Source organism: Psittacula echo, assembly GCF_963264785.1.
Source record: "Psittacula echo genome assembly, chromosome: Z".
NCBI classification, from domain to species: domain Eukaryota; kingdom Metazoa; phylum Chordata; class Aves; order Psittaciformes; family Psittacidae; genus Psittacula; species Psittacula echo.
Genome location: NC_137742.1, coordinates 78,417,555 through 78,489,643, shown reverse-complemented (window position 1 = coordinate 78,489,643; position 72,089 = coordinate 78,417,555). Strand labels below are relative to the sequence as shown.

The window sequence follows — 72,089 nt, the reverse complement described above, 5'->3', positions numbered from 1 at the left end:
GTTCTTTGCTGTGGGGTGGCTGTTTGTTGTGGTGTTTTGTTTTGTTTTGTTTTAATTTTTTATTTTTTCCCTTCCCTTCCCCTCCCCTAACCTTTTCCTTTCGCAAGCCCTTTCTTTTCCATAACCTTTTCCTTTCCATAACCCTCTCCCTTCCACAAGCAGGAAGATTTTTCATCTCTTTTTTTGTAAACATGTGCACTTAGGCAGCAGATAGCCCACGCAAAGTCTCTTAACTGCAGTTAACGTTACAAAGTTTCTTAAGTTGACCTGAGCTTCAATTTTGCTACACATCATGAGGACAGAATGAGGAGACTGCAATTGTTTAATTTCAAATAACTTCACATCTGTACCTGGACAATGCAGTGCTTGTTTTCTCTGTTCTTCTCAGATGAAGATATCAGATTTGAATCACAGGTTACCTGACTTTTCAGTAACCTTATAGAATCGTAGACTGATTTGGGTTGGAAGGGACCTTAAAGCTCATCCAGTTCCAACTCCCTGCCACAGGCAGGGACATCTTCCACTAGAGCAGGTTGCTCCAAGCACTGTCCAACCTGGCCTTGAACACTGCCAGAGATGGGGTAGCCATGGCTTCTCTGGGCACCCTGTGCCAGTTACCTTCTTTGAAACTGATTAAAACTTGATGAAAAAACAGTAAAAATTATTTTAAAAAAATTAATTTTTCCACCAGTCATATTCTATTCTAATGTTATTCTCCCTCCTGCTTTTAAAAGCTTTTCCTTCATTTCCAACTGATGATCTTTCAAGAGTGTGGGGGGGAGGAGGAGGGGGGGTGTGTACACACATTACTTAAATGATATTCTAACTTGTGACACTTTAAAACATAGACTGAACCACATATCCTGAGCAATTCAGAGTGAGCTGATGGAACAGTCAGCACACTTAGCAGTCGTGCAGAATGGCCCAAAGACTTTAACTTTGACCAGAGAGCGGAAACAACACTGCAAAGGGAGTCCCCAGCCAGCAGCAACCTCCTAAATCCATTTGACCAGGTACATAGACAACTTTTCACAACATAACCTGGGAGCTGTTTGGCTGACAGCTTTCCAGGACTAATCAACAGACTGCAAAGACCACAAGATACCTTACACTCATTTCCACAAGCCTCTTGGTGGGCTTAATGCAGCCTGAGCTGGTCTCCTTCCTGAGCAGAAATAGAGACACTAAACTAGATGATCTTAAGGTCCTTTCCAACACTAACTATTCTATGATTCTATGATTTCTGACTTGTCACACAAGTCATATTCTTCCAGGTATGTATGTCTGTATATATTTACTGCTATGGATTAAACATTTTATTTATTAAATATGTTATTAAATATATATTTACTGTCATTTTCAGCATTTCTTCTTCACTGATGGAAAAACTGTGACAGAGATTCATGCCCACTATAAACACACAAAAATACTTCAAGAGCCTCCTCCTGATCAAAAAGGTTATTTAAAAGTATCTACTGTTATATAACTTATTTTAACACGGCTCAGCCTTTGCTCACACTCCTTAGAGCCACCCCATGTAGGTGATTTTCCAGCAAACGCTCATTATGTATTACTCTATTTTTATACTCCATGAGTTATCGTAGTCATTACAGTTTATGAGATGGGATGTCCATTCAGTACAGACTGAACAAACCAACCAGGCAGGGGAATAAAAAAAGCAATGTAGCTCAAAAATCCCCCAATAATGAACACATGGAAATGACCTAATGTTGAAATGGCTCAGTGATATATACCAAACACAATTTATAGACAACACCAGCGTATTTCACGGTAAAAGTAACAGTTTTGGTCAACACAGGCTATTGAACTTACAGTGCTTCAAGTGAAACATTAAAGCTAAATTGAAGAAATCAGCTGCCATGGACAGAAATTGTACCAAACTCAGTTTTCTTTGTGGGTCTAGTGTTGAGAGGGATATAAACCAGGGTGCACACTATAAAAGCTCAGCAGAACACAGGTTGCAAGAGATCAAGTGAAAACCCAGAACAACCCAGGCCAACAAAAAAGACAGGAACCTCCCAGCGGAGCTGGTGGGGATTGGTATGTAGGAAAGGATGTAAAGCTTAGTACCAATGACTGCATAAAAGCCCATATACACCACATCATCTTGCAGCTAGTCACAAAAAATTCAGCCCTGTAAAAGATAAGAAGAAAAAAAAGGAGGTGCCAGAACATAAGGTATTTTTAGGTACATGCTGTGATCTTCAGCATTCTTAATGTCATCTTCATTCTGGGAACCAAGCTTCATCTGAAAGCACAACCATAATCCTCACATGCTCATGCAAGGAGAGCTTCTCTAGTGTCTTGAATACATCCTATTTGTAGACCAAAAAGCCTTAGCCAAAGTTCAAGTAAAAACTGGAAAATGCTTAAATAATTTTTATCAGCTTTAACCTGACAAAGGGGAGATTGAGATGAGCTCTTAGGCAGGAGTTCTTCCCTGTGAGGGTGGTGAGGCCCTGGCACAGGTTGCTCAGAGAAGCTGTGGCTGCCCCATCCCTGGCAGTGTTCAAGGCCAGGTTGGATGGGGCTTGGAGCAACCTGGTCTAGTGGGAGGTGTCCCTGCCCATGGCAGGGTGTTGGAACTGGATGAGCTTTAAGGTCCCTTCCAACCCAAACCAGTCTGGGATTCTCTGGTTTTTAAAATGTGACCTCTGACTATAGAGGCAATACCCAAGATACTCCCCTAGTAAATAAAGACGAACAATTCTTGCTTTAAAGAAGCAATGTGCCAAATCAGAGCTATCAAATCAATTTCTTTTCTCATTATTTCCTGATTTTCTGCTCATTAAATGCACAGACAACTAACTAGTATTTAGAAGGAACATGGGAAGGAGGAGCTGGTCGTATTTACTCAGGTAAGTACTTGGGTATAGTAAAGAGTTTGCTTTAAAATATTCATATTGTATAAATGTTAGTTGAAGTTGACAGTAAATATTGAATAGATATATCAAAAGGGCAGCATGTCATCTTCACTTCTGTGCTGTCTAACATTCAGGCAGCCGTTTGCTCTGATTGTATAGATTTTCTTACAGAAAATTAATACTAAAAAATTATATCAAAACGATGATCGAACATGACAGATGAAGAAAGGAGGGAGTTTAAAGATCATACAGCCCACAAGAGATTATGATCAAATTCTGAGGACTATTGCCTGATTTATATCAATAATTAGTACCTACTTTTTAGGTCTCTTTTCCAGGATATTAGAATGAAAGACACATGGAGGAGTGAGGTCTAAAGCTATTGTGATTTTTCAGCACAAGGTAAGGAAGCATCAGGAATGTGCTGTTGCTAAAAAAGCCCTTTCCACCATTTTTTTTCTAAGTGATGTATGACAAAGTGTGTCGTAAGTATTCATGCAGATATGGCAAAGACCAAAACCACTCCTGAGACAGGGACAGAAAGAAGAAAATAGGACTAAAAGTGGTGTGAATGTCGCAGCTACATGTGTCCCATTGTGTCTACAGGCAAAATGCTATGACCCCCTCCTGTCTTTTATAATATCGTTTCTAAATCTGGCATTACTTATCAAGAGAGCTGGTACTGCTTACATCCTTTTTGATCTAAAAAAATTCTCCCTTGCCTGAAAGACCTTATCATAAATGTCTCCACAACACCTACACTTCTAAAGATGCAGAGTTTGAAATGGCTGACGAGTCTATTGAATTCAAAATGGTGCCTGTGTGTCATGGTTTAGGCCCAGGTGGTAACTCAGAACCACACAGCTGCTCACTCACTCCCTCCCTTCTTCCTCCCCCTGCTCCCAGAGGGATAGGGAAGAGAATCAAAAGAATGTAACTCCCACGGCTTGAGATAAGAGCAGTTCAGTAACTAAGGTATAACACAAAACCACTACTGCTACCACCAATAATAATAATGGTAAGGGAAATAACAAGGGAAGAGAATACAACCGCTCACCACCCACTGACCAACATCCAGCATGACCCGAGCAGTGATCTAGCCCTTCTGGGTAACTCCCCCCAGTTTATATACTGGGCATGACGTGCTGTGCTATGGAATACCTCTTTGGCTAGTTTGAGACAGGTGTCCTGTCTGCTTCCTCCTGGCTTCCCCTCCTCCCTGCCAGAACATGAGACTGAGAAAGTCGTTGGCCAGAGTAAATATTATTGACCAGCAACTAAAAACATCGGTGTTATCAGCGCTGTTCCTAGGCCGAAAGTCAAAACCACAGCACTGCACCAGCTACTAAGAAGGAGAAAAATGACTGCTACCGCTGAACCCAGGACAGTATCTACCCCTTATTTCATGCCATTCACGTCATGCTCAGATCCCACAGTCTTCAATATACCATCACTCTTGTCTCATATATATAAAAATATATAAATACACATATACACACACAGAGAGATATAATTCCTTGGACCATGGACCAATCCCTATAAAGCTGCTGAATTAATCCAGTCCGTAACGTGGGCTCCATCTCTTGTAACAGTCTTTCAGAGCAGGAGAGATGGTATGCAGTGTTGGATTGTTGCTTGCTGATGACACCATGGAACTTGTCTGATCACTGCTGAGATCATCTGGTTTCATTAAAGTTCATTCTTTGTTGGGATGATGGTTGGAGGGAAGTCAGGGCCAGCTACTGGTGATCTGAAGACATCTAGTTGGTGGGCTGTAAAAGTGCTACATAGCAGGCAACAGCATACAATTGAGTTCATTGGCTGTTCTCGCCTAAAATCAAATCCCCTTGAGGTACACATCAGACTTCCCCATCTTCCCACATTACCCACCAAGTATATCCGGGTCCCTGAGCAAAAGCAATCCCACGAGTGGGTTTGCCTTTACCTGAAGCAGGAATAACCCAGACTGTCTTCCCCAGCAAATTCTTCATGTGCACCACAGGAACTTTGTCCCCCTCTACAATATGTAAAAGTTCTGACTGGGCTGGGCCAGCCCTGTTGGCAGATCCTTTGGTGTTGACCAACCAGGTGACTTTTGGTAAGTGCGTATCCCAATGCTTGAAAGTTCCCCCACCCATTGCTCTCAGTGTAGTTTTTAACAGCCCATTGTACCGTTTGATTTTCCCAGAGGCTGATGCATGGTAGGGGATGTGATATACCCGCTCAATGCCATGCTCTTTGGCTCAAATGTCTATAAGGTTGTTCCAGAAATGAGTCCCATTTTCTGACTCAATTCTCTCTGGGGTGCCGTCTCGCCACAAAATCTGTTTCTCAAGGCCCAGGATAGTGTTCCTGGCAGTGGCGTGGGGCACAGTGTATGTTTCCAGCCATGAAACTCAGAAAGTCTTTGGTCAGAGTAAACATTACTTAGCAACAACTAAAAACATCGGTGTTCTCAGCACTGCTCCCAGGCAGAAAGTCAAAACCACAGCACTGCACCAGCTACTAAGAAGGAGAAAAATGACTGCTACTGCTGAACCCAGGACACTGTGTGATGTGAAGAGAGATCTGAAGAGGGAAGAGATAGTGCCATCTAATTTCCTCCTAATTTATTACTGACAGAAGTCTGTCTGCTACTAGAGGGTTACTGGGGTTGAAGTTCACATTCTTCATGTTCCTTACAATACTCCAGGATTTATGTTAGTAGATTGTATCAAGCATGTATAAATGCAACTGTATTCACAATCACATTAGTTTACCTTCATGACTAAAATTCTTTGTCTTTTGGGCTGTCTGCACTTGTCTATAACTGATGCTTCTATTTTCAGCACTTCTGAACTAGTAACTCACTATGAATGCTTCCTTGTTCAGTAGCCAGGCTGAGTTCAAGCATTTTTGTAGAGAACGTAATTTTTAATATCCTCCCCCCGCCCCCCCCGTGATTATCAACCAAACCAAAATGCTTTGAAATATTTATGGAACACTCACTAATGAGGTAAGAGCTTCAAATGGTTGCAGTGAATAGAGAAGAATTTTGAAAGCCAAGGAGCTACTTAAGCATTGTTTTAGCTCTTCTTTCCTCCCTCATAATCAGCAAAGTCTTTCTGCACAAAAACCCTATCAGAATCTTTCACTGCTAAGCTGCCATGCACAGTTTTTGGTTAGAGAATTGCTACTAATGTATTCTTTTCTATCAGCCTTACACTGACAGAGGATGTAGAAGCATACACGACAGGAAGCAAAAACTGTTTTTCTTGGGAGGCTTTTGCCACTAGCAGTTGGATGATTTTGAAGTCTCAGACTTAACTTGTTTCTCATTTGGCATAGACGGTCATAGCCTTTGGGCTGGAACTGAGAAAACACACATTTTTTTGCAAGCGCTCTCATGCCACAGGCACACTGGGCTCATCTTTCCCAACTTATGTAAGGGTCTGCTCCTCTAATTACCTGGAATAGAGAACAGAGAAGAGAAGGGAAGGGAAGGGAAGAGAAGGAAAGGGAAGGCAAAGCAAGGCAAGGCAAGGCAAGGCAGGGCAGGGCAGGGCAAGGCAAGGCAGGGCAGGGCAGGTCAAGTCAAGGGAAGGGAAGGGAAGGCAAGGCAAGGCAAGGCAAGGCAAGGCAAGGGAAGGCAAGGGAAGGGAAGGCAAGGGAAGGGAAGGCAAGGGAAGGGAAAGCAAGGGAAGGCAAGGCAAGTGAAGGGAAGGGAAGGCAAGGGAAGGGAAGGCAAGGGATAGCAAGGGAAGGCAAGAGAAGTGAAGGGAAGGGAAGGAAAGACAAGACAATGCAAGGGAAGGCAAGGGAAGGCAAGGGTAGGCAAGGGTAGGCAAGGGTAGGGGTCCTTCTGCCTGAAGACTAGTATTTGTACAAGAGGTACATAAACTCATTTTGATAAATCCATTTTTGTGTCACCTAAGTGCCTCACTTTTCAAAGATTCAACTCAGCAGTATTCACTGGAGTGTAAGTGCAAAGTCTTCAGAGACTTTTCTGGCAGAAGTTTGTGGTTTTTTTTTTTTTTTAATATTTTTAGATTTTTTATTTTGTTATTTCCTTTTAATTTCAGGGAACTAAAAGGGAATGACTGAAAATATTCACTTTTTTTTCAAACATGCCCCAAAACTCACAGGTCCTGGCATCCAGAACCGTGCATTTCCAGTGAATCCCCAAAACACCAACTGTTTCAGCATCAGGGTTCTTCACGTTTACCTCAGGCTGTCATCGCAATAAGGAACACGAGGACACAGACAAAAGTGTTCAACAGATGTGTTGTTCTATTCCACATTTTAATTTGAGCCTTACATCTCCACTGCATTTATTTTAGACTCTTTTTTTTTGACCCAGATCCAACCTTGGTGTGGCTGTGCTGAAATAAGTGGATTTACATTGCGGAGTTTTTTGGCCTGCTATGCTAACATCCCTATTTATTCATAATCAGCCTGTCTTGAGGTGTTTTCAAGGTTTCCTTTATTTTCAGCTGAGTGAAGAATTGCTCCTGTAAATAACACTCTGATACGGGGAGAGAGAGAAGAGAGATTAAAGAATACAACCCAGAGATACATAAGTACAGCCAACAAAACTCCTTGATAGCTTTTATTCTATTATCACAGAGCACCATTTCAGCTAGTGCTACTGAGGCAATGCAAGACTTTACTACTGGGCATAAACAACACATAATGAGCATCTCTGGGACCGTGGGTAACTCCCATTAGTGAGGGAAGCTCTTTGTAAGTCACATGTTGGTTTACCACTTTATTTTATTAACGTTGAGTCATTAGACGGCAGCAGTGCTCTGCACTACACCGACAGCTAACTTCTCCAGGGCCCACTGTGTGATGGGCTTCCTGATGCTGAGGTTTTGGGTATTTTTCTGATGAGAGGATCATGCAGGTGATGTGCTTGGGTGTTGCTGAACAGTAGCTGGAGACAACAAATAAAAACAAAGGTCTGCCTGGATTTCTGTGCATGCAGCCCTCTGTATGCAGCTGACTGCGCCAGCCTTGCCTCCTCCCCAGGCAGCACGGGGAAGTATAAAACTCGTCACTGACCTTCATCTACTCTCCTAGCATAGGGACTGGGATGAAGGAAAAATTGTCTCTTGACCCCTGTGTCCCCTTTGACATGGAACCAGGAAATGTCACTGCCTGGTCCCCCTCACTCAGACATCTCCCTTGGGGCCACTTTTGTGACTTAGAGATCTACAAATCATGGAATCATACAATCCCAGACTGGTTTGGGTTGGAAGGCACCTTAAAGCTCATGCAGTTCCAACACCCTGCCATGGACAGGGACACCTTCCACTAGACCAGGCTGCTCCAAGCCCTGTCCAACCTGGCCTTGAACACTGCCAGCGATGGGGCAGTCACAGCTTATCTAGGCAACCTCTGCCAGGGCCTCACCACCCTCACAGGGAAGAACTTCTGCCTAAGATCTCATCTCAATCTCCCCTCTGTCAGGTTAAAGCCATTCCCCCTTGTCCTGTCCCTACAGGCCCTTGTCCAAAGCCCCTCTCCAGGTTTCTTGTAGCCCCTTTAGGCACTGGCATTTGCTCTAAGGTCTCCTCGAGCCTTCTCTCCTCCAGGCTGAACAAGCCCAGCTCTCAACCAGCCTTCACAGGGGATCACTGTTCTTGTGAGGAGCACAGAAACATGGGCTCAGTATATCAACAGGGTGGATACAACCCTGACCCTCACAAACACCGCTTTTAATAAGATTCATACAAGTAAAGTAGAACAATATTCTTGGGATGTCAGGTTTTCATTCAATTGTTTTTACAAACAGAATCAGCCAAAGGCTTGTAATACTACTGACAAGTGCTTGGAATACATTTCTCAATGCCCCAGGAACTGAGATAGACAGTAGAGGCCTGTGGCACTTTCACCTAGCGTTTGAAGAATGCTCTTTGTCAGGTTGCTAACTTGCTCCCAAACCTCCAAACACACCAGTTACTTTGCTCATTACACTCTTCCCTGTGAGGCAGGGGATGGATTTTAAAGTTCTCTTTCTGATCTGCAAGACATGCAGTGGTCCAGTTCCTGTCAACCGGCACAAGCTCTTCTCCCTTCCAGTACTGCAGATTTGAGTGCTGTTGTGGTTTAACCCCAGCCAGCAACTAAGCCCCATGCAGCTGCTCACCCAATCCCTTCCCATGGGATGGGGCATAGAACTGAAGAGTAAAAATGAGCAAACTCACTCAATGAATCCATTTACTACTTCCCATGGTCATGTAGTTCAGCCATCCCCAGCACAGCAGGGCTCCAGCCCATGCAATAGTGACTTGGGAAGACAAACATCATCACTCTGAACATCCCTTTCCTTCTTCTTCTCCCATCCCTTATATGTGAGCATGATGTCCTATGGTCTCAATATCCCTGCGGTCTGTTGGGGTCAGATCACAGTATCACAGTATGTTAGAGATTGGAAGGGACCTCAAAAGATCATCTAGTCCAATCCCCCTGCCAGAGCAGGAACACCTAGATAAGGTTACACAGGAATGTGTCCAGGCGAGTTTTGAATGTCTCCGGAGAAGGAGACTCCACAACCTCCCTGGGCAGCCTGTTCCAGTGTTCCGGCACCCTCAGTGAGAAGAAGTTTCTTCTTAAGTTTAAGTGGAACCTCTTGTGTTCCAGTTTGTACCCATTACCCCTTGTCCTATCATTGTTTGCCACTGAGAAGAGCCTGGCTCCATCCTTGTGACACTCCCCCTTTATATATTTATATACACTAATAAGGTCCCCCCGCAGTCTCCTCTTCTCCAAACTATAGAGACCCAGCTCCCTCAGCCTTTCCTCATAAGGGAGATGCTCCACTCCCTTAATCATCTTCGTTGCTCTGCGCTGGACTCTCTCCAGCAGGTCCCTGTCCTTCTTGAACTGAGGGGCCCAGAACTGGACACAATATTCCAGATGCGGTCTCACCAGGGCAGAGTAGAGGGGAAGGAGGACCTCTCTCGACCTACTGACCACCCCCCTTCTAATACACCCCAGGATGCCATTGGCCTTCTTGGCCACAAGGGCACAGTGCTGGCTCACGGTCATCCTGCCGTCCACTAGGACCCCCAGGTCCCTCTCCCCTACACTACTCTCTAACAGGTCGTTCCCCAACCTATATTGGAACCTGGGGTTGTTCCTGCCCAGATGCAGGACTCTACACTTTCCCTTGTTATATTTCATCAAGTTTCTCCCTGCCCAACTCTCCAGCCTGTCCAGGTATCACAGTATCACAGTATCACAGTATGTTAGAGATTGGAAGGGACCTCAAAAGATCATCTAGTCCAATCCCCCTGCCAGAGCAGGAACACCTAGATAAGGTTACACAGGAATGTGTCCAGGCGGGTTTTGAATGTCTCCAGAGAAGGAGACTCCACAACCCCCCCTGGGCAGCCTGTTCCAGTGTTCCGGCACCCTCACTGAGAAGAAGTTTCTTCTCAAGTTTAAGTGGAACCTCTTGTGTTCCAGTTTATACCCATTACCCCTTGTCTTATCATTGTTAGCCATTGAGAAGAGCCTGGCTCCATCCTCGTGACACTCCCCCTTTATATATTTATATACACTAATAAGGTCCCCCCGCAGTCTCCTCTTCTCCAAACTATAGAGGCCCAGCTCCCTCAGCCTTTCCTCATAAGGGAGATGCTCCACTCCCTTAATCATCTTTGTCGCCCTGTGCTGGACTCTCTCCAGCAGGTCCCTGTCCTTCTTGAACTGAGGGGCCCAGAACTGGACACAATATTCCAGATGCGGTCTCACCAGGGCAGAGTAGAGGGGAAGGAGGACCTCTCTCGACCTACTGACCACCCCCCTTCTAATACACCCCAGGATGCCATTGGCCTTCTTGGCCACAAGGGCACAGTGTTGGCTCATGGTCATCCTGCCATCCACTAGGACCCCCAGGTCCCTCTCCCCTACACTACTCTCTAACAGGTCGTTCCCCAACCTATATTGGAACCTGGGGTTGTTCCTGCCCAGATGCAGGACTCTACACTTTCCCTTGTTATATTTCATCAAGTTTCTCCCTGCCCAACTCTCCAGCCTGTCCAGGTCTCGCTGGATGGCAGCACAGCCTTCTGGCGTGTCAGCCACTCCTTCCAGCTTAGTGTCATCAGCAAACTTGCTGATAGTACACTCAATTCCCTCATCTAAATCATTGATGAATATATTAAATAATACTGGTCCCAGTACTGACCCTTGAGGCACTCCACTAGATACAGGCCTCCAACTAGACTCCGCCCCATAGACTACAACTCTCTGGCTTCTGTCCTTCAGCCAGTTTGCAGTCCATCTCACTACCTGATCATCCAGACCACACTTCCTCAATTTAGCTATGAGGATGCTGTGGGAGACTGTGTCAAATGCTTTGCTGAAGTCAAGGTAGACCACATCCACCGCTCTGCCATCATTCATCCACAATGTTATTTCCTCATAAAAGGCTATGAGGTTGGTCAAGCATAACTTCCCCTTGGTAAAGCCATGTTGACTGCCCCTCATAACCCTCTTATCCTTGACATGCCTTAAGATGGCATCAAGGATAAGGTGTTCCATCACTTTCCCAGGGATGGAGGTGAGGCTGACCAGTCTATAGTTACCCGGGTCCTCTTTCTTGCCCTTTTTGAAGACTGGAGTGACATTTGCTTTCCTCCAGTCCTCAGGCACCTCTCCCGTTTCCCAAGACTTGGTAAAGATGATGGAGAGTGGTCTAGCAATGACTTCCGCCAGTTCCCTCAGCACCCGTGGGTGCATCCCATCTGGACCCATGGATTTATGGATGTCCAGATTGCTCAACTGGTCCCTAACCCATTCCTCATGGACTAAGGCAAACCGCTCCAGTGACCTGACTTCATCTGAGGTCTCAGGAGTACAGGGCTCTTCAGGACTGCCTCTGGCAGAGTAGACTGAGACAAAGAAGGCATTCAATAACTCTGCCATCTCTGTATCTTCTGTCACCAGGGCACCCATCCCATTCACCAGTGGGCCAACCTTGCCTCTGGTGTTAGTTTTATCAGCTATGTATTTGAAAAACCTCTTTCTGCTGTCCTTGACCCCTCTCACCAGGTTTAATTCTAAGGAGGCCTTAGCCATCCTAGCTGCCTTCCTACATCCTCTAGCAGCAGCCTTATATTCCTCCCAAGTGGCCAGCCCCTCCTTCCATGACCTGTAAACTCTCCTCTTCCACTTGAGCATACCCAGCAGTTCCTTATTTAGCCACGCAGGTCTCCTGGCCCTCTTCCTTGACTTCCTACGTGTCGGGATGCTCTGCTCTTGAGCTTGGAATAAGCAATTCTTGAATGTCAACCAACTATCTTGGGCCCCTTTACCTTCAAGCAGCCTTGCCCATGGGATTTCCCCTAGCAATTGCTTGAAAAGGCCAAAGTTTGCCCTGCTAAAGTCCAGGGTTGCAATTCTACTTGCTATTGTACTGGTCCTACCACACAAGATCCTGAATTCCACCATCTCATGGTCGCTGCAACCAAGGCAGCCCTCAACCTTTACTGCTTCGACCAGACCCTCCTTGTTAGTGAGGATGAGATCCAGCAGCGCTCCTCTCCTGGTTGGCTCATCCACCATTTGCATGAGGAAGTTATCATCCATACGCTGGAGGAACCTCCTGGACTGTGGCTGGGTTCCTGTGTAGTCCTTCCAGCAAACATCAGGGAAATTAAAATCCCCCATGACAACCATGGCCTGTGACTGTGAGGCCGCTCTCAGCTGCCTGTAGAAGGCCTCGTCAACTTCCTCACCCTGATCTGGTGGCCTGTAACAGACACCCACAACAGTATCGCCCCTGCCAGCCTGCCCCTTAATTCTCACCCACAGCCTCTCAACTCGCTCGTCCCCTGTCCCTGGACAGAACTCAGTACATTGCAGCTGCTCTCGCACATAAAGAGCAACCCCACCACCCCGCCTGGCTGGCCTGTCTTTTCTGAAAAGGACATAGCCCTCCATGAGTATATTTTTAAGTTCTAATATGTAGTGGTCAAGTGAAGTCAGAATACACCACAGGCCTGTCTAGCTCCACCATGCCGTTCACCAACACGGCAGCTGCTGCTCTGCAGCTTGACATTTTAGGAGAAAAAAGGACGTGCGCTTGCTATCAGAAAGTACATTTCAAGTTAGCTCAGCTGAACAGAACAGTAACCACTTCAGAATGACGGTCAATAAAACGAGGAGCACTTTGTTTCCAGTGGCAACTCTGGAGCCCGCAGTTTCAATAGTCTGTTGTGATCCCGTTTGGAAGAGCACGTGCTCCAGTTAACATGAGTACTCTATACAGAGAGACACATATATGTGTGTAAACGTGTGTGTGCATCGCATAGTGGTGGGAAACAATATAAACACAGATGTACTCTTGTACAGAGTTAAAATAATTTGTTCATAATTTCATAATATGATAGGTTGGGAGTGGGGATTAATATCTAGAAAACTCAGGACAAAACGGGGTACACACAAAGATGAACCCACAGCCTTTGCAGCCCTGAATTCCTGTCTCATGGCATGGCACTCCAGGTGAAATGAACACAAATGCAAGTGTCGCCTTTTTGGCTTGGTTTCTTGTGGAAATAAGTCATCAGTGGTACTGCAGCGCAAACTCTTGTGGATATGGCAATCTGTCTGCTGGTGATTTCTCAGTCTGTTTGGATCCCTGAATCAAATATATTTGTAAAGTTAGTCTCAACTGCAATTACACCGTCTGTAGGATAGAACTATCGTACGTGGACCAAACAGACACACTCTCAAAACAGGAACTTGCATTTCTCATCTATCAATCATGAAATACCAATGCAGAGATGACAGACTTAATTAGTCCCACTATTCACAGAACTGGCTTGAATGAGCGCAGCACCTACCCATCTAAGTCAAAAGAACCTCTGAGTAAACCCCTCCTACCTTATATGCTAAATGCCTATGTTCTTATTTTAAAATGCTGGGAAATACTTTCATTGTACTCAGAAGATTCAGTTATTCATTTAAATGGAAATGTTCCATTCTGACACGTTTTTTTCCAAGAAAGAAACGAATGAGCTCTCACTGGATTAGATTTTGATGGTTTTGCCAGCATTTTTCTTCAATATCCTTTTACATGTCGAATTCGGCTTTAAGTGAAGGTTTTCTTAACAGCCTTCACCTTACAAAAAAGTATTCCCAAAATCGGATTCGGACCCTTGACAAGACCAGGAAAAATAAGGTAAAATTTATAGGGGGCCAGAACTGCACCTCAGTTCCAGTGGGTCAATAAAGCCAGACAATTCATGATTTGGTTCAAACCCTGCAAATGACTGTCAGAGGCAGTTAAATCTCTTTGGTAATTAGCCAGAGAGACTCTGGAGGCATCCAGGCCATCCAAATGTGAACTGCAGGATTTATGGATATACTGTGATAAACCTGGTGTTACATTTCCAATCAGCTTTTAGAAGTCTTTGAAGCTGGGTCTGCTTCACTATGTGGAAAAAATTCCCCAGAGCAGCTGAAGATGCTCTTTAAATTTTCTCATACATCCAACGAGATGCAGAACTTCCACAACGGTAGGAAAACTGACAAGAAAAGTAATTTCTTTGTGCCGCTCTTGTTCATCCTTCACAGAGTAACAATAGTGCAGATGGAAGAAGTTCTTTAAATGCATGCCTGTACTTGATTCAGTCACTAGTGTGCTTTGCATTTTGGCTTCTGCTAGACAACTGAAAACTCAGCATGTGGTAGGAAGCGGAGCTCTTGTCCTTTTATAGCATCACAGACTGGTCTGTGTTGGAAGGGACATTAAGCTCTTCCAGTTCCAACACCCTGCCACAGGCAGGGACACCTTCCACTAGATCAGGTTGCTCCAAGCCCCTTGAACACTGCCAGGGATGGGGCAGCCACAGCTTCTCTGGACAACCTGTGCCAGCGCCTCAGCACCCTCACAGGGAAGAACTTCTGCCTAAGAGCTCATCTCAATCTCCCCTCTGTCGGGTTAAAGCCATTCCTGTTGTCCTGTTTCTACGGGTCCTTGTCCAAAGCCCCTCTCCAGGCTTCTTGTAGCACTTTTAGGCACTGGAAGCTGCTCTAAGGTCTCCCCTTAAGGAGCCTTCTCTTCTCCAGGCTGAACAAGCCCAGGTCTCTCAGACTGTAAGTGAACCAGAGACTAAACAGAAAACATTCTTCTGCCTTGAGGAGCCGGCACTCGGCACATTTCCCTCAGGTGCTAACGGCTCCGCTCCCTTCCCCACCTCGGAGGCACATCGGCAGGCCCGTGAGGCGGCGGCTAGCCCCCTTCTCCCCAGGCTCGCCAGGAAGGCCGCGGTGCACCCCCGGACCTGACCGCTAACACCCACTCCATCAGACACCACACAACCATAACTACGAAGTCCGCGAGAACCGGTCCACTCTAATCCACTTCCGGTTTACCCCTCCGCCCGTTCCCCATCCCTACGCATGCGCCTCGGCGCCGCCAGCCCGGACGGAGGGAACGCGAGCTGGGCGCATGTGCAGATGAAACAGCGTTCTCCCTCCGTCTCTGCCGCTGAGTTGCCCTGTCCTGTCGCCCGTTCTCGCTTCTGTTCCCTTTCCGTTCCCGTTCATCTCCTAGTGCACGCTAACTCCGCAGCCTCGCGGGGTCCGCCAAGGCGTTTAGCTCTCGGCGCGACCGTTTTGCGTCACGTGGCCGGTGTCCTGCCGGCGCCCGGCCTGAGCCGGGCTGTACGCATAGTGCCTGATGGGTTTGTGCATGTACACCACAGCGAACCGTTCTCTCCGGCGGTGGAATTTCTCTCCGATTATCTTCTCTGCATCGGGGGCAGAAGGGTAGGTGCTGCTGTGTCTGCCCCGCCCCCGGAGCGGCTTGCCCGTTTCCGCGCAGGCAGTTGGTTAAACAGCTGAGGGGGGCCTACGTGCTGTAGGGTCCTGGCGTGACCTCAGCGACGAGCGGGAGCCGGTGGCGAGTGTATGTGCTGTGAGCGGGGCCGGGCCGGGCGGCGGCGGCGGCGGCGGCGGCGGCTCGGGCACCATGGTGAGCCCGCGGGGCCGGGAAAGGGGTGAGGCCGCCGCGGGTGCGCCCGTCCGCTTGGGCTCTGCGAGTGGCGCTGGTCATCGGGGGGTGAACGGGTGGGACCGAGGAGCTCCGTTATTAGCGCTCGTTTGCTCTGGCTTTCACTACACCTTTTTCATCCCCGGGTTAGTGGCATGTGCTGTGGTAACACATGGGTTACTTGGTTTGGGAAGAACCCTGCCTCGGGTTACTTGTCTCATCAGGTGTTTTAGCACTGACACGGTTTAGTGTGTTAGGTGTAACACAGGGTAAATGGACCCCTAGTAGCAGAAGAGTGAAGTTTGGTTGAGGTTATTCCTGCTAACGGTACAGAATCATAGCATCATTGAATGGTTTGGGTTGGAAGGGACCTTAAAGCTTATCCATTTCCAACGGCCTGCCTCATGCAGGGACACCTTCCTCTAGACCAGGTTGCTCGAAGCCCCGTCCAGCCTGGCCTTGAGCACTGCCAGCGGTGGGGCAGCCGCAGCTTCTCTGGGCAACCTGTGCCAGAGCCTCACCACCCTCACAGGGAAAAACTTCTGCCTAAGAGCTCATCTCAATCTCCCCTCTGTCAGGTTAAAGCCATTCCCCCTTGTCCTGTCCCTACAGGCCCTTGTCCAAAGCCCTCTCCAATTTTCTTGTAGCTCTGGGAGCTGCTCTAAGGTCTCCCTGGACCCTTCTTTGGGCAAAGAAGAGATTCAGAGCAGCCCTGCAGAGAAGGACTTGGGGGTGTTGGTCGATGAGAAAATGAACATGAGCTGGCAGTGTGCACTCGCAGCCCAGAAAGCCAACGGTATCCTGGGCTGCATCAAAAGGAGCGTGACCAGCAGGTCGAAGGAGGTGATCCTGCCCCTCTACTCTACTCTCATGAGACCTCACTTGGAGTATTGTGTGCAGTTCTGGTGTCCTCAACATAAAAAGGACCTGGAACTGTTGGAACAAGTCCAGAGGAGGACCACGAGTATGATCAGGGGACTGGAGCACCTCCCGTATGAAAGGCTGCGAAAGTTGGGGCTGTTGAGCCTAGAGAAGAGAAGGCTGCGTGGAGACCTCATAGCAGCCTTCCAGTGTCTGAAGGGGGCCTACAAGGATGCTGGGGATGGACTCTTCATTAGGAACTGTAGTGACAGGACAAGGGGTAACGGGTTCAAACTTAAACAGGGGAAGTTTAGATTGGATCTAAGGAAGAAATTCTTTACTGAGAGGGTGGTGAGGCACTGGAATGGGTTGCCCAGGGAAGTTGTGAATGCTCCATCCTTGGCGGTGTTCAAGGCGAGGTTGGACAGAGCCTTGGATGACATGGTTTAGTGTGAGGTGTCCCTGCCCATGGCATGGGGATTGGAACTGGATGATCTTAAGGTCCTTTCCAACCCTAACTAGTCCGTGATTCTATGATTCTCTTCTCCAGCCTGAACAAGCAGACTTCCTTCACTAGAAAGATATGCTGAATTTTGTATTTACGTATTCATTGCTGTTTAAAACGCCACAGTTGATTGGCTCTCTTAACATATTTTACAGATACAAGATATATGGAGATCCGTAGGGATACTTGAGTGCAGATACAAAAACTTACTTTGTATATGGCATTAATACATATATTTGTTTTCTATGTGGATGTGAATGTCAGTGTGCCGTTTAAACTATGGCAACATAATGTTTATTCAAATGATGGAAGTCTTGCTTAGAGAGTAAACTTCAGAGTTATACTTTGGGTAAAGTCTGACTTTAACCTCTTCTGATTCAAATAAGGTTATTTTAATAGTGTATGTTTTGACATCTGAAAAGAACTGCAGAGTTACTTTTCTCATTATGGCTTTTTCTCCGTTCTTTTATTTTCTTTTTTTATCTTTTTCTGTAGGGGTTAGAGTATTTAATCAAAAAGTCTTGAGAGACTCCTGTCATTTGTAAGAGTGCATGGGTACTGTCACCTAGCTCTGTATTTGAAGCTACTCTGGGACATTTGAAAGTGAATACAGCTTTTTCTGTTAGTGTAGGTCCTCATTTAAATAAACTGAGTGCTTCCTTCTGTTGCCTGATTGAATTGGAAAATCAGGTCTATTCTTTTTGCTAGCTGCTGGCAGCATGGACAAATAATCTTTGTGTGTGATTCCACGACGTAAGCAAAGTGAAAAGATGATAGTCTGCTACTTTTATGCTGCTTGGAAGCTGTATTCTCCAATTCCAAAGTAAAAGGAGAATGAAATGTTCATCAGGTTCTTTTGCACCAAGAGGGCTGTAAATCAAGTCACCAAAATAATTCAGTGGTGGCACTCTGCCAAGTTGGGACTGATGGGACTCAAAGTCTGTGTGGCTCTGAACTAATTTTACTTGTAATTTAATAATATGTTGAATGTGTCTTGGTGTTCTCCACAATAAACATTCTGTATTGACTTCTTCAGTAATAATGATAATTCTGTGATCTTATAAATGTCCTTGATCTAGTCATAGAGCTTCTAAAGCAATACTTGATTTTCCTAATGATCACTAGTTCTGTAGTCTTTGTGCTAAGAGAACCTTGGTGAAAAAAGAAGCAAGACTGTCAGGTAAACTGCAGTTGGCTGGCTGGAATGTAGTTTTGGTTTCAAACAACACACCTTGTTTCAAAGGGTGTCAAAATGCTGCTGGTGACTGCTTCCATCTAGCAGTTTATGGCTCTCCTTTAAGCATGTGGAGAAGCGCTGGTCAAGAGAGAATGGAGGAAAGACCCGCAGAGGTGAGCAGTTTGGTCGTCGTCCCAAATTCCTTGGATGTTCTTTGAGCTACTTAATATATCTTCTGTTCATCTCTGCTGTGTTGTAAACAGTGGTAGGTGCAGGAAAAAAAATCAGGCAAGACTTGGGAATGAAAAAAGAAAAAAAAAAATCTGAATTTTGAAGGTGGCTCTTGGCATTGATTTCTTTCCCAACATAATCTTTAAGAATGTTTGATTTTCACAGATTGTGAGATTTGAACTGCCTCTGATTGCTAACTACACAAGGTATAATTCTGACTATAGGTAGTTTGTGAAAGTAGTCTTCATTTTAAGACTTTGCACAGTAAGCTCACTGTTCCTTGGCCATCCCACATAATGTTTTGTACTGTTTAGCGAGCTACTTTGAATTGAATTTATGTTTCAGGATAGCACTGTTTTGTTTTTGCAAACTGCAGCTTAATGGACGTATACATATGGAGAAAATTTTGCATGTGGAATAGTCTCATTTAATAGCAATAATATGTCATTGATTAAATGCATTTCAAACAGGTTGTATCAGTGTAGCTTCTAGGTTTCACAAATGCCATTGCACTCTTGGAACTGCAGAAGATAAAAGTATTTGTTATACTCTCCTGGAGACCTTGCAGCTCGGTACTTATTTAAAAGCTTTTCCATTTCTTACTTGAAAATTCACAACCTTGTTAGTATTTTTGAGTGCTACCATTGGAAGAGATTGATATACCCTGAATTAACATCTGTAGAATACTTCGGTGCACTTGTGTAAAAATCTTGTTTTTACAAGACTTGCCACTTCAGAAAGTAAATAGCTGGCATTGTGCTTCTGAAGGTGAAGTTGTAAATTAGATTCTACCAGCTGCTTTTTCAGTCATGCAGTTATATTGCTGCTGCAGTTCTGGTGCATACAGTTGTCTTCAGCTCAAGGCCCTTGTCTTGCAATGGAGGAAGTGGTTAACGTTAGAAAATGAGTAATTTCAAAGTCCTGTGTAAAGCTGGGTGCTTGAGTTATTTCTAATATCTAGGTACGTGATAAGGGATAAAGAGGGAAAAACCTGTCCTGCTACTACAGATGTGGGAGACTAACCTTGGGCAAGGTCAAAATGAGGAGACTGGAGTGGTATCTTGGCATAAAGCTGTTAACCTTTGCTATCTTTGCTTTGCATGTTCTGTAAATCAATTAATGATGAAATGAAAAATGTCGTTTAGGGAGACGTACTTTTAAAATCTGTTTACTTTCTTTGATTACTATTCTGAGATAGCTGCTGGTGTATTATAACTACGCTTGTCTTGTAGATAAGAGTATTGCAACTTTATCGCAACTGCTTACTCTTACTTTTTGTTGTAATTATCAGCAACTGTAACTCCAGTTATGTGGTATAAAAGGTATAGACGGTGAAAACCAAAGTCTAGGTATAACCTTATTGAACCTTATACTGTTGCCTGTTGGGCCTGTCATCTTTTTTTCCATGATTTTAAGGAATCTCTCAATCTTGCCTTTAATGTAGCTGCTACCACCTCTCTTCTAGACCACTTAGGCATTCCCTGCTATGTTTTATTTAAAGTTTTCTTGCAAAACATGTGCTTTGTTGCGCAAGCAAAAGTTGGAGTCCATACCTTACTGAAAGACCTGGAACTGAGCACAGTGCTCAAGGCTTTTAAGACACCTCAACCAAAGACCTTCCTCTGTCACAGAGGCACAGCCATACTGCAGTTTATTGAACAGCCCTTAGTGGTTGTACTATGTCAGTCTCATCTTTGACAGTAAGGTTGCTTGCCAGCCTCTGTTTTGCGGAGAAACTGTCTCATGTATTTGTGTTTTCTTTGGGCCATGTACTTCTTGGCATTATTTTTGATTTTAGATTGACAGAAAGGTCTCTGAGTAGTGAGATACTGACTTCTCTCCCCAGTGCCTTGAATTTGGCTTTCAAATTCCAAGCTGCGAAGCTGGAGACATGGACGTATGTGGAATCACAGTGCCAAAGGTCTTGTAGAACAGATCCAAATAATGTTGTTTCCACAGACTGTTCTGCTACTGCAAACACTATTTAATCTGTGCAGCAGTTCCTCATCTCTAAGAGTGAACAATGCTTCTGTTGCTGTTGAGTCAACTCTGTCAATGACTGTGTGGTCAATTACTTCAGCACAGATCACGTAGGGTGATGGGTTCCGACTTTCGCTCACCAGAGGCCCTCAAAACCCTCATGTGATTGTGGACTTTTCCTGTATCCATCTTTTTCCTTAAACACATCTCATGCTCCATTTAGCAGGGCTGGATTTTTTAAAGTTGTGGATTTATGGCTAAATTCTAAACTCTGTGTCCTAAAGCAGAGTAATGCAGGTAGAGGCTGTAAGATGCTGGTGGGAACCAACATCTAAAGCTTCATTCATGGTTTTGAGTTTAAACTGATACTAGTGGCGGTGGGAAGACTTAAAAGTATGTGGGAGACTTGATCAAGACAGAGCCTCAGTTGGAATGAACCCTGTGGCTTTATGCGTGAGGAAGAAAAAAGATGTGTCTTGGTGTTGTAATAGAGATTGTTTGGGATGTGGTAGATTTTTCCAGAGTTTATTAGTAAACATGTAAGTAGTGTGTAACCACGCAATAGAGAAAGAATTGAGTTGTCAAGATGTGCTTTGCACAAAGCGTGTTATTTTGAGTGGGCATACCACTTACTGTATTCCCCTGCTTTGTATTCTTGGCTGATTACAAGAAGAGTAATGCAGTAGAAGTTTTTAATTTCAAGTGACATATTTACGCCGTTAACATATTGCTCATGGTTGATTACTACCCTTCAGGAATCAAGAGAAAAATGCCATCATCAAGTGAGTGAGTACATCCATTTTTCAATTGCATGGAATGTAGAGAAATACCAGAATGATATTTCTACCACAAAGTCAGTTTTAAAATTAAGATTAAAGATAATGTTTTTTGAATTACTATTTTTTTTTAATGGCTTCAAAATTGCTAGGTTATTTCCAGTGGTAAACTGAAATATTTTTGCAAGTATTTCTATTTTTAAAGAAAACATCAGTAACATTTATAGAGGTGAATATAGTGAATTTCCACTAAAAGAGGGTAGAGAGGGTGCAGATCATGAGATGTTTGAATTTGAGATCCTCCGGACAGTGAGAAGAGTATGCAGCAAGCTCACTGCCCTGGACTTCAAGAGAGCAGACTTTGGCCTCTTCAGAAACCTGCTTAGTAAGGTTCCATGGGATATTGCCCTAGAGGGCAGGGAGGCCCAAGACTGTTGGTTGGTATTCAAAGATCACCTGCTCCAAGCTCAGGAGTGTTGCATCCCAACTAGAAGGAAGTGCAGCAGAGGGCCAGGAGACCTCCTTGAATGGAAAAGGAGCTGCTGAGGAAACTTTGAGGGAAAAAAAAGAGGCTTATAAAAGGTGGAAGCAGGGACAGGCGGCCTGGGAAGAATACAGGGATGTTGTCTAGGAAGCTAGGGACCAGGTTAAAAAAGCTAAGGCCCAGTTAGAATTAAACTTGGCTAGGGATAACAGGAAGGGATTCTATCGATACGTAGCGAATAAAAGACAGACTAATGACAACGTAGGCCCCCTGCGGAAGCTATCAGGAGAACTGGCTACCCTGGATTTGGAGAAGGCTGAGGTTCTTAATGACTTCCTTGCCTCAGTCTTCACTGGCAAAGGCTCTGACCGCACCACCCAAGTCTTGGAAGGCAGAAGCAGGGACTGTGAGAATGAACACCTTGGGCTCACTGTAGGAGAGGATCTGGTTTGAGACCATCTTAAGAACCTGAAGTCCATGGGACCTGAGGAAATCCATCCACAGGTCCTGAAGGTGCTGACGAATAAAGTTGCTAAGCCACTGGCCATCACATTTAAAAAATCATGGCAGTCAGATGAAGTTCCTGGCAACTGGAAAAAGGGAAATGTAACCCCCATTTTCAAGAAGGGGAAAATTGATGACCCAGGGAATTACAGACCAGTCAGTCTCACCTCTGTGCCTGGCAAAATCTTGGAGCAGATTCTCCTGGAAGGCATGCTGAGGCACATGAAAAACAAGGAGGTGGTTGGTGACAGCCAGCATGGCTTCACTAAGGGGAAATCCTGCCTGACCAATTTGGTGGCCTTCTATGATGGGGCTACAAAACTGATGGACAGCAGTGGAGCAGCTGACATCATCTACCTGGACTTGTGCAAAGCGTTCGACACTGTCCCACATGACATCCTTGTCTCTAAATTGGAGAGACATCAATTTGATAGCTGGACCACTCGGTGGATAAAGAACTGGCTGGATGGCTGCACACAAAGAGTTGTGGTCAATGGTTCAATATCCAGGTGGAGACCAGTAATGAGTAGTGTCTCTCAGGGATGGGCGTTGCGACTGGTCTTGTTCAACATCTTTCTTGGTGACATGGGCAGTGGGATTGAGTGCGCCCTCAGCAAGTCTGCCGATGACACCAAGCTGTGTGGTTCGGTTGATACACCAGAGGGAAGGGATGCCATCCAGAGGGACCTCGACACGCATGTGAGGTGGGCTGATGCCAACCTTATGAAGTTTAACCATGCCAAGTGCAAGGTCCTACACCTGGGTCAGAGCAATCCCAGGCACAGCTACAGGTTGGGCAGAGAAGAGATTCAGAGCAGCCCTGCAGAGAAGGACTTGGGGGTGTTGGTTGATGAGAAAATTAACATGAGCCGGCAGTGTGTGCTCGCAGCCCAGAAAGCCAACCATATCCTGGGCTGCATCAAGAGGAGCGAGACCAGGAGGTCGAAGGAAGTGATTCTGCCCCTCTACTCTGCTCTCGTGAGACCTCACTTGGAGTATTGTGTGCAGTTCTGGTGTCTTCAACATAAAAAGGACATGGAACTGTTGGAACACGTCCAGAGGAGGGCCATGAGTATTATCAGGGGACTGGAGCACCTCCCGTATGAAGACAGGCTGAGAAAGTTGGGGCTGTTCAGCCTGGAGAAGAGGCGGCTGCGTGGAAACCTCATAGCAGCCTTCCAGTATCTGAAGGGGGCCTACAAGGATGCTGGGGATGGACTCTTCATTAGGGACTGTAGTGACAGGACAAGGGGTAACGGGTTCAAACTTAAACAGTGGAAGTTTAGATTGGATCTAAGGAAGAAATTCTTTACTGAGAGGGTGGTGAGGCACTGGAATGGGTTGCCCATTGAGGTTGTGAATGCTCCATCCTTGGCGATGTTCAAAGCCATGTTGGACAGAGCCTTGGATGACATGGTTTAGTGTGAGGTGTTCCTGCCCATGGCAGGGAGGTTGGAAGTAGATGATCTTAAGGTCCTTTCCAACCGTAACTATTCTGTGATTCTATGATTTAGTGGCTTAAGATGAAATGAGCTTAATGGGTTCAGTTACAGCTTGCAGCCTTCAGTTTAGTAAGGGGATGGCTTTCTGTAGGTGCATTTTGAAATAGTCTACTGAATTGTCGGTATTCTAGCTGGCCAGTGGACCTACTGCCCTGTGTAAAACCTAGCTGCCTTAATTTGCATCATTTTCCTTCCTGTTACCTTGAGTTGGAAAGGCATTTTGTTTCTCTTACGAATAGGATATCCTAGGAGTAATTGAAAATACACACTAGCACCTAATTAGTGAGTCTTCCTAATAAAAATGTTATTTTAGAGAAATTCTAATGTAAGTTTGTGCTGACATAGTGAATTCTGAGGATCATGGCTTAGTCTTCAGGCCAGTGAGATAGTGGTTTTGAGTGACAGTGGTTAGGCTTATCATGAGATGGTCAGCATAAACAGTCGATTTTAAAATGCATGATTCATTTTGCAAACCATGTGAACTTCCTGAGCAATTCAGTCATTTAAATATATTATGCAGGTAGCTTGTTTTAATAACACTTCCTTTGATTTTAAGTTCACTTCCCCTTAGGTAGGGGATTGGTTTGAGTAATTTCATGCACGGGACTCCAGGATGCAAAGAATCCCTAATGAAGGTAGAGTGTTTAAAATAATGCACAGAGCTTTCAATCCTGATCTTGATCCCTGGTCTTAGTGACATGGAGCATCAGCAAAAGTGAGGTCTTACTTTTTAAGGTACCTCAAAGAATGGTACCAATGTAGAAGAGCAATAAAAATTTCAAAGAGGGAGGAGGCAGAGAGGCTTGAATACTGAAGAAACTAATGATAGGTGAAAAAAAACCAAACCAACTCCAAAGGTGTTATTTCAAATGACATTAAATCTATGTTATGTTAAAAAGTAAGAAGTACTTCTAACTGATATTTGACATTTTGTTATGAGATGTATGGTAACATATGCTCACAGATGCTGAAAGGTAATTTATGTTGTTCTAATCTCCCTCAGTCATGTTTATTAAGGATGGTGCTTGACATCACCTGTAACATTTCATCTGCCTATAATTAAGAGCAGTATTGATAAAATTTCTGATTTATTTAAATGAAAGAAAGTATAGAAGGGAGAAAAGATAAGAATTTTTCTGAAGTGCAATATTTAAGACCAAAGATTATACTGCTGCTAAGGAGGAGGGCTGACAAAGAGTGGTGGATCCTGCAGGTTGATACCCGGTTGCATAGCAGGTGTTGACAGTAGGGAATTGCCTTGTATGACCATAAGACCCTCTCTGAGGTGCAAGGACTGCTAGGAAGGGACACCTTCCACTTGATCAAGTGGGGCAAAAGCTGCGTCTAACCTGGCCTTGAACACTTCCAGGGATGGGGCAGCCACAGCTTCTCTGGGCACCCTGTGCCAGGGCCTCACCACCCTTACAGGGAAGAACTTCTTCCTAATGTCTAATCTATACTTACCATGAGGCCAGCACTGTGAGGGAGAAACTCTTATACGACTTCTGGGGAACTGGCATACGTGGGTGCATCTTCGACCTGCCTGCATGTGGCATGGGAAAAAAAATGGGCTGCATGAAATTGCAGAGCTATGATTTTGTTGAGATAACAAAAACTTGATGGGATAGCTCGTGCAAGTGGAGTGTTGCTGTGAATGAATGCAGGCCCTTTAGAACAACTGGCTGGGACAGTGAGGTTGAACTTGCTCTTAAGTTAGAGAGCGATAGGGTTGCATGGAAGTCTGCCATGGGATGAATAATGAACCGTCTGAGAGCTTATGGGTAAAGACTACTGGACAGAGCAACGTGGGTGATGTTGTAGGTGTCTGCTGTAGACAGCCTTCATCATGAATAAGTAAAAGATAAGGCCTTTTTCAGACAGTGGGAGGAATACTCAGGTTTCCAGGTGCTAGTCCTGTAGGTTACTTTTACTACCCCTGTATCTTTTGAAAAGCCAACACAGCAGGTCACAAGGAATCCAAGAGATCTTTTGTGTGCTTTGATGGCAGTTTCCTAACACAGGTGATTGAGGAGCTCATGAGGAGAGATGGTCTGCTGGACCTCAGTCTATCGACAAGGAAGAACTGGTCAGTGATGTGAATGTTGCACAGCTTTTGGTGCAGTGACTATTGGATTGTAGAGTTCAGGGTCCTGAGAGAAGGAAATGGGACAAGCAGCAGGTTCACAATCCTAAACTTCAGGAGAGCAGACTTTGGCCTTGTCAGGCATTGGCTTGAAAGACTCTTATGGGACATGGTCATGGAGAGAAGGGGATCTGGGAAAGCTGACTTAGAGGATCATATCCTCCATGCTCATAAGCAATGCATCCTGATGTACATGAATGAACACAGAGCTTGTGACAAAGGTCAAACATAGAAAGGAAGTATTCAAGAGGTAGAAGCAGGATCAGGTCACCCAGGAGGAATGTGGAGAAACAGTTTCGCTGTGCAGAGATGGGGTTAGGAAAGCCAAAACCCACCTGGAATTGGGCTTGACACAGAACGTGGATGTCAACTTTTGCAAGTATATCAACAGCAAATGTATTTATGATGGAAAACATGGGCCTGCTGCTAGCTGGAGTAGGAGACCTGATGGCAAAGGAAATAGGAAAGACCAAGATATTAATGCTGCCTTTGCCTTGGTCTTGACTGATAAAGTTTATTTTCAGAAATCCCAGGCTCCCAAAGCCAGTAGGAGAGTATGGAGGAATGAAGGCTTACCCTTCGTGGAAGACTCATGTTAGGGAACATTTAAACAAATTGTAGATGTAGAAGTACATAGGTCCTGATGGGATGCACCCACCAGTGTGGATTGAGTGGCCAGTGTTGTTGCAAGATCACTCTCTTTGGCCACTCTTACGGTGTCTTTGAAAGGTCATGTCAATCCAGAGAGGTTGCTGAGGACTTCACAAGTTGTGTGTAAGTTCTGACTTCAAGAAGTGAGAATATTGGAACTGCAGGCTGGTCAGTTGATCCCTTGGAAGATAATAAAGCAAATAGCCCTAGAGACTAAACCAAAACATTGTTAAAGACAAGATGGCTTTGCGAGTAGTCAGTTTGGATTTATGAAGGGACAGTCATGCTTGACCAACTTGATAACATTCTATAATGAAATGACCAGCTTGGTGAACAAGGGGAAAAGTGAATATTGTTTATCTTCACTTCTGCAAGGCTTTCATCAATGCGTATCATAACGTTCTAGGAAACAAACTGATGAAGTATGTACTAGATAAGCAGTGAGATAGACTAAAAGAATAGCAAGGTGCTGGGCACAAAGTGTTGCAATTAACAGCTCACCTGGTTTTGGCTGGAATAGAGTTCATTTTCTTCCTAGCAGCTGATACAGTGTGTACTTCAGTTTGAGAAGGATGCTGATAACACACCCGTGTTTTAGTTGTTGTTAAGTAGTGCTTACCCTGATCAAGGACTGTTTAGTCTCTCATGCTCTGCCAGTGAGGAGAGTCACAAGAAGCAGGGAGGGAGCAAAGACAGGACACCTGACCCAAACTAGCCAAAGGGGTATTCCGTGCCACTGTATGTCATGCCCAGTATATAAACTGGGGGGGGTTGGCCAGAAGGGACTGGTCTCTGTTTGGTGATGGGCTTGGTGTTGATCAGCAGGTGGTGAGCAATTGTATTGTGCATCATCTTTTCCCCCCACCACACCTTGAGTTTTATTTTTCTCTCTCCCTCTTTGTCATTACTATTATATTTTATTTCAATTACTAAGTCATTTTTATCTCAGCCCACAAGTTCTACCTCTCTTCAATTCTTCTCATTCCGTGGAGGAGGAGTGAGAGAATGGTTGCATGTGGCTTAGTTGCTGGCTGTCTGGCGTTAAACCTGTACAGTGGCATAAAGTTCAGCTGGAGGCTGGTCACTAGTGCTCCAGGAGTTGGTACTGGTGACGTTGTTTAGAACCTCCATTAATGACCTGAAAGATGGAGGAGAGTATACCTTCAGCAGCTTGGTGGATGACATAAAACTTGGAGTTGCTGCTATGTCAGGTAGTTGTGGTGCCTTTCAGAGGGACCTCTACAGGCTGGAGGAATGGGTCAACAGGAATCTCATGCAGCTCAGCAAAGGGAAGTGCTGATATTCCTGAGGAGGAATAAGCCCAGGCACCAGTACATGCAGGGAGCTGACCACCTCGTAAACACCTTGACTAAAAAGGACATGGAGGTCCTGAAGGTCATTAATTTGAGCATAAGCCAGCAGTGAGCCCTTGGGGCAAAGAAAGCCAACAGCACTGTGGGCTGCGTTATGCTGAGAGTCACTAGCAGGTTGACTAAGATGCTTGGCAGTGGTGAGGCGCTGGAGTGCTGTGTCTGGTCTTGGGTTCCCCAGTGCTAGAGAGACATGGACTTACTGGAGGGAGTCCAGTTCAGAACCACAAAAGAGTTTAGGAGGCTGCACCATTGAGGAGAGGTTGGCAGAGCTGGGACCTTTGGGCCCAGAGATGGTTCAGGAGACATCTTGTATGGATGGATAAGTATCTGATAGGGTGGAATAAAGAATGTGGAGCAAGACTCTTCTCACTGTTGCCCAGTGAAAGAACAGGAGGCAGTGGGCACAATACAGAATATTCCATTTAAACATAAGAAAGAAAAAATCCTGTTTAAGGTGAGGATGGTCAAACACTGACATGGGTTGCCCAGAGAAATTGTGGAGTCTTCGTCCTTGGAGACAAAACCTAACTGAACACATACTCTGAGCAACCTGCTGTAGTTGACCCTCCTTTTGTCAGGGGAGGTTGGGCGAGTTTATCTCCAGAGGTCCCTTCCACCCTCAGCTGATTCACCATTCTGTAAGAATTGCTTTTTCCTTTCCCAGATTACCAGAATTTTCTTTCCATGTAAAGACAGAATTAATCTGTGGTTAAATTTCCCCTAAGAGAATGGGTATGCTAGGTAGGAGAGGATGTGTTTGGGCAATGGCTGACTGCCTGCTGTGCTGCTGGTGAGGTGCTCTTGAGGGTCAAATTTTGAGGAATACTGGAGAAAATGTTTCTCAAGTGTATGAGATAATCTGTGTTTTGATTGCCAAGGGTTAATTGTGTACTGCTTCCATATGTAGAAGTACTTTTACCTCCTGAAGTTTTTTTTGCACATTGCATTAGTGCAAAGCTAGTGAAGCGTAATTTCCAATTTCTACACTATAGAGGGAAATACTTTATCTTCAAAATATTGTTAGTAAGTAGCAATATCCAAAACTTGATATCTAAGAGTGAAAGTGAATATAAACTTTGTGTTTGACATTTTGTGTGCTGATAGAAAAAGTGCTTATATTTCTTTTCATGAGAGAGTATACAGAAAAAACAGTTTTTAAAAGTGATTCTTGGTGTGTTTTCAGTTGCATATTTTTCTAAATTTCCTTCTATCTCTCTGTTTGATATTTTTCCTGTTTACTATTGTGTGTTATGTTTTAAGCATGAAAGACTTGCATGTAAGTGGAGGAAATACAGTGTACGTGCTTCATGCTGTTTTTTAACATGGTGTTAATAGTAGCTTATAGAATTTCATGTGCATGATTAAAACAATACAGTGCAACACTTTATTCATTATTATTTAGCTTTAGAAGTTTATTTTTAACTTTGCTTTATTAAAAAACAAACATGAAACCAAACAAACCAAAACCAAATAACAATCAGAAGTAAAGCTTGCTGAGTGACTGCGAATGAGATAGCTGCTGGCTCTGCTCAAGTGCTGAATCCTGACTCTGAGCTGGGATGCTAAAATGAAACTGTGCTGATTGTGATTGATCTGTGCCCTCCCTTCACTTCCATACCTGTGCCTGGAGTTCAGTGAGGAGCAAATGCGCTGCATTAATCAAAGGCTGAAATTCCTTTAGTTTACATAGATGTTACAAAAAATGTTATTCCTACCATGCAAGGTGTTTATAGTTTTTTCTTTTTTTAAGATACTTCAGCACTTCTCTAAAAGAAATACTGACTTGTTATTAACTTATTCCTCTACAGGGTGTGATAGGTGTGCAATTGGTGCTTACCATGGTAATGGCTAGTGTCATACAGAAGATCATACCTCATTATTCTCTTGCTCGTTGGCTTCTCTGTAGTGGCAGGTAAGATAAGAAACAGTTGCTTTATGGTGTATGAATATGGTAATACAGTTATGCATTCAAGTAGTAACAATAAAACATACTAATTTAGGTGGTTTTCTTGAAAAACAATCTGATATTCTTTTTTTCTTGAAAGAAAAGAAATAAAAAATTAATTTACTACCATAGCATTATGACACCTGACTTACAGGCTCAAGGTATAAAGACACCGTTGCTGTAAAAGAGCAAACTTGTTTGTTGTTATTAATTGTATTAGTCATTAAGTTAATTGTTGTCCAACTCTTCTGTTATTAAAGGTACAAGCTACAAATGTTACTATTAAAAAGCTGAGCTGAGTACAAGACATTGAAGTATAGAAGGATTTTTTTCACTGCATTGCCTCAGTGTTCTTGATAGTCCTGCTGATTAGCCTTGCATATAAAGAGTGCTTAGGTATTGATTAGAAACTAGCCAGCTACTACACTAATCTGGACTTTTTTTTACATACAGAGAGTAGATCGAGATTAGATTTTAGGACAAAGTTCTTCCCTGTGAGAGTGGTGAGGCCTTGGCACAGGTTGCCCAGAAAAGCTGTGGCTGTCCCATCCCTGGATCGGGCATCCTGGATCCCATCCCTGAACGGGGCTTGGAGAAACTTGGTCTAGTGGAAAGTGTCCCTGCCCATGGCAGGGGGTTGGAACTGGATGAGGTTTAAGGTCCCTTCCGACCCAAACCATTCTATGATTCATTAAAAATCCTATTCTTTTACTATTTCATAGGATTAGTATAAAATTCCATACACTCGTTCCTCATAACAATAGATCAGACAGACATAATGAGTTACACAGGGAGCATTCCCTGTTTGGCTGTATCCATAATAACAAAAACCAGCGGCTGTTTTGGATATATATCAATATCTTCGATATTAAAAGAATTGGGGACACTGCTTTTTTTGTTCTGGAAGAAAAAAAAAACTTTGTATGATTAAAAGGTAGTGTGCTGTCTTTTGTAATTGTTAACATTTTGTGAATATCAAATCTCTACTCCTGGATTTCTGAAGAGGTATCCTTGAATAATAATTTTCTTCATAGGAGTCTTTACCAGGCTTTTCTAATTTTCCATTTCCTTTTTTCATCTCCATCTTGGCATTGCCAACTTTTTTTTCTTTTTTGTTTTCCCCATTTCATCACCCAAAGGGTTGCTAATGAAAAATGACGTAGATGTTGTTTAGATGTGTGTTAGGTACCCCTGGTTAGCTATAATGCAAAACATTAATTGTGAAGTGAATAATATGAACAGGAATAAAACTTTAACTGTTGTGTGAAGTTTCATTGTTGACCATATCTGCAGGGTATTGATCACCTTTTTGGTACCCTCAAGAGAATATTACATTAATATGAGACTGCATGCCACTTATTTTTGAGATGTGTTACTACCATAGTGTTTTTTATCAGCAATTCTTCAAATGCAATTTTCTACTTTTTATGTCTTACTTTAAAGATTTATTTAAACTTTTATCTCAAAATTTAAGTAGTCAGTTTTTCTTTTTAAAGAATTCTGAATATTATACCCATGTTCTTTGTTCTTGTGAAGTTTTCACTTTCCTTTCCTTGTGTCCTGGGTTCAGCAGTAGCACTCATTTTTCTCCTTCTTAGTAGCTGGTGCAGTGCTGTGTTTTCGACTTTAGGCTGAGAACAACGCTGATAACACCAATGTTTTTAGTTGTTGCTAAGTAATGCTTACTCTGATCAAGGACTTTCTGAGTCTCTGCCAGGAAGGAGGGGAAACCGGGAGGGAACAGAGGCAGGACACCTGAGCCAAAGTACCAAAGGGGTATTCCATACCACAGGATGTCATGCCCAGTATATAAACTGGGGAGAGTTACTGAGAAGGCCCAGATCACTGTTCGGGTTGGGCTGGGTATTTGTCAGTTGGTGATGAGCTATTGTATTCTCTTCCTTTGTTATTTCCCTTACCATTATTATTATTGGTGGTAGCAGTAGTGATTTTGTGTTATACCTTAGTTACTGGACTGTTCTTATCGCAACCTGTGGGAGTTACATTTTTTCGATTCTCTTCCTAATCCCTCTGGGAGCAGGGGAAGGAAGAAGGGAGGGAGTGAGTGAGCAGCTGTGTGGTTCTGAGTTACCAGCTGGGCCTAAACCATGACACCTTGTTCTAAGGCATGCCATGTTCCAAAGATAGGGAGAGGTTTGCTTTTTAAATCGTGGAATCCTAGAATGATTTGGGTGGAAAAGGACCTTAAGATCATCCAGTTCCAACCCCCCTGCCATGGGCAGGGACACCTCACACTAAACCATGCCACCCAAGGCCTTATCCAGCCTGGCCTTGAACACTGGCCAGGGATGGAGCATTTGTCACTTCCACTCTTCTGTTTCTTCTAGGAAAATACTTTTCATCATTGTTTTCGTCTTTTATCTTTGCTCACCTGCAGATTGATAAATACATAAAACAGGATTTCTGCACTTGTTCTTAAGGGTTTTTGCTCCTATTGAAGTCAATAGGAGTCTTATGATTGCCTTTCATGTTAGTAGCCTTGAAAATGTCATTGTGTTTTTCAGTAGTCTATTTATCTGGTAACTGTTTTAGTGCATTGTAATTTCAGTCATTGTGAATAATCTCCTGAATGCAAGAATTCTGTAAAGAGCCAGAAATAATTCTGCGTTCCAGGAATAAAAACAAGTAAGAAGCTTCACTGCAACAAGAATCTGAATTGTAATGGCAGAAAGAAAAAACAGTTCTTTTCTTAATTTAGCTGCCAAACTTTTATGTCTAACCCATTTTCCATAGCACTGTCTTTTTTGCCAGTGGTATTGTCTTTGACAGACTTATGTGGGTAGGGTGCTAGGTACAATCAGAAACACTCTTAAGCACTCCAGCTTTTCCAGGAAAAGTTACCACCTGCACCTCCTTTCCTTTGTTAGTATACTTCCTCAAACTGTTTTTTAAGTTACTTCATTTAAGAATCTTTCTTCCAAAGGCTTGGAAGGCTTTTGTAAGCATTGTAGTCTGAAATGTCTATAGATAGCCATTGCTGAATTGGAGCAAGGATAAAAATGTTACCAAACAAGCCAGAAGCTCTTCTAATTGTCAGTTGGTTACAAGGTGCCCGTATATGTACATTCAAGGCCTATTAAAATGAAACATAGACATTTTAAAATTTAAAACAATTGTTAAAATAGATGGACATAAGATTATTCATTTTCAGAATGAATAGCTATAATTTACTGTTGAAAGACAGTGTCGTGGTTTAAGCCAGTCGGCAAGTCAGCCACGCAGTTTCTACTCCACCTCCCCCCCAGAGGGATGGGGAGGAGAATCGAAAGAATGTAACTCCCACGGGTTGAGATAAAAACAGTCCAGTAACTAAGGTATAACACAAATCACTGCTGCTACCACCAATAATAATAATGATAAGGGAAATAACAAGGGAAGAGAATACGATACCACCCGCTGAAAATGAGCCTGACAGAGAGGAGGACGTGCTCTTCCGGGAAACCCCCAGTTACATCCCCGGGCATGATGTGCTGTGGTATGGAATACCTCTTTGGCTAGTTTGGGTCAGGTGTCCTGTCCCTGCTTCCTCCCGGCTTCTCCTCCTCCCTGGCAGAGCATGAGACTCACAAAGTCCTTGGTCAGGGTAAACATTCTGACCAGCAACTGAAAACATCGGCTTTATCAGTATTATTCCCAGGCTGAAAGTCAAAACCACAGCGCTGCACCAGCTACTAAGAAGGAGAAAAAGTGACTGCTGCTGCTGAACCCAGGACAAACAGCTTACTTAAATTTGTAAAGAAATACAAACCTTTTCAATGCCATTTCAGAGCTTGAGTGGAATTTGAATATTCATGTTTGTTGAAGTAAATGAATTGGCAGACTAAGTATCTGCTTTTTTAACTTTGCATTTTTAACTAATTATCTTTGCAATTTTAACTAATTTAACCTTTGTATTTTTAACTAATAAAGCCATCTGTACCAAAATGCTGCTTTTAAGTGGCTCAGCTACTTCAGGTTTTCTGTTTTGAGGCCACTTCAGGAAGACAGGCGAAAATGGACGTTTTGTTTTGCAGTCGTTAATGACCTTCATTCAAACTAACTGGGGCATATCTGTGCTGCTGTTACTATTCAGACTAACTTGGATATGTCACAGTGACAAGACCACGTTGGGATCTAAGTTTTAAACATATATAAGTGAAAGCAGATATGAACTATTTTTCTTTTTTAGCTCTATGTTTTTGGAAATATTAGTTCAGATATCTTTGGTTTGAGATTTTAAATGAAAGGTGTGTACAGTTTATTAGCTAAAGATTTCCAAACCTGTTGTATCCTATTAGTTGTAATTAGTGATCACTTGCAACATAATTCGGTAGTGTAATTAAGAGCAAATTGTCATTTAAGTGTTTATTATGTATTAGTATCATAGAATCACAGACTGGTTTGTGTTGGAAGGGACCTTAAAGCTCAACCAGTTTCAGCCCCCTGCCACGGGCAGGGACACCTTCCACTAGACCACGTTGCTCCGAGCCCCGTCCAACCTGGCTTTGAACACTGCCAGGGATGGGGCAGCCACAGCTTCTGTCAGCACCCTGTGCCAGCAGCTCACCACCCTTACAGGGAAGAACTTCTGCCTGAGAGCTCATCTCTGTCTCCCCTCTTGTCAGGTTAAAAATGGACTTGACTGTATTGGAGAGAAAATACCCTGAAAAATATGCTTATTGTGTGGCACTGCCAGGTACTACTCTTCCTCTCTTTTTGCAAGTCATTTGATGGTTCAGCAGAGAAGTCATAGAATCAGGGGATGGTTTTGGTTGGAAGGGTCGTTAAAGCTTGTCCAGTTCCAACCTCCTGCCATGGGCAGGGACACCTTCCACTAGACCATGTTGCTCCAAGATCTGTCCAACTTGGCCTTGTAGGTTACACAGAACAAGATTTTTGTAGATTCTGCTGCATTAGGTACTATTTCTTTATCTGTATAGGAAAAATTTTGAAAAATTAGCTTTCTAACACAGATGATCTTCATCACTGCAGAACTAGTTTTGATATTTTCAGTTGCCATGTTCAGATCTGGGAGATGGTGAATAACAAAGCAGAAGACTTTTTCTGTTTCCCTCCACTTTCTCTGTGTTGTTTGAAAGCTAGGAAGAAGTTAGTATCTCTAATGTAGTTTGTCTTCTTGGAGGAGGTGTTTAGGAAAGGAGTTGTTAATGTTATGATCTGCTCTGCCTAAGAGAACAGATTGGTAATGGTTATTTGATAATAGCTACTCTAGACTCTGGAAAATTACTGTTGTTTTGAAAGGCATGGTTATGCTATGTAAGATAATCTAGAATATGGTTCTGATGGGTAATTGTAATGGTACAATTATCCCAGTGAACTTTTTTCAATATCAGTAAAAGCTTGTTTTCTGTATTTGATGATAATGGTAAAATTTGGTGGTTTGGGAAGTGAAGGGTTTTCACTTAAATGGCAAAGTGGCAGAGCTTTCTTATTATGGATAAGCGTTTTACATGCTGAAGAGAACTGAAGTTGTTCAGTTCAGGCAGGGTTGGTACTTGCACATAAGGGTGTTTTGCTTAGGTACTGCAAATGACCAGTGGCTTAATAGGCATATAGATTGTGTGTTTTTATATATATATATATATATATATATTTATATATATTTTAAACCATTAAAACCATTATATTGCAAATACTGCTGTGGTTATACTTAAGATTTTATTTTTCTTTAGTTTAAGGTGGTATCAGCATCCTACTGAAGAAGAACTACGAATTCTTGCAGGGAAACAAAGAGGCAAGAGCAAAAAAGATAGGTAAATATTTGTTTTAAGCTTTTTCTTTACTTTTTTTTTTTTTTCTCAGTATAATCCATATAATATCTTTGCTAGCCAACTTTTGTCTTTTTGTGAATTTAAATCTGTTACTTGCCTATAGCTGCTACGCTTGCCACAGCTCTGTACCAAACTATGTTCTTTCAGTTTAACAGAGTTGAAGATGTCCAAATTGTGCTGAACTGGATGACTTCCAGTCCACAAGATTGGTCTGTGAAATTGCTAATTTGGTGGCAGTGAAATTTTTTAGTGAATATATTCATTTGTATGAAAACTGAGGAAAGCAAATCTTCTATAGGATTGAAGCTCTTCATCTTGAAGCAAGAGAAGAAAGATTTGAGTATATTAGTTAAACAGGATTACTGTGAGCCACCACTCTTACACAGCTGTGAAAAGGTAAATGTGCTCCTAGGATGTATTAGGTGAGGTATTTCTTGTAGAAGAGACAGGGAAATACTAATCCTCTTGGGCGAGGCAGTGGTGTAGAACTTTATCTGGATTACCATGTACAGTTCTCATCACTCATGTTCAAGAAAAATGAGTTTGTACCTGAACAGGTGAACAGAGAGCTGCTAGGATCATCCAGGAAGCAGAAAATGTCTTACAAGAGGAAGCTAAAATAGCTTGGCTTGTTTAACCTAACAAAAGACAACTGAGGGGGTGGGATAGCTGTCAGTCAGCTTAAGCTGGAAGGAGATTTCTGATGTTCAGGCATGAAGTTCTGGAACAGCCTTACCAGAAGTACCGCTGTGGCAATCTTGGGATGGTGGAGCTGGCTATGTGATGCAAGGTTTTTGAATTGGCTGTGCTTAAAACAAACCAACCAACCAACCCGACTTTTATTTTACATGTTTGTTACAATATTCTTTCAAATTCAGAAACTCATCTAACAGTCTCCTGTAGCAAGTTGAGGTGAAATAATTGTGAATATCATTACAATTTATAACTGTCCATTTAAGCAGTGATATTCATTCATATGTAAAATAAACTTTAATTATAAAAATATAACTTTAAGTCCACCCATAGAAGGCTTCACCAGAAAAACACAAGCACATTCCAAATAATAATTGTACGTTGCTCTTATTGCCTTTCCTCAGCCTAGCCAGTCTTTTGCTGCTGTGCATAAGATGTGTGTTCTCACTTTCATCAGAGTAATTGCATGCTCTCAGCTGAGTGGAATCATGGCATGTTAACATGTACTGACATACAAGTTTAAATTTCATAATCTTTGAGAAATTTACTGTGAAATTTAGTAGGAACCTGTATCACGAGTCACCTATATATACATTAAGTACTTTTTTTGGTTACTAAACATACACATTTAATGTTTTAAATGCAGTGCTGTTTTCATGTTTGCCCAGGCAAATTTTGTTGGTGTGATTTCATTACTATAAGACAGATATAATCATCTCACTATATTAATATGTAACCAAGAGACCACAGTTGTAATAGTTGGAAATAATTGTTTGTACTAGGATAAATTTTACTTGCGGGGGAGTAGAAAACTTCAAAGAAACTGAGACAGTAATGTGGAGGCTTAAGTGATGCTTTCTTTGCTGTGCTGTTTTAAGAACAGAATGAATAAAGCACGCACTTTTCAGTCAGTGAGTATACCTTTGTGTCCTCTAAAGAAGTGGCTGTTGTTGGAGAACCATAGTTTAAAGCAAGAATTGTTCCTATTGAGTTGGTTTGGATACACTGTTGGATATATCCAATATCCAATTGCATATTCAGTTGGTTTGGATGTACTGTTTTAGGTTGCACAAAATGGAATGCAGCACTCCTTTGAGCCAAGGAGGTGTGAAATAGATGGTGTACGAGAAATAAGGAAGCATCTCTTTGTTTTTTGTTTTTTTTTTTCCTCATGTCTTTTCAAGATAAAATGCAAAATGTAGTACTTTCTCCTGTGTCTTACTTAAATACTTTTCCGATATGAACTAATTAAAAGAGAAATTATGAAAGCAGATCCAAGGAACTTGCTTGAAAATTAGCCTTATAAACAGCTGTAATACGAATTTGTAGTCCGATTTATTCAATGCGCATTACACTTCAGAATACTGTCCTGTAGGTTATAAGAGCATGTAAATATTAGGCAGTTTTTATATTTCTGAATTGTTTATGTTGTATTAAATTGTTAGGCCAATATAAAGGTCCACAGCTACTATGAATTGCTTTGAATTAAAGCTGTATATGATCCTGGGTGTGTTCTGTGTCTCTTGGATTGTGGGTCCCCTGGGATAATTAAAGTATAGGAACACCAAATTCTGTTAAGCTGAAATGGCTTCCATTATCAAAATGCTCATCTCACTCAAGATGGTGGTACATGCAGTAGGAAAGCCTCAAGAGTACAACTTGGGGCAGGAAAGCACACCAAAGCTTGTTGATATACTTCCAGGGTAGAGTTTGGGACTTCTTGTTCAGACTTCAGCACCTGATTTTTTTCATTACTCCTATCCTCAGTTTTTAGTTTGTCCATTAAAATTCTTATGCTTTCGAAAATACTCAGAATTAATAAAACCTGGAAAAAAAAAGATGCTTTCTGCTTGTATCCTCATCTTGCACATTAGTTGAGAGGACTTCATTCCTTATAAATAAATTAATAATTGATTGATTGAATTTTCTTTCATGCTTATGTCCCAATAACTTGTCTTTCCATGAAAAATCCACCTGTCCGTTTTCAATTTCAGAGGTGCTATTGGAAAATGTGGCAGAGCTTACTCTTTCCTTTTAGCCATTTAAGGGTTTTAAGGTTTGTGGGGTTTTTTTGTTGGTGGTTTTTTTTTTTTTTTAATCTAAGAAAACATTTTCTGATCTGCTTTAATGATATTTTATTTTATTTTTAATAGTGATGAGGTAAGCTTTACCCTAGTCAGTAATGGTAATCTTTTAGCCCAATTTCATGTAACTTGATCTTGTTCAGGCTCTTTTAAGAGCATCCTGTTTTCCTCAGTTTAAAGTCTAGTAATGTGTCTTATTTTCAGGAAATTGGAGATTCTGATGTTGGTATTGTTTCAGATCTCCAGATGAAAATACACTTTTTTTTTTTTTCCCCAAATATGTAATCTTTTATGGTCTTTACAAGTATCTCTGCTATGAAAAATGATTCCTTAAAGATGCGTGAGTTCTAACCAGCAATTTGGAAAACACAGTCATTTTACTTTTGTTTATACGTACAAGTATTTCAAATATGATTGAGTAGGGCTGGAAAAGAGGAGAGATGGTGGCTAGAGTAAAGGCGGAACACAACTGTATAGTTTACTAGTCTCGGAACTGTCTGAGGGTGGGATTTGCAACAGGTATGTATCCAGTGTGCACAGAGGGTGCATAGGGAGTAGTAAAGATGTTGTTCAAGGAGGCACTGAGTAATGTTTGTATAGTGCATTTAAGGACTTCTCTATTTGGGGGACACATTGTGGACCTTGGTGCCACAAGACGCCATGGAGCTCAACAAATCTCATACTGGTTCAGAATGAGATTAGGGAAATCCGTGTCAGTTTTGAATGTCAGTTTCAGGTTTCAATCCCTGGCTCAGGTTATCCTCAAATTGCTTACTGCTGGAAGCCAGAAAGGGTTTACCAGTGTGAGGAGCAACTTTTGCTTGCCTCATTCCTTCTGTTTGAATAGAATCATACAATCATAGAATAGAGTCATAGAATAGTTAGGGTTGGAAAGGACCTTAAGATCATCTAGTTCCAACTGCCCTGCCATGGGCAGGGACACCTCCCAATAACTATGCCACTCAAGGCTCCGTCCAACATGGCTTTGAACAGTGCCAGGGATGGAGCATTCACAACCTCCCTGGGCAACCCATTCCAGTGCCTCACCACCCTCACAGTAAAGAATTTCTTCCTTATATCCAATCTAAACTTCCACTGTTTAAGTTTGAACCCGTTACCCCTTGTCCTGTCACTACAGTCCCTAATGAATAGTCCCTCCCCAGCATCCTTGTAGGCCCCCTTCAGATAGTGGAAGGCTGCTATGAGGTCTCCATGCAGCCTTCTCCAGCCTAAACAGCCCCAACTTAGCCTGTCTTCATAGGGGAGGTGCTCCAGTCCCCTGATCAACCTCATGGTCCTCCTCTGGACTTGTTCCAACAGTTCCATGTCCTTTTTATGTTGAGGACACCAGAACTGCACACAATACTCCCAAGTGAGGTCTCACGAGAGCAGAGTAGAGGGGCAGAATCACCTCCTTCGACCTGCTGGTCACGCTCCTCTTGATGCAGCCCAGGATATGGTTGGCTTTCTGGGCTGCGAGCACACACTGCCGGCTCATGTTCATTTTCTCATCGACCAACACCCCCAAGTCCTTCTCTGCAGGGCTGCTCTGAATCTCTTCTCTGCCCAACCTGTAGCTGTGCCTGGGATTGCTCTGACCCAGGTGTAGGACCTTGCACTTGGCATGGTTAAACTTCATAAGGTTGGCATCAGCCCACCTCACATGCGTGTCGAGGTCCCTCTGGATGGCATCCCTTCCCTCTGGTGTATCAACCGAACCACACAGCTTGGTGTCATCGGCAGACTTGCTGAGGGCGCACTCAATCCCACTGTCCATGTCACCAAGAAAGATGTTGAACAAGACCAGTCGCAACGCCCATCCCTGAGAGACACTACTCATTACTGGTCTCCACCTGGATATTGAACCATTGACCACAACTCTTTGTGTGCAGCCATCCAGCCAGTTCTTTATCCACCGAGTGGTCCAGCTATCAAATTGATGTCTCTCCAATTTAGAGACAAGGATGTCATGTGGGACAGTGTCAAACGCTTTGCACAAGTCCAGGTAGATGATGTCAGCTGCTCCACTGCTGTCCATCAGTTTTGTAGCCCCATCATAGAAGGCCACCAAATTGGTCAGGCAGGATTTCCCCTTAGTGAAGCCATGCTGGCTGTCACCAACCACCTCCTTGTTTTTCATGTGCCTCAGCATGCCTTCCAGGAGAATCTGCTCCAAGATTTTGCCAGGCACAGAGGTGAGACTGACTGGTCTGTAATTCCCTGGGTCATCAATTTTCCCCTTCTTGAAAATGGGGGTTACATTTCCCTTTTTCCAGTTGCCAGGAACTTCATCTGACTGCCATGATTTTTTAAATGTGATGGCCAGTGGCTTAGCAACTTTATTCGCCAGCACCTTCAGGACCTGTGGATGGATTTCCTCAGGTCCCATGGACTTCAGGTTCTTAAGATGGTCTCAAACCAGATCCTCTCCTACAGTGAGCCCAAGGTGTTCATTCTCACAGTCCCTGCTTCTGCCTTCCAAGACTTGGGTGGTGCGGTCAGAGCCTTTGCCAGTGAAGACTGAGGCAAGGAAGTCATTAAGAACCTCAGCCTTCTCCAAATCCAGGGTAGCCAGTTCTCCTGATAGCTTCCGCAGGGGGCCTACGTTGTCATTAGTCTGTCTTTATTCGCTACGTGTCGATAGAATCCCTTCTTGTTATCCCTAGCCAAGTTTAATTCTAACTGGGCCTTAGCTTTTTTAACCTGGTCCCTAGCTTCCTAGACAACATCCTTGTATTCTTCCCCGGCCGCCTGTCCTTGCTTCCACCTTTTATAACCCTCTTTTTTCCCTCAAAGTTTCCTCAGCAGCTCCTTTTCCATTCAAGGAGGCCTCCTGGCCCTCCTGCTGCACTTCCTTCTAGTTGGGATGCAACACTCCTGAGCTTGGAGCAGGTGATCTTTGAATACCAACCAACAGTCTTGGGCCCCCCTGCACTCTAGGGCTATATCCCATGGAACCTTACTAAGCAGGTTTCTGAAGAGGCCAAAGTCTGCTCTCTTGAAGTCCAGGGCAGTGAGCTTGCTGCACACTCTTCTCATTGTCCCGAGGATCTCAAATTCGACCATCTCATGATCACTGCAACCAAGGCTGCCCTGGAGCATCACATTTCCAACAAGCCCTTCCCTGTTGTTGAGCAGGAGGTCAAGCATGGCACCTCTCCTTGTCGGCTTCTCTATTACTTGCAGAAGGAAGTTGTCTTCCACACAATCAAGGAACCTCCTGGATTGCTTGTACCAGGCTGTACTGTCTGTCCGACATATGTCAGGGCGGTTGAGGTCTCCCATGAGAACAAGGGCCTGTGAGCTTGAGGCTGTTCCTATCTGTCTGTAGAGTGCTTCATCCACAGATTCCTCTTGATCAGGCGGTCTGTAACAGATCCCCACAGTAATGTCCCCCATTGCTGCTCTCCCTTTAACCCTGACCCACCCCAACCTCTGTCGACTGCTCACCTGTCCCCAGACAGAGTTCCATACTCTCCAGCCTATCCCTAACATAAATAGCAACTCCCCCTCCGCGCCTGCCAGGCCTGTCTTTTCTAAAGAGCCTGTAACCTTCCCTTCCAACACTCCAGTCGTAGGAGCCATCCCACCATGTTTCTGTGATGCCTGTTATATCGTACCCCCATAGACGTGCACACACCTCTCATTTCTCTTGTTTGTTCCCGATATTACAGGCGTTTGTATAGAGGCATCTGAGCAGAGCTCCAAATGAAGCCGGCTCATTGCCTGGAGCAGCTGGAATATCTCTGCATCGCTCCGAGCATTTATTTTAGGTGCTGGCAACTGACTGGGTGTGTTGGGATGGAAGGATGCCCCCCTCCCCCAACACATCTTGTTTAAAGAAACCTTGACCAGCCTGGCAAGCCTCCTACCAAAACGGCTCTTCCCCTTCTTTATCAGAGCAGCTCCACCAGCCCTCAGTAGACCTGGCCTACTAACTTGGGTCTCATGTTCAAGACACCCAAACCCCTGACTATGGCACCACCCTTCTAACCATTTATTAACCTGGCCAATCCTCCTAGCTTTTTTAAGGTCCTCCCCTGTATCCTGGAGAATTGATGAAAAGACAATCTGAGCTCCAGAGCCCCTAACCACCTCTCCCAGGGCTCTGTAGTCCTTCTTCATGTTCTCTGGGCTACTGCTATCAACATCACTAGCACCCACATGGATCACCGGAAGTGGGTAATAGTCTATGGGACTTACTAGAGCAGGCAGCCTCTCTGCAGCATCCCTGATCCATGCCCCTGGTAGGCAACACGCCTCTCTTGAGGCTGGGTCAGGCTGACAGACAGGTGCTTCTATGCCTTCCAAAGTAGAGTCCCCTACTACTATGACCCACTGCTTTTTCCTGGCAGCACCAGTAGAGATCTTTAGCAGTGCACCAGCCGGTTGTTTCTGATGCGAGTCTGTTTCCTTGTTAGTCCCCTGCAGGACAGCAAAGCGGTTGTGTGTGGGGATAACAGATTTAGAAGGAAGCCCCTTGCTTTTAATTGTCCTCTTCCTCCTTGTTTTTGTTCTTTTTTTGTTGCCGTTTCCCAGCTTCCTGAATTAACAGCCTCCTTCTTTCCTCCATGAGCTACAGGGGACGCTTGAGGCCCCTGCACAGTTTGGGCCTGGAGCAAGCATTCCTGCTTCCTCTCAGCTTCCCTGATATCTTGCAGCCTATTAACAGTGTCCCGCAGCTCAGGCACCTGCTGCAGGAGGACCTCCACCAGGGAGCACCGAGTGCAGCCCTGCCATTGGGCACCCTCCCCTCACAAGACCAGTGCAGGCACTCTCTACACTCCGAGCTCTGCACTGCAGCCTCCCCTCTCATAGGCTCTGTCTGGGTGCCTACGCTGGCCACCGCCGGGGCAGCCAGAGCAGATGTCCCAGACCGGGCTCTGGTCATAAGGCGAGTGCTCACCATCACGCTCACCTTCCCATACAAACTACTTCCACTAGCTCTGTTCGCTGCGCTTCCTAGGGCAGGTTTTTACCCAGTCAGGGCTGGTGCCGCTCCTCCTGGCTCCGCCCCCTGAGTCAGCTGCTTGAGTCAGCTGAGCTGCCGGCTCTTGGGCAAGTCCTGTCGAGGACTTGAGGCTCCCTCGGTGGCTCTGGCCGCTCTGAGTTGAGGCTCCTGGATGCTGAGCTTCCCCCAGCTCAGGTGTTGAAGGCGTCGTCTCTCGAGCTACTCACCTCAGCAATTCATAAGCAAGTAGCCACCTGTATGACAGGAGCAAGCGAATCTGTGTGTCGCTGTTTATCAAGCCCAGTGTATCTCTGTTGTGCCCTGCAGAAATGGCTGGCTAAAACCTGGAACACAGCTTTAAACCCTGGTGCGGTATCATGATGTACTTAGCATTGTCTGTTTCCCTGAAGAGAGCGTGATGGATTATTTCTTTTCAAGATATATTGGATCTCTATATGATTGTAGTAACATTGTAGTAAATATATGTATATTAATTTATTTTTATAAGCAGGGTATGAATTGCAACAACTTTGTGGTATTTCTACACACATCCTTTTTGATTAGAAAGCTATCTTAAAATTGTCTTTGCTTGATGGCAAGTAGGATGGATCTCTGAAGCATCTATTGGCCAGTTTCTGTAATGCGCTTGCTAAGCACCCTGTTGTGACAAAAAGGACTGATTTTTTTTTTGATATTTGGGTTTTATTTTTTCCTTATGAGCTGTCTTCTCAGGTAGATTACTGTTTGTTATTATTTCCAGTGAGCATTCAGTAAATTAACACTGCCAAGTCTGTCTGTCTTTTCCACTTGTTTTCAATCCAAAGACTTTTAACACTCCTGTCTTTCAGCATCCTGGTCTAGACCTCAATTAAAAAGTTTCAGTTTAGCTTTGGTTTTCCTTTGGGCTATCTATATGGTGGGGTACATATATTATGCTCTGTAGCTGGGCTTGTGTCACAAATGTTTTGAGACTGTGAGAACTTACTACAACACCCTGTAGCACCCTGAACAGAGAAGAATCAGTGGGCTGAAATAAACACTGGATCTTGTCCTAATACATGCTCAGGATGCAGCATGTAGAAGCCATTTAAACCCACACCACAGCAGTCTGTCAGAGCTTTGCAAGGTAAAGCTAGGAGGCTTTGACATACCTGTTTGTTTCCCAAGACTTGAACTTGAATTAGTGCTTTTAGCTAGATAAAGATGTTTGCATTTATCAAAAAAGTGATCTGCACTTTTCTTAAATTTGGAATGTCTTTACGTATTGAAAGTTTGTAATGTCCATGTGTGTATTATCTATTAATTTATTTACTTTTTCAGAAAATATAATGGTCATATTGAAAGCAAACCCCTAACCATTCCAAAAGACATCAATCTTCATCTGGAAACAAAATCTGTGACTGAAAGGGACACTATTGGTAAGAATAAGTGGATGCAGACAATAGTACGCTATTCCAAATATATCCTGATTCTTTCTATGAAGTGTTTATTTGTGATGAATGTTGGAATATCTTTTGTTATAGACAATGAATGAATAAAAGTACAACTGATAATAAAGTTTAACAAGAAGGCAAGAATTTGGGCTAAATCTCCTTTGTTCCATGGGTGACATCTTAATAGCAGTTTTATGGAAAAGGATGGGGAGGTGAAATCCAGCATAAAGCACATCTCTTGCATCAGGCAGCCAGAGCAATATGAGACAACACCATGGTCTGTTTGAAATAGAGATCATAGCTTTTTGCAAGATAATGAGAATCAGCAGATGTTGAAACATGTATTTTCTGCTCATCTAAAATAAGGAATGTGCTGTAGTATTGAAACCTAGACCTTTCAACCACACATCTGAAGCATTGAGGTAAAATGCTTAGAAATCATAAGTGACACGTCATAAGGATTGAGTTAAAATGCTTAAAAATCTAATCTAATAGAAATAAGTAGCATTAAGTGTTTTGGAAGTTGCTATTTTTTATATGGCAATTTTTATTTTCTTAATCTTAACCGCTCATTCTGTTACAGAAAACTTGCATATGGATATATATGAATGTGTGAAGCATTTTCTTCCAATCTATGTTTTTATGTGCATTTGTTCTATGCATAAATACAGAAAGAAGTGTAGTCTTATGCAAAAGATTTCTCAGCTTAAATTATTGGAAAGGGTGTAGAAAATACCTTTAACAGAAATGCAGAGTTTTTTAAAGTTGGCACATAAATAGCTAATGCATTCCCAGGTTTCAATTTATGTTATTTGCTTGAAATTACAGCATTTAGCTCTCTCCCAGAATAGTTATAGATATACAGTGTGTGCATATATATATATATATATATACAGTGTAATATATATATATATATGTATATACACACAGTGTAAGGTGTACAAACTTCTGTTGGCTCTAACCAGGTAGACATTTCAGAATAAGCATAGGACTTGGAAATACCCGAGTTTGGCCAATTTCATATGTTTGGCGCCAGGTAGCTTGTTGTCAACAGGCAAGTGCTCAATATGTTTTGTGACTTTCTAACCATGTAGATGTAGGAAGAAGCCTTTGGGAGGGACAGGTCACAAATTGTTCTTTGAAGTTTTCCAGCACCTGTGAGAGCTCTCTCTTTGTAAATCAGCCAGCCTGCATGCAACCGCAGTATCATCCACAGAATTTTTACAGTGGAATTCACACAGTAATTTCTCCTGTATTGCTGTACAGGAGATAGTAACAATATTTGGAAGAGCAGGCCATCAGTATCTTAGATGCTGTTTGTTGGGTTTTTTTTTTTAAACAAAAAGAGGAAGCAATCATATATTGTATTTTAAATGATTGCCAGTGAGCTTTTAGCCTTTTAACAGAGATTAAAAAAACTCTTATCTGGAAGTGCAGGTAGTCTCAGCTGGAGAACCATTTTCTGTTATGATGTTGACATCAAAATAAAGTATGCTTTTGAGTTTAGGATGTTAATGTGTAAAAGCTGACATGATAAAAAAGTAAAATCTTGTAGCCTTATAAATCTGAGCAGTAATCAAATATCAAGTAACAGAAGTGAACAGTGAAGTTCACTGTGGAGTGGAAAAAATCTGGCTTTTTTGTGGTTGTTGGTCTTGGATGGTCTGCCTAGACCTCAGTCAATTGAAAGCATTTTGTAATTGTCAGTCCATTCTATATATGTCAGTAACTGCCATAAAATAATTACACAAATAATAATGCTTGCAAACTTGTATTTTTCAGCCTTGCATTATTTTCCAGAATATCAGTGGTTGGTGGATTTCACCGTTGCAGCTACAGTTGTGTATGTGGTGACAGAAGCCTATTACAGCATTGTGAAGCCCTCACAAGAAATGAATATCAGCATAGTGTGGTGTCTGCTTGTCCTGGCTTTTGCAGTGTATCCTTTTCTGTGTTCTTAAATGACTCTATCTGATCCAAATAGTCCACATCATTCTACAATTCATATAAAGGTCTGTATAGTTGATTGACAGGATACACATATATACAGCATTTGGAGAAAGAAGTGCATAAGCTAATTCTGTGGTTGGGTAATGTATATGCTGTATATACTGGAATCAAGAGCTTGTTAACATTAATACCAAGCCATTTATGGAAAATGAAATATGTGAACTTACATGTAGTGGTAATCTGTAGTATGGAGTGGTTCTAAACTAATTCTATGTTGCCCAGTTTGGCATTCAGAAATAGATTTCTGTACAGAGAGTATTTACAGCTTTTGGCGAAGTGTGCAATTTATTGCAATTTATTGCATACTTTAAGTGTGCAGTCTATTTAATCTGATACTTCCTGAACAAAGTAGTATAGCAATTGTATACTAATTTAAGGCAAAAAAAAAAAATAAATTATGTGCATGAGTTCATAATTTCGAAGGATATTCAAGACACTCTTACAAAGTTTACGGAAAATAAAATGTGTAGACAGCTGTGGGAGCAGAGGTGGTATGTTTTGGAAGCTCTGTGAAAAGCTGAATTCCTCTCTATAACTGAGGGAAAAAAGCAGCCAATATTGGACTATAAAAGTAAGAAATTGTTACGGTTTTTTTACTGGAAAAGGCAACATCAGACATGAGTGCTTGCACAGTAATTAACTGCTTTCTACATACCAATCCAGATCTATGCTTTAGGGAGATAAGTTACCTTTTGAAAACCTGATAGGTCTTCAAAGCAGTTGAATTGCATAAGCGTCTGCAACAGGGCAGGTTATGGAAAGAGGAGTTAGAAAATAAATTTCTGCAACTCCTCTGCACCCTCAACAACTGACAACCAGATAAAGTGCTAAGTTAGGGTTGATACAGCACTTGAATATTCAAAATTGATTCCTCTGTATAAATGCCTGTTCTTCAGTAGGGGTTCTTACTGTGTTGTGCGTGGGGATTTGGGGTTGGGTTTTGTTGCTGTTAGCAATAGCTGGGGGTGTAATATAAACACTTTGAACTCTAATGCTTGGTTATATTTGGCTAACCATTCTGGATATGCTTACTGCTTTTCTGTACTTAATAATTATTAAAATGTGTGCTGCCTTTATGATAAGGACAGGAATTATTTCTTTAAATAGCCTTGTTGTGTTTTAAGCCCAGCTGGTAACTCAGAACCGCGTAGCTGCTCGTGCACTCCCCCTGCTTTGTTCCTCCCCCTGCTCCTGGAGGGATGGGGAGGAGAATCGGAAGAATGTAACTCCCATGGGTTGAGATAAGAATAGTCCAGTAACTAAAGTATAACACAAAACTACTACTGCTACCACCAATAATAATAATGATGAGGGAAATAACAAGGGCAGAGAATAACAACCGCTCACCACCTGCTAACCAATACCCATCCCAACCTGAGCAGCAATCTAGTCCTTCTGGGTAACTGCCCCCAGTTTATGTACTGGGCATGATGTGCTGTGGTATGAAATACCCCTTTGACTAGTTCGGGTCAGGTGTCCTGTCTCTGCTTCCTCCTGGCTTCTTGTGACCCTCCTCCCAGAGGAGAGCAGAGCATGAAACTCAGAAAGCCCTTGGTGAGAGTAAACATTCCTTAGCAACAACTAAAAACATCAGTGTTATCAGCGTTGTTCCCAGGCTGAAAGTCAAAAACACAGCACTGCACCAGCTACTAAGAAGGAGAAAAATGACTGCTATAGCTGAACCCAGGACAAGCCTGAAGTAAAAATGATACCCAGAACTTTCTATGTAGTGAGTAAGAGCTTGCTGGAAGAGGGAGTTGACTCATATTATGAGAAAATAAAGACTGCCTGTAGCTTGCTTCGAGATGAGGTATTTCTCCTTTGACTTGTCAGTGGAGAGGTCCACAGTTCAAAAGGTGTTTTTTCTAAACGTAGTGACAAGAAAGTCTGTGTCTGAATCTGAAGCACCTTATAATGATATTACAGCAGTATTACAGCCTTTGTTTTATTTGCTTGGGTGAAGTCGTGAATTCTAATTTAATGTTAGCAGGGGGAAGGAGGCAGCTATTGCTTAAGAAATCAGAAATGAAAGCCAACACTTTTGACTCCCGTTTTGAGGATGAGGGGGTGGTTAATAGTGCTAATGGAAAAACAAGCTTCAAATAGTTAATAGTGCTAGTGGAAAAACAAGCTTCAAATACAAGAGCCACAGTGCACTCTTAAATTTATTGGTGGCAGCCAAATCTTGGTTGTAGCCAGCTTAAATAGTTCTACAATGATTGCAACTCTAGGTGAAACAGACTTGTCAATTATATATTGTAGGAAAATCCACTGCAGTAATTCTTTCTTAGAGTGGTATTTGAATACAGTCCTAATTACTGCTTTCGTTTGGTCATCAATTCAGGGCAAAACCAAACGCAGAAAGTAAAAAACATGAAGTTGCCTAGCAGTGCAAGCTTTCAGCCTCAGTAGTGTGAACATGCAAGTAGTTATTAGAATCTTTTTTTTATTATTTCTTTCTCACCTGCTATTTTTGCGTAAAGTGAGCCTAAACCAGCATTTCCAGTATTTATTCTCATCTGGCTGAAGCACTTGAGAATTCATTGCACATTTGGACCTGGAGGAGATTGGCACATATCTAGTATTCCCTGCATGTTAGAAGCACATTAGCTATATTTTCTTGCTAGCCTTCCTACATGACTGGAAGGGAAATAACATCCAATAGAATAGTTATTAAAACTGGAAGGTCGTGTGCTAAACTCTAAATTTTATGTAGAAACTGTGAACAGTCAATTGCATGCTTCAGCATTTTTATATCTAGGCTTGTATTGTCTAAGGGACCAATATTGTTTTGAGGTTTTGGTAATGGGCAGTATACTTCAGAAAGTTCTTAAAGAATTTTGTCAGTTTGTTGGGGTGGGAGAAATTTCAGAGAAGCTAAAGTTTAAAGTTCATGAGGCACTTCTAAAAAATATGCAGATTTGGGAAAGTCTAGAGAATAATGGCCTGATAGGTAGAAATAAAGAAATTCTGGAAAATAAACTTGTGTACAAGTGTAACCTAGTACTAGGTAGTTTAAGAGTCGTTAATCATACAAAGGGAACAAATGGTCAGAACTAGTTTTCTATGACTTTGTGCAACTTTTATTGACTTATTTTTTCCTGTGGCATTAAATAGACCTTGTTTTTATTGGAGGCTTCTGCACAAAGTAGGTGATTTTGTAGAAATCCTTGTGAAGTCACTGCTTACTAGTATTGAATTTACGTAATTACCTATATGGTTCCTGGACTGATGTGAAGTAGTGTGATCCTGTGCAGTCTGAGGGGTTAGTGGCAATGCGGAAGGCTGCAGTACCAGCAAGCACAGTCTAAACTTTTTATTAGAGTTAGCATCTCCATAAATACATTAATATTATTCCAAGCATTATGGCTTTTTGGGTGAAGGAGGATGGTGCAAAGGGTGAAATACAGAGGTATTGATAACAATCCTTGTGATCATGGGAACCTAGGCAGGTGAAAAGAGATGCCAAAAGAGAACTGGCTCATTTCATGTGTTGAGACATCAGGCCTCTGGAATGTTGAGAATATTTTAAAATGTGCACAACTATTTACTAATTCAGTATGTCAAGCCCAGAAATTATTAATCATAATGTGTGAGAAAAATTTTGTTGACTCCAAATTTTCAATTGAAAGCAGTCCGTTTTGTGTTTTGATGACAGATGTTTCTTCTGTTTCATGTACTAAGGATTTGGCTGACAGAATGACCAGCAAAAGCTTAGTGAAGTTGGAAGACTGGAATTTTTTTCAGTTGTGTCTTCTAGAAATGGATGTTTTGATTCAGTGCAGTAGCCCACTGTTAGCATTTTTTAATGTTCATAGTGTAGATATTCAGAAAAAATCCAGAAATTAATCTGGTGCTGGTCCCAGCGTGCTGTTATTAGCGGCTCTCCTGGTTTTGGCTGGGATAGTAGCTTCCTGATAGCTGGTACAGTGCTGTGTGGCTTTAGTCTGAGAATAACACTGTTGTGGCTTTAGTCTGAGAATAACACTGTTAACACACTGATGTTTTAGTTGCTTCTGAGCAGTGCTTACCTTGACTAACAGAGAGTTTCAGTCACAAGTAGTTTGCATAATCATTCATTGATATATTGGGTACTGAATCTGTACTGTAATTGGAATTTACTGTCAGTATGCTTTCTTTTTTCTAATAGCATTTTCCACATCCTTTAGGCACAATCCGTAGTTGAAAATAAAAGTGTCTAGGGGATTATAAATCTCTTTATAGGTTAGGATTATTGATCACAAAGTATTATGAAGTCCTTTGTATAACTTCAAGATTTTGAATCAATGTACATTAAATTTGTGATTGATGTCCCTAGCTGTTAAAAGACACCTGGCTTTAAGAATGCGTTAGGGAAACAGTTTTCCAGAACATGGTCTGTATGACCTATTATGTACCTGTGTTCTGGATGAGCTGTGTCTTCTTTCTGTGATTTATGAAGGGAGCTTAAGTTGATTACTGTTAATTTAGAGTTATTAGATGCTGTCCCTAGGCCACTTTCTTGTGTGTGAGTACCTCTTTGCATATGCATGAAATACAGCACTGTGTGTGTTAAATATGTGCTGGCTAATGAAATGCAATATTGCATAATCATATAGTTTCTTGAGGGATTAATTGATGACTGTTCATTTGTGTTACTGAATAGGTACTCTAAAACATGTTTTCATGCAGTCTACATCTTCAAACACATCCAGCAGCAAAAAAAGAGTGCAAATAAGAATGAATGTTATTGCATAGATGAAAAAAAGGTACAATTTACACTTAAAACCATTTTTTTTCCTTTTTCTTTTCATTTTTTCAAAGCAAGTCATGTCTAGAGCGATCTCTAGATACCTATATGGACTGGAAATTGCATGCCATTAAAAAAAAACAACCCATAATTGTAATGGGCTACAGTAATAAGAGAAGTTTATCCTAATCTTCTGTTTAACTTTGGAGATAACTTCTGTGTTTAGAAATGTGTTGAAAAGGAGTATACTCAATAAACATTTTAAAAGCAGCTTTATAACAGAGCAGGTAATGTCTTAGATGTTTGTATTTGTGGCACTAGGGTTACATGGAAGGACTTAATATATCATACCAGATTATAACGGGTTTTATCTTTTGTTTGTTTTTTTTCCCTAAGATGAGCATGGGATAGCTTTTTCTTTCCTACATACTACTAAACAATGCACTTGTTTTACTGTCTTTGATAGGTAAAAATTTCAAAGACATTCATGTGAAAGTAGGGAAATCTAACTTTCATCTTTCATGTGTTTTCGGTTAATAAACACAAATGTAATAAGCTAAGCAACAATTATCACAGTTTTTTGTGAGGGAGGTCTATACTCCCTGTGTGCAGAAATAGTTAGTAAGTTTTATCCCATTATGGATAAAAGTGCTTGTTGGAACACCGAGTTCTTGCTGTTTGTATTGCTGTTGTACCTTGCATTCAGGAAGAACACGTATAGCTCCTCTGTGGTTATGAATGTTTATTCACTTCCCTGTCATCACAGTTGTTGCATTCAGAAGTAATATTTTGCATTTTGAAATTGATCTATTAAATCCTGAGTTATGCTAGTTCGATGGAATATTTTTCATTTGTATCAATAATTTGCATTGAAGATATGGTTGTCCTATTTTTTGTTTGTTCTAACTTACATTTATGTAGTTGTTTAAACTGTGGTTTAATTCTGTTGGGTTGATAGTGAATATTGCTGCAGTTGACTATAAATAAACAAGCCTAAATCAAAGCTATACTCCAAAGTAATGTATTCCTGGCTACCCATTGCGTGATTATTTTGCTTTACAGTATTCTGTAATATTAAGCTGAAATTGGCTGAGCACATTACTTAAAAAAAAAAAAGTAAAATAATTGAGCATCATAGGAACACCCTAGTGTAGATGACCCAAATGCAGCTTTATATTTCTTAAATTTAGTTATTTTACAAACTTAATTTTCCTTGACCTTTTTCTTGTGCAGCAAGGTACTATTTTCATTGACTACCCATTATTTCAAAGTAGAGGATGGAGGTGAAAGATCAGTCTGTGTCACCTTTGGTTTCTTTTTCTTTGTGAAAGCAATGGCAATTCTCATTGTGACAGAAAACTATCTAGAATTTGGACTGGAATCAGGTAACTCCTTTCTTAAGTGTTCACAACACCTCTAGTGATTGCATGACCTGAAAAATTTATTTCCATACTTTTAGGTGATTTTGAGAATATTTGCGTTAAAAGGAACTCTCTCTCATACACTTCTAAGAAATTCTGCTTTGAAGAAATTCTGCTTCAGAATGCAGATTCTGAAGGACATCCTGTATATTTTCTCCGCTTGTTTTAAATAGTGTAGTAGTTGCCTAGGTTGTTTGTTTTGTTAATTATATTTGCCTTCCAGTTTTGCATTTAACCTATTTTGCCTTTTTATAGTAAAGTGAAGCTCCTTTACTGGAAAAAAAAGAACAGACCAAACATTTATATTTGTAAAAAATAATGTTAATTTTATTCATGTTCTTGAAGCGTACAAATACCAGAGATGCTAATAATCAAACTTTATTGCATTGTGGCATACTAATTAGCCATAATGCAATATGTGGCCATGATATGTGACTATAATATATGGCATATGAAAGAGCTATGCTAGACAGAAGGGAAATTTGCTTGAAATAATAACTTTTATCTAGTGTTTTATTTCAAAAAGGGATTCTTTGTCTGTACACTAATAAAATAGATATATATGTCTCTGCAGGATTCTCAAATTTCTCCGAAAGTGCTATGCAATTTCTTGAAAAGCAGGGCCTGGAATCCCAGTAAGTTTCTGGAAATATATTTATCTGGTTTATGTGTGCGTTTATAACTGAAGCACTTGGACTTTCTTAGCAAGCATTTGTCTTGCATATTTTCCTCTTTGTACATACTTAAAATTTTGATAGTAATGTGAAGAGTTGAGTTAATGAAAATAATTCATCAATACTCACAAATTAATTAAGTTGCAGCTGTGTTTTCTGTTTTTAATTTGGAGATAGTTTCTACCCTGACATTTTGGTTGTAGTTCATAAAAAATAGTTCAAAATTATAAAGATTTTTTTCAAGGTAATTCCCCTCGGCTTTGTAAGTATTGCTTAAACCAGGTGATGGGTTATTTTTTGCCATGCCAGTCACATGCAGGAGGGTGAGGGTGGAAAAGCTACAGATGGAGCTTGTGATAAAGTTGACATTGAGAGTAAATTTTGGTATTCAGTCCTATTTTCAGGTTGTCATAGCATTTTACTATTATGCAAAAACATCTGCTTGCTACAGGACATCCAAGTTTTGAACAGACTGTTGAAGGAACATGCCATAGGTTGTAATTTTGCATAAATATACAGTTGCTATCATAGACAGCCTTTGTATATAGCAAAATGGATTTTGATTACAATTCTTTTCTTACACACTTGCTCTAAAAGCATTCATGGGGTGTGTCATCACTGTGGAAGTTCACTTTGGATGTTTTGCGTGGAAGTTGTCAAGTATCGTCCAGAAGCTATGGAATGTATTTTTGAGGAGTGGAAGTTTCCTTAAGCTAGTATGTCATTTATGAATAAACTCATGGGAAACCCTTACCTGAATCCCATGGGTTTTCTTCACCTTGATTTTCCTATGCTATTGCAAGATTGCTAACTTATATATTGCTTTTCCTGTTAAGTGTTTGTTTATTTTTTAACTTTTGCAATGCTTTGGCTGTTTACAGCAATGGTTGAATTTATGGTAGTGTCTCTTGGTAATGTATATGACAAAGATTAAGAAAAAATCTGAAACTCATGTGGTTTACTAGATTTATTTTTGTTTCTCTTTAATCTGTGTTAGTTGCATGTCATTTCGTTTTGGCTTTGGTTTTTTTGGAGGGTTGTTTTTGTTTCTTGGTGTTGGTTACGGTTTTGGTTTTTTTTGTTTTGTTTTGTTTTTGTGTAATCCAGTGTTTGTTAATTCCGTAATTCAGTTGGTCCTGGATATTTCTTTTCCTGAATTTTTCTTGTATACTCAATAATTCATGAAAGCAAACTACATTAATCATTTGAAGTTAATTGTGCACATGTATGTTTTAAATAAATCTGTGAAAAACTGCAGTAATGAATGTTTGATGGAGCTTTTTTATGGGCAAAGGTAGAATGTAAGTAGCATAACTTAAATATCCATTTTGCCTTTGACCAGTTAAACATGATGCATCTGTTCCTCTCTTAAAAACATAATGATTAGGTTTCTGTTATATAATTTGCTGTTAATTGCAATTAAAATTACTCTTTTTTTTTTTTTCTCTACTAACAAACTTAATGTCTATAGGCAATAGCTTAGGTTTCCTGTTTGTCTGGGAAATAAATATTTGACCTTTTTGGTTTTAGCTCCTGATTGGTTTGTAATAATGCTGTTATTCCAGAGTAGGACTATAGAATACTGTTTGCTTCTTTAATTGTTAGATACTGTTGAGTTGAAAGTAGTCTCTGATACCCCACCCCCAACTTCCTCCCCAAGAAAATGCTTATTTCCTTTCTTTTCTTTTAGGGGTCCTGTGTCTAAACTAACCTTCAAATTGTTCCTGGCTGTTCTGTGTTCACTTATTGGTGCTTTTTTGACATTCCCTGGCTTGCGACTGGCTCAAATGCATCTGGATGCTCTGAATTTAGCAACAGAAAAAATAACACAGTAAGAGAAAAATCTATGCACATAGGTATACTACTGAGTCTTAAATCTCTAATGTCTGAAAATAAAGCAAACTATTCCAACAAGAAGGTAGTGACTTCTATTGCTGCCTGCTTTTCTTATCTTGAGCAGACTTGCTACCTGCCTCTTTCTGCTCAACCTGTGCTCTGCCAATCTTATTACATTCTTTGCCTTGTAATTAGAGTCCCAATTAAAGGAGCTTTCCTTTTCTTCTGCAAATGCTCCACCGTGAATGTTTCTGCTTACTGCTTCCTTTTCCCCATCATATCTTCTCCGAAGTTAAGATGACTTTCACGAAGTAGAGGTGCAACCAGAGGAATTTTTGTTTTTCCACCCCTACCTCCAGGTGACCCTCATGCATTTCATAAGTTCAGGGTAAGATACAAAGAAAAAACGACTCAGAATATTTAATAAGGGTCAGACATTAATATGAGTTTAAGGGAATATTTTAATTTTCAACTGTCCTTAAGTTTGGTAGTAAAAATGTTTTCTCTGACCTAACTGTTTCTCCTCAGCGCTCTCTGGTTGAGGGAGAAAATCCAGATGTCTTTGATAGATCTCTGTGTTTGATATTTAATACATGTTAATGACAGATTATGCAGCATAGACCATTGTGATCATTTAGTGTGATCACTTTCCTAAGAGAACCGCTATGTTTTCTGATACGGAAATTATTTATGTTCAAACTGCTTTTTTTTTTTTTTTTTGTTCCCCAAAAAGTGCCCATCTTAAAAATTAATCTGTGTTTAAAATGGGTCCTTCAGTCTTGGTAAATTTATAGCCAAGTACTCTGTATTATACTTGCACTCATTGCAGTTGAATTCATCCAGGTACAGCTGAAAGCTGCTGGCTTCTTGTATCTGCTGTTAAGTTTCTGTGTATGTGTAGGTTGTGACCCAGTCACTTCTTAATCTGTTCTTTTCAGATAAGCTAAATAAACTTCCTAGGTTTTCGTTTTTATGGTTCTCAGTATTTTAAAATTTCTTACGTCTTTTCTGTAAGTGTCCTCGTAATTTTCCAACATCTTCCTCTATCTGTGAGCATGTGATAATAGGCAGAAATATAAACCTGCTGAAATAGAAGTTCATTAATCAAGAACTAAAAGGGTAATTAATATCCACTAGAATGGAGTTATGAAAAATGAATCTTCTCTAACTTAATGTTTAGAGGATTTTGGAGCTGGTTGAAGATAACTTTGTGCAACACCAAGCAAATTTTCAAAAGTCTACCAATTCGCTGACTGTTCAACTGGGGCAGTATAAAAATTACGTTAAATGGATTAAAACTTGGTCAGATATCAATGTAATTAAATAATGCAGTTATAAATGGAGAATCGTTGGCAAGTGATAGATTCTAACTGGCCTGAAGGGATGGGTATTTGCCCTTAGTGATGTGTTTTTATCAATGAGTCCGTCATTACGAACTGTTTGCAATTGTTTGTCAGTGACTAAATGGCAGTAGTAAATGAAGACAACATGTCACTAATGGAAAGCTCTCTAATTTGGGTGCAGGAAAACATTGTCTGTGTCTGCAGTCAAATATATGGTCTACTTTTAGAAGGGAAAGAACCCCAACAAACCCACAAAAAAAACCCCCATCCCAGACCCACAAAGCTGTCCAGAAAAATACCAGCCCCCAAACTCCTCCCCCAAACCAAATCCCCCCCCCCGAGAAAAAAAAAGGAGAAAAATCTCAACTAACAAAAGAATCCCCCCCCAAAAAAAAAACCCAACCAGAAAAAAAACCCAAAACCAAAACCCCACAACCAGAAAAATCCCCAGAGGAAACAAGGTCGCCTAAAGGTCAATGGTGAACTTACTTAATATACACAAAATGATTAATGTGGCACTTTTATTTGTATAGGAATTGAGCAGTATAGGGGTTTTTTTTTGGTAAAAGGAATAAAAATAATCTGGAGTCCTTTTTGGTTCTGATAGCTGGTTTGATTTTTTTTTTTCTTTAGAAATATCTTTGGCTGCATATATTTTTGAGTCTTAATCAATTTGTACCATTTTCATACACATTCCCTCATTTTCCAGAGTCTTTCAGCTTTTCTCCCTGTACTCAGACAGAAAGGGATTCTTGCTGCCTTTAGCACATCCCAGTCCATTAGCTTGGTAGGATGTCTTAAATAAGTTGAAGCTAAGGTAAAACACTTTCACAAGTGAGTGAAATGCTTTGGACTGTTCTTCGGTGCTGTCGTGTTCCCTAGCAACAGACTAGCAGTGCTTATTTCTTCATCGATGATTTAAATGTGCATGCGATATCTTCTGAAATATGCAAACATCTTAATGGTTTTAGGAAGTCTAGAAATCAGAAAGGACTTGTGTTCTTCAGAATAACTTTTGATTACCTCATTTTTTCTATAGTGTGGAAGCTGTCTGGTTGGAGGTGGAAGTATAGACAAGCTGATTCTGTTAGTGAGGAAGCATTGCACTAGCAAAACCACCAGATCTGCAGCGCTGAAGTCTTCAACTCTTTTAGTTTGATTTTAGTAATGAAAAATGGTTGGGATGTGGGGTTTGGAGATAAAGAACGATTCTGGAAGAAAAATCCAGAAAAATACCTCCTTTTTTTAAATTCTACTGTTTGTTTTGTACGCAAAGATTACAAGAGAGTACTACTCTACTTTTACATTGACAATACAGTTTTGTACAATGCTTCTAAAATGGAATAGCTGTGCTGACTTTTTTCTTTTTTGTATTTATTTATTTTGATTCTAGTTGAATGTAAGTACCAAGTTTCCTTTAGTCACGGTTCCTAAGTAAAATACTTCATTACTTCGTTAAACTGGGAAATCTGACCTCTGAGAACTGTTTCCCCTTGTCTCTTATCAATAATGAAAATTAATCTGAGTAATTTTTTAATAAAAAATAGTACTTTAAGAGTATATTTTTAATATATCTGATCATGATTATCTGAGATTCTAATTCTCTAGATTAAAGCTGCAATTAGCTAGTGCAATTTGATGTTATACCATCACATGGAAATTTTCAGCAGCTGTCTTTTCTGTCATGTGGCTTAATGCAGGCAGCTCTTTTGGTTAGATTGTTTAGAATAAATCAGTTTTTCAGATATTCTAAGAGCACTTTTTTAAAGCCACAGCCAGTGTGATTTCACAGTATGCATTATTACTGATTTGTTGAAATGTATGTCATACCTATAGAACAGGAAAGTTAATCTTATTTAACTTCTTCTCAACTATTTTAAAATTTGGATTTCTCCTTTTCAGTCTGTACACCCACTTTCAACAGTATGGTAATTGTTTGTATTTAATAACTTCCCCCCCCCTTTTTTTTTTATTTCTTTCAGAACATTGCTACATATAAACTTCTTGGCACCTTTATTTATGGTTCTACTGTGGGTAAAACCAATCACTAAGGACTACATTTTGAACCCACCTTTGGGCAAAGAGAGCATCCCTTTGTAAGATTCCCTTTAAAAATTCTTTCTGGGGTATTGAGAGCAAAACCATAAGTCTGAGTAGTGTCCTGTGGAAATCATAGAAACGTGAAAGACTTAAAATTTAATAGCATCTGCTGTCACAAGTCTTGTGGAAGTTGCAGCTGAGCTCTGAAGAGCTGATTATTTTGGAAGAATGAGAATTAGTTGCAGAATGTTGAATTTTAAGTTGGTGGTTCCCAAAATGCTGTCTTCTGGCATCTGGTTGGCAGCAGTGGTTTTCCTTCCTAGGGGTGGAATACCTCCTCAGTGCCACTTTCTGGAACCTTGTGTCTTACATGTTGGTGCAGGGGACGGGTGGTTTCACTGAAGGCAGTCAAGATACACTGGCATGAGAATGGACCTCAGTGATTTATCTTCAGATGCATGTGTAGATGAAATGCATATGAAATTGGTAGCTGAAATATTTAAAAAATAGAAGGGAAAGGAATTTTCAGGAAGAGTGGTATCTGAAATAAATATAGTATCAGTAGCATAGGTGATTGTCATTATCACTGTTAGTCTAGATAATTCAGAAGAGTAGTATTCAAACAGATATGATTGCCTGACACTTACAGCTTGCTAGGCTTACGAGATGCTTCTGAGGTGTTCCTCAGTTTATTTTAAATGAGGGCTGTGCTATAGCAGGTTATCTAAGGCAACTGAAGTACGCATTTGCTGTCCAGAACTGTGTGTCTCAAAACCTGTAATTATCTGAGCGAGCTTGTATTTTAGCATCATATCTTCATTAGTCAGAATTTAAGCCTTTAAGAGCTGCTCTTGTTCACAGACAAATGGATACTAATGTGGATTTAATGCTGTAACAGGGCTACTAAGAAGTAGCAGTAAAGAGAGAATTGGAGGGCAAAAGTGAATCCTGCTTGCATGTGAACATAACTGTAGATTGTAAGTTAAGAATTTTTAACAATGTGCTTCAAGATTCCTTTACAGATGATACAAATATCTGACCAATGGAAAACAGCTTTACCTTTTTTTTTGTTTTTTTATCCACAGGATGTCAGAAGATACTTTTGACACTGTCAGGCTGTGGATTGTAATCCTGTTGTGTGCTTTACGGTTAGGTATGATACGCCATCATTTACAGGCCTATCTGAATTTAGCCCAGAAAAGTGTGGATCAAATGAAAAAGGAAGCTGGCAGAATAAGTATGGTTGATTTGCAGAAAATGGTAAGTATGGTGGCACTGAGGTTATGCATTCGGAGTGCTCTGTACAGTTGCTTTGTTCCAATTTTTGTGTCTTCTGTGGCACCAGAGCTGAAATCTGAATGAAGCTTCCTAGGCTGTATCGTATAAAAAAAGCACTATCACAGAGAAATTCTGCAAACCAAAATGTGCAGAGAAGTATCACACATTATGCAGTTATCTTAAGTTATTGGCAAGTTGCCACGAAACGAAGATTCCTCTCTTAGGATTGTCACTATTACTTACAGTCTTGTCCTTGGCTTTAACTGAGTTGCTGAAGGCTGTAAGTGGACTGTGCAGTAATTATTTGCAAATGCAGTGGCTAGCAGATTGCTTCAGGAAAATGTTAGGAAATACATGTAGCAGAACCTGGTTTAGGACAGAAATGTGCTCATTGCTGTAAGTACATAATCTTAGTTCTGAGAGCTTTCATCCTGTCTATAAACCAGAATTATTTTCTCCATGTAGCATTTCCTGAATCCGTTTATCCAGTATCTTCATACCTTCTCTTTGAGAAGGACATAGACATTAAATGAAGTCCTATCTGTCTTGTTTTATTAGCCACGTCTGCTTTATCTTCTTTTGGAACTGCCAGTAAAGTCTTTCCTATCTGTCATCCTACAGGAATTACTACTTTTTTAATTTGTTCTTTTTATCTTAGTCCATCCATTTCCTTGCAGTATTTTTTGTCTGATGCTTTTTCTTCTTTCAGTGTCTTACTACCTTTTCTTCTCATGTAAGTTTTTTTTTTTTTTTTATGCTTGCTCATCACAAAGCCCTTTGAGGTTTTAGAGATATTTCCATAAATGTTATTTCTGCCTTCATCTTTTTTGCTACTCTGTAGTCTGTTCTTTTCAAAAATCCAAGTAGCTTTATTTCATTGCTTGCTTGCCGTTGATTTTGTGACTTTTCCTTCTTTATTTGGTCTAGTCTTTCAAGTGAATAGCTTGCATACAATATGTAATGTGACAATTTTGAGAAAGATGGAATAGATTGGGAGCAGCGGGAGGGATAAATCTGAGTGGATTTCAATGAACTATAACATATACCTGAGATAAAGACCATTCAAATGCTGTTATTGATCAACTACTAATGAAAAGTCATCTTGTTTTTAAAATACTGATGTTTCACAGTTAGAAATCTTAAAAATACCTCAGTTTCAAAAAAAGACTGCAATATTAATCAGACTTTTATTTGCTTCGTGAGGCTTTGGACTGTAACTACAACTTCATTTTTGAAATGGGATTTAGTTTGTAAATCAGTGGGGACTTTAAAAAATATAAACATATATTTAGCTTGATTCTGGTATGTTGAAATGGGAACCTTTGAATGATGATACATAGTTTGCAGAAGTAAAATCAATTCTGTTCCTTGGAAGAGAACTAATGCTTTTAATTATTTGCTTTCACCTCTTTCTGTCAGATTTGTAAACATCTTGAAACTAGAGTTCTTTATAGGGATTTCTTCAGTACATCTTTTGAAGACAATATGTCACATGCCAAGATGTGCTGGAAAACTTTTAAAACAGCTTTAATGCATAAGTACCCTCTTTTTAATAAATTGCTTGTTTTTTCTAGACTTGTTCATAAAGGTTTGCTCTGATCAGCTTGAACTCATGAATTACTCTTTTCTGTTTTCCCAGGTGGCTCGGGTATTCTATTATCTTTGTGTAATTGCACTGCAGTATGTTGCACCATTGGTAATGCTCCTTCACACAACTCTGCTCTTGAAAACACTAGGTAGGCAAAACTGGATCAACAAAAATATGTCCTGTTCTGTCCAAGGCTCTTATGTTTTCAACTTACTGAAGAAAATTAGAATGTACAGGTACCTGCAATACAGAAATTTACTGTAGTTCCCTACAGTATAAAACATTCTGATGTGTGCTTTTAAGCCGTCCTCTTCTGTTGCTGCTTTTGACATCTTTCAATTATATGCTAATTTGTTTGATTTATTTGTGAGAAGTTGTGCAATACAGCCAGTGATGCTCTTTGCTTCTGTTGAAATGTCTCTTAAAAAAGTATTTTAAAAGTGAGCTGTATAAAGCATTAATGGTTTAACCTTATAAGCAGCTGTTAAGGGTTTTTTTTTTTTCAGCTTTTCAGTCTTCAGTACGCATTTGAGTGGAAATTGTGAGATATGGGGTTCATTTCATTGCTGGGAGAGCTGATGTTGCTCTTGGAGTCTTTTTTTTCTTCTTTCTTTCTTGTGAGGGATGTCTTTCACAGCCTGCCATGCAGTCATGGCATTCTCTTTGCAAAATGTCAACGGAAAGAGATAGGCTTTATTAGGCTCTGATTCATCCCATTCTGGACTAGACATCTGCATCTGGTAAGATGAATCATACCCAACACTGACAGGGGTCCCAAGGTAACTATGTCACATCTTCACATCTGGATGTTGGGTTGTCAAAAGGTAAGATGAATCCTAATAGCTCACGGTATGATCACGATGACATACAGTTAGTATTTACCAAGTTATAAAAACTTTTGGGTTTGTGTGTGTGAAAAATATATATAAGATGATCTATAAAGTGATAGAAATAATAGAACTTGAATTTAAATCTACAAAAATGTGTTGCTTGTTTCTTTTTAACAGGTAATTATTCTTGGGGCATCTACCCAGAACTGAATTCTGACACTCCAGTAGAAAACAGTCTGCTTCCCAGTTCAGTTTATTCTGAGTCTCCACCTGCTGATGGAAAGATGAAAGTAACTGTAGTACAAATAACAATGGCTCTGGGAAGCCTAAAGAATATTTTCACTCCTCTCCTGTTCCGGGGACTCCTGTCTTTCCTCACCTGGTGGATTGCTGCTTGTCTCTTCTCTACAAGCCTTTTTGGGCTTTTCTATCACCAGTACCTGACTGTCGCCTAAACAGGTCAACGGAGAAAGCATATGTGAAGTCAAATACTAGATACAAACCCAGGTGCCCAAGAAGAGGTGAAGAGAAAAGAACTATAAATGAAAACATATCAGATTTTTTTTTAAACACTTCCTCTGTGTTCTCAGGGTGAATATTCATATAATGTTTAAATTCGCAACTGGGTTTGTTATTTTTTGTTACCCAAATGGTAGGTAACTAGTTGAATTATAGTATCGGGACTCAGTGACGTTATTGTTTGGCAGGTGGTGACAAAAAGATACGATCTCTGGGTATTTTGATTTCCATAAACAGCAAACCAGCCTCAAAACTTTGTGTTCTAAGCATCAACAGTCAGTGACTGAACTGTGTCAGAAGGGTACTGGTTATAGTGGTGGTGGCTGCCTATCAATTAAATCTTGAAACTGAGCCATACAATGGAAGGAGATTGGGGATTTAAAAAATAAATAAATAATTCTGTTGGATAGCTGTTGATCACTTTTCTCCATGAAAAATGAAAAAATCCAACAGAACAAAAGAGATACTGTATATTACAGTAAGGAAAGTTGTATAAAACTTAAATTTAACAGGACTAGATGTATGGGCCTGACAGGTATTGCTGCCTAAATATTTTGCAGGAATGCTTGTGCAGTAAGAGAGGAGTTATAAAAAACATATTATTTCAGTCCCTGCAGTCATTTCAAAGTAGTGGCCATCTGTATTGGTGCTAATTTTGATCCACAGGTTCCATTTGGATCTTTTAAATTTCTTTTCAGGTAATAGATAAATCCCATTGAATTCACGAAACAAAAGAGTAGTGACACCAATCAAACATTTCAAAACAAAATAGTTTGATCCTGCTGACTGAGAGTGTATGTATCTGTGCAGTGTACATATAAATATATATTATATATTAAATATATAATATATATGAAGTTATAAAATATGGAATCTTTATTTTAAATTACTGAATGTGTCTTACAGGGCCATGGGAGAGGGATGTAATATCTAGTAATTTCTAGATATCTAGTAATTTCTAAATATCTAGTAATTTCAAGATCCCTTTTAAAGTGAAAAATAAAAATTTTTTTTTTTTTTTTAAAGTTCAGTTGAAAGGGCTATCTGTTTTTGGTGCCTTTTCAGAGGTACTTAGCTATACTAAAGAACTTAGGCTCTTTGGAAAGAAAAGATCTACTTAAACTCTTAATCTTGAAATTTCTGCTCTGTCAGATCATCATGTTTTGCCACTCTAATCTGTGTTAACTTGGCCGTATAGTGACAACCAGTATCTCTTGGCTTCAGAAATAGATTTTCTGTTTAATAAAACAGCTATAGGAAGGAGGAGCAAAGCATTAACTTTACAAGCTTTGCTTAACTGGAGGGATAGATTCCAAGTATAAAACCATTGCAAAAAAAAAGTAGAATGACAATTTTTCAGATGTTTTGTGTAACTGCAAAAGAGGAGTAGGGATTTATATGCAGTAACTTTTTAAAAAAGTTAATATACTTTGCAGAGGTCAGTGGTATTTTTAGCTAAAACTAGCTGTTTTGATGTTATCATTCTTTCTCTCCTGAATTTGCATACAGCTTTGGCATACAACAAGTATTTATATGGAAAAGCTTAACTATTTAATATGTAGCAAACCTACCATATGGGAAAACAAACTCAATGAAATGTGGAAAATCAACAATTTAAGCTGATGATAAATAGTCTTACTATGTTGAATGCCTTTTAAGTTATTTATTAGTTTATTAAATTGCATTTACTGATACTAGGGAAAGATTTTTGTACGCCAGCTAGTACCTATCGCATGCTTTGGTAATGTCTGAGAACACCTTGCATGACTCTACTGGTTTCATTGTAGTGTAGTATTTTCAATGCTACTGGTGCAGCAATCTTTGGTTTGTTGTTTTGTTTTTGGTTTTGTTTTTTTTTTTTCCACACCAACTTTTCATAACTAACAGGGACAAAAGCCTAACTGTATGAATTGGCCTAAAGAAAAATACTTGACTTCATAGATTCAGACCTCAAAACATGCCTAGGAAATGTCTTTCAGATGAACAGAATGACATATGATAACAGCTCCAGCAACACTAGACACACTTTCTGTTAGTTTGAGATGTATCATTACTAACAGAATTAATAAAGTCAGCTTTTAGGTTATAGTTAGGTACCAATGTTAATGTTTATTCAGGAAAATAAAGCGATAAAGGGCAGTTCAATTCTGACAGTGAACTTGACTGATGAAGCTTACTATAGAGAAGATTTAACCTATTGTTGCAACTGGACGGGAGTAAACTTTGGATACTGGAGAAGACATCAACATAATGTTAAGTAACAAAGTTTCTGTTGGCATCGGTATTTTGGAAGCTCATAAGTAAAACTGAGCTGTAGTTATGTTGCACTCAGCAAAAATTGTGTGCATAGCTGAGCTTCACAGAGCTTTTGGTAAAAGCTCATGCTGGCTTACTCTTCAGATGTCGCACTGATCGCAGTGAAAAATGGGCACCTGGATGTTGTAAGTTTGAGATGAATGCTTGCTGTTTCATTGTGCTGCAGAACAGAATGGCTGACCTGGTCCGCAGTCTGATTTGAGTGGGAGATGGTCTGTCTTTGGATCCATTTAATCCTTACATGAGTCTAGGAGGCTTATTAAAAACTATAGCAAAAAATGCCTTTGAAATGTGAGGTGACAGTAAAACGAGAGGGAGCATATTTCAGTGGTTGTGAGCAGTGCTTCCTACAACTACTTGACATGCTCAAAAGTGACTGTTTAATAAAATATCAACCCTGATAGTCCTGACTTCCATGTAAGCTTCAAAGCAGCATCTGCTCACTTCTTTGTAAGTTCCTTCAAAACAGCAGCAAGCAAATGCTGTTATTTCTTCATGAGTAACTTTATCAGCACCCAGGAGGAGGAATCATCTTGCAGAAATGATAAACCAGGTTAAACATTACTCAAATCTTAGTAGCTTTTATTCAGTATTCTTAAACATTTGGTCTTGGTTTTTCCCACTACCTAATTAATTTCAGAGAGATTTTAGAAGGAAAGGTGCCTTTGACAGAGAATCAGCATTTCTTTCTTTCCTTATTTCTTCCTTAATTCTGATCTCACTTTCTCACTCCAGTAATGTGACTGTTAGCTTTATTTCTTTTTCCTGTCCACAGCTTTTTCCTTGCATTCCCTACAGAGAACTGATTGGGCTAAATTAGTTCAGGATCGTATTTTGATTTTTATTGTTTTGGTTTAAATTAATCTATTTGGTTTAATGAATCTATTTTTGAAGTATTAGTTCCTTTAATTCATTTAAATAACTTTGAATTTCAGCTGAAATATGAACAAACTTAATGATAAACACTGCACTGTTATTATGGTAGTCCCTTTATTAAAGATAGTGATAAATCCAAGTCTTCCAGCAAGTTCAGGGAAGCCCAAACATAACACTTGGGCTGTTTCTGAGCTTAGAGGAGTTGATTAAGAAGAAGAGAATAGATTATAACAAGCCTTTTCTTCCACTTTGCAGGCAGTGTTCTTAGGCAGTGCTTGTCCTGTTTTGGTACCTTCTTAAGCTGCAGGATTTGCCAGGTTTTGAGGTATTTTTAGCTGCACAGTTTTTAGTTCTTCCAGACTCCTTTTGCATAACAATCAAATGATAAAGTGATGGGGAATAAACAAGTAGTATTGATGCAAGAGAACATATTTGTACAGAAGGATATGCTTTAGAAAAGTCATTCCTATAACAGTTCTGCTTTGAGTCACAAGTACTGTGAGATGTATGACTAGAGATGTGTGCTTATGTGGGTTGTAAAGCCAAACACACCTACAAACAAAAAAGCCACCAGGGTACATCAACAGCACAATTGGGTAGCATAACCTCAGTCTGTAAAACAGTTGGAAAGTACGGAAATGTCAACTGACTTAAAAGGAATAATGAAAAGTTTTGTACTTTGTCACAGTAATTGTGGTAATTGAAGTCTTGGACTTACCACAGAGAAAATTTAAAGCGTCTAATCTTAAAAGCTGTTGGAAGGCTCTACAAGGCAAAAGATCTTATGCTTCTTTATTCTCAAAGCCCTTCTGAACATTAGCTTGTTTTTCCAGAGAAGATTTTGAACAGTTTTAAAAAGCTCCACGCTTTGTCACACAGCTCAGTTTGCACATTTATTTGTTTGCCACAAACCCACAGTTCATTTTGTCACTACAAAGTTACTAGAAAGTTTTAGTTCAGATTGAAGAATTAAGTGCACAGAGAAAATGGAAGTGGTCAATGAAAATGAGGGCAAAGAAAATTGTGTGTTGTCTTGGAGAAGTCTTGAGATTTTGCTCAGCCGCAATAGAAAGAGAGGAAGGCAACAGCAGATCACTTGTATCCAAAATAAAATTTTAATTGTGAATATTTACCATTATGAGCACGTAAGACTGTTATTCTTGGCATCTGCAGCCTAAATCCCAAATGGTAAACTAAGAGCAATATTTTGACCTCACTGATAATTACTCTAAAGAGCATCTAGGCAACAAGTGTCTGATCTAGTTAGGCAAGCTGATGTAAAGCACTCAGCCTGTGCTTCAAAGTGATTTTTGTGCAATTTCTTCTTTAGGAAGTTCTGTCATGTTTCGTGGCTTTGGCAGTACGTGCACTGATATAGATGGCATGTCTCATCTCCTTCTAACACCACACTGAAAGGTCTTCCTCCTCTGTAGGTGAGATCATGAGGCCAAGATGTTATTTCAGGGCTGATTTACTGACATCTCTATATGCTGCACTTTTTCCAGTCTTTCACTGTGGACTGCCAGGAGAGTAATGCTGCACTGGACATTGTTTTGCCTGCCAGCATATATGTATTTTTTATAACTTTGATTTCAGTGGTGTTTTTAATGGAAATTATGTTTAATCCTGATACCATGGATTTTTTTTTTTTTTTTTTTTTTTTTTTTAAATTTTTATTAATGTCAGTGCCTGCAACCAGATGTCAAATACTTTTACACTAAATTTTGGTTGTAAAACTTGATGTCCAGACTGAAGTACTAACAAGTATGCAGTTTTTTATTGCAGGGTGAAATCCACCTGTAAATACCAAACTTTCTCCATATGTGAAACTTTTTCCATACATGACACATCAGTCACAAATTTTCATTTGGATTCACAGCATTTCTCTCAACAACACACTTATGTGTATGACTCTGCTGTTTATAAAGCAAACACACATCTCAGTAGAGTTTTGAAAGTAGCTTTTTACAAACCTCCTCAGTAGCAGGCCATTTCTATTTTATAATGTTGCTAAGAATTTTTTAAAGCCTGGCTTAAAATATCTGTGCTTCAGGTGAACCTCGTTCTGTCTCCCTCTGTTCACTGAAAATCCGCTTCTTGTATATGTTCTAAGCTTCAAGAATGGGGATTTATAGTATTTTTTTATAACAACCTGGAACAAATTAAAACACAACAAAAGTTTTATTTTGTAAATACAGTTCATACCCATGTCATGATGTGCCAACAGTTTATTTTTCCACTCTTCAGTCATTCCTTTGTCCCCTTGTAACAACCTTGCATGTTTCACTATGTAAGGTCTTCTAGGAGGAATACTTAAATACTCTGTAATAGCAATCACAGGAATCTGTATGTTTTGGTCTTCCCACTTATGTGAGCAAATGTTGATGTAAAGATGCTATTAAACAATTTAAGCCTAAAATTTCTCATGAGGTAGACTGGTTGCAAATTGCACAGGGAACATCCTCCCAGCTGTAAATATTTTACTTTATGTTTCTTTGTTGCTGGGAACACACATAAATTCAGTGTTGCTGTTCTGTTAATAGTCTCTTTTTCTTGTCTTTTTAAGTGTAAAGCACATTATGCATTCTGCTCTTGAACAAACCGAAGAAGACTTCCCTCCCTTCATTCAGTATTTGCCAAATGAGAAAGACTCTGATGCTATTTATGTGAATTCCAGCTTCCTCTTATCGCTAAATTACTGTTAAAATATGATTTTTGTAGTTACAGCTTTACAAGTATTAAGAACGTCATGCTTCACAGCAAAGATGGTGTCAGATGGTTGTTGCATTGTATTGACATATCCCTGACTGGTGTTGCATTACCTGTGACTGATTCAAAACAAAATCGTTCTGTTTGCTTTATGCTGTAAAGCTTCATTGGGATATGTGAATAGGAAAGCGCAGCACTTGGAGACGCTGGGGATATGCTGTGTTCTGGGTTGGGGCTTTGTGAGCGTTTGTTGGTTAGTGTTTGGGGTTGTTTTTCCTTAGTCGGTATGGATAATACTTAGCTACAACTACTGCAAATAATAAACAACCTACAGTAATGTTGCATTCTTTTTGTACACTGTAGACTAAAGTGCCTAAACGTGAGTGATCTCTAGAACACATGCTTTAAATTTCTTGTGTAAACATTTGTGGTTGTTTTGCTACATAATAGAGTATTAACTTTTGGAAAGAAAATGCAAGGCCTGCTAGCCCTTAATATGGGAGTTGCTATAAACTTACTAGTTTTGGCATTAGAATGTCCGTGTGTATTTATGGGTTATTAAACATCGGAGGCAAGTAAGATTTTGAAGAAATCTTTTCCATTCCCATTACTGTGATAATAATGTAACAGCTTTGCCCACCTCCTAACTGGCATATAACACGCCATTGTGACCTGTGCGTTCAGTTTTCATAGAACCATAGAATCATGGAATAGTTTGGGTTGGAAGGGAGCTTAAAGCTCATCCACTTCCAACCCCCTGCCACAGGCAGGGACACCTTCCACTAGATCAGGTTGCTCCAAGCCCCGTCCAACCTGGCCTTGAACACTGCCAGGGATGGGGCAGCCAGAGCTTCTGTGGCTGTGAGCTGCAGCCAGTGCCTCATCACCTTCACAGGGAAGAACTTCCTAAGATCTCATTTCAATCTCCCCTCTGTCAGGTTAAAGCCATTCCTCCTTGTCCTGTCCTTAGAGGCCGTTGTAAGAAGCTTCTTTTCAGATTTCTTGTCGGCCCCTTTAAGTGTTGGAAGACTGTTATAAAGTCCCGCTGGAGCCTTCTCTTCTCCATGCTGAACAAGCCCAACTCTCAGCCTCTCTTCACAGGGGAGGTGATCCAGGCTTTCTTTTATGCCTGAGAGAGAGGACTTAAACAGTTCTGGAAGGGCTGACTGTTACTTAACAAGGTTTTGTAGTGACACGCTGGGTGTCAGTTGTGTCCCAGCTGTGCAGTCATGTAGGTGTCTTCAGCCAGGTAAGTGGTTCTGCATTAGCTCAATGCACTGGAGTTCACTGCATCTGTATGGATTTGGGGTACAAAGAGCACAGAAGAGCTGGATTGTAACACTGCTGGCTGTCACTGAGCAAAGAGGCTTCAAGGGAAAAGGCACGAGTTAATGCCTTGTACCTAGCACCCACTGTTGGGTGTTGAACAGTGAAACCACCCTTCCTTACCCTTCAGCTACTTCTGAGGGCAGCAAGAGCTGGAGGTGGAGCATGCCTGATCTGGTTCAGCAGGGAAATTAAAACAGTAAGGAAACAGCAGGTGCCTACCCCTGAGTTAATTATGCATCCTAAACACGAAGTGCTTGTAAGTGGAGATGGTATTGCTGGTTCAAATCTACCAAAGGAAGCCTTCCTCTGAGGAAGGCTTATAAAAGCACTTTGAGCTTTCAGCTCTAAAAACTGGCTGTAGCAATCTGTACTGTATGTAGTACACAGTTTGGGGAAAACTTGCTCCAGTAAGCTTACACTATTTGTAAGAAATTATATTGCCTGTTTTACTGTAAAGCGTTTAAGAAGCTGGTTCTTTCTTGCTTAATGCTACCATGTATCAGGCAGCATTTTATTAATGTGAAAATAGTAAGAATTAGTTTGTCATCTAAACACCTAAATCCCTCTAACATCAGTAAATTTTGCACAGTGAAACAAGATTATACTTTCTTTTCCCCCATTCATTCTGTTGAAATGCTATAATTTAATATTGCTCTTATAATGTACATATTACTAAAATTAAATTTATATCTACTAGTTGCTAATGGTAATACCACAGCAAATGGAAGAGAAACTGTGATATCTGCTGTATATCAACTGCCCCACCAACTTGCTTGCCTTTGTAAAGTGTTGATCCATGTCAGACATTTGATGTCTACTGTGGGGATGCTCATATAGTACTTCAGTGTCCCAACATGTACTCTGCATGCCTTGCATTTATGCAGTGTAAAATGATAGACTGTTTTTATTTAGGTTTAAAAAAACCTGAAACAATCTTCCATTATTTTATATAGTATTTCCCATATCCAAAATAGAACAATTTCTAAAGCCAAAGATCAATAAATGTTTATTGTCTATCAGTGTGATTTTTGTTTTCTGTATTTTGTGTGATATATCCGATTTGTTATCAACTTGTTTGAAATATCCAGGTTTCCCAAAGAATGTGTGATAGCCAGACTACTTTTCAGTTTCTATGCCTGCCTAAATGATTTTTCCTTATAGAAATAATTGGCAATACCTTGTATCCCCTCCTTTTTTGGGGTGCTGCAGAGTAAACAGTTTTCTAGTATATATGCAGACAATGTCTGTTCACATAAATAAGTAGTTTACCTGCAAAGAACCACTTAGAGGTTTGATGAAAATGTTGGTGTCATCTACCTGGACTTGTGTAAAGCGTTCGACACTGTCCCACACGACTTCCTTGTCTCTAAATTGGAGAGACATCAATTTGATGGGTGGACCACTCAGTGGATAAAGAAGTGGCTGGATGGCTGCACGCAAAGAGTTGTTGTCAATGGCTCGATGTCCGGCTGGAGACCGGTAACGAGTGGTGTCCCTCAGGGATCGGTGTTGGGACCAGTCTTGTTCAACATCTTTGTCGGTGACATGGACAGTGGGATTGAGTGTGCCCGCAGCAAGTTTGCCGATGACACCAAGCTGTGTGGTTCGGTTGATACGCCAGATGGAAGGGATG

General features: G+C 40.9%; 1 protein-coding gene across 10 annotated transcripts; it reads left to right on the top strand.

Moving 5' to 3' along the window:
• The first annotated feature begins 15,521 nt into the window (after nucleotides 1-15,521).
• On the top strand, nucleotides 15,522-71,411 carry TMEM161B (transmembrane protein 161B). Of its 10 annotated transcripts, none has more exons than XR_013958632.1 (13): nucleotides 15,742-15,855; nucleotides 29,869-29,972; nucleotides 35,699-35,779; nucleotides 44,846-44,943; nucleotides 46,741-46,897; nucleotides 52,931-53,082; nucleotides 53,693-53,753; nucleotides 55,483-55,623; nucleotides 58,954-59,067; nucleotides 60,097-60,271; nucleotides 61,929-62,025; nucleotides 62,885-63,359; nucleotides 68,985-71,411. XR_013958632.1 is itself a non-coding variant. In XM_080636539.1 (12 exons), the coding sequence occupies exons 2-12, from the start codon at nucleotides 29,899-29,901 to the stop codon at nucleotides 63,160-63,162; spliced, it is 1,428 nt and encodes a 475-aa protein (XP_080492665.1). In that variant the 5' UTR covers nucleotides 15,522-15,650; nucleotides 29,869-29,898; the 3' UTR covers nucleotides 63,163-71,411. The 10 variants fall into 10 exon arrangements, 8 of the variants coding, with proteins under 8 accessions (XP_080492665.1, XP_080492664.1, XP_080492662.1 ...); XR_013958633.1 differs by having other exon boundaries at nucleotides 62,885-67,851; XM_080636539.1 differs by lacking the exon at nucleotides 15,742-15,855 and adding an exon at nucleotides 15,522-15,650 and having other exon boundaries at nucleotides 62,885-71,411.
• The last annotated feature ends 678 nt before the right edge of the window (nucleotides 71,412-72,089 follow it).

What these genes read in the sequence shown, in the direction of transcription:
- TMEM161B (XM_080636536.1), top strand. An exon ending in AGAATTTGGACTGGAATCAG is followed by an intron (nt 53,083 to 53,692) that starts GTAACTCCTTTC and finishes ATGTCTCTGCAG; the next exon opens with GATTCTCAAATTTCTCCGAA. An exon ending in TGGTTGATTTGCAGAAAATG is followed by an intron (nt 60,272 to 61,928) that starts GTAAGTATGGTG and finishes CTGTTTTCCCAG; the next exon opens with GTGGCTCGGGTATTCTATTA.